General features: G+C 36.8%; 2 protein-coding genes across 2 annotated transcripts; one reads left to right on the top strand and one right to left on the bottom strand.

The window, feature by feature from the left end:
- Positions 1–42,242: 42,242 nt before the first annotated feature.
- LOC117399868 (zinc finger protein SNAI2-like) lies at positions 42,243–45,309 on the bottom strand. Its single transcript, XM_033999284.3, has 3 exons — positions 45,061–45,309; positions 44,100–44,642; positions 42,243–43,195 (listed from the first exon to the last, which is right to left on the bottom strand). Exons 1-3 carry the CDS (start codon positions 45,137–45,139, stop codon positions 43,014–43,016), a joined length of 804 nt encoding a protein of 267 aa, XP_033855175.1. The 5' UTR covers positions 45,140–45,309; the 3' UTR covers positions 42,243–43,013.
- A 13,008-nt stretch (positions 45,310–58,317) lies between these two features.
- Positions 58,318–63,431, top strand: LOC117399733 (pancreatic progenitor cell differentiation and proliferation factor-like protein). The gene is made up of 5 exons (XM_033999089.3): positions 58,318–58,458; positions 58,698–58,789; positions 61,836–61,922; positions 62,307–62,397; positions 62,701–63,431. Exons 2-5 carry the CDS (start codon positions 58,735–58,737, stop codon positions 62,711–62,713), a joined length of 246 nt encoding a protein of 81 aa, XP_033854980.1. The 5' UTR covers positions 58,318–58,458; positions 58,698–58,734; the 3' UTR covers positions 62,714–63,431.
- The last annotated feature ends 8,658 nt before the right edge of the window (positions 63,432–72,089 follow it).

Raw genomic sequence — 72,089 nt, 5'->3', positions numbered from 1 at the left:
TATCACTACTGTATGTAGCTTACCTGCATGTTAAAAATAAAACACCCCCTTTAATTTCTTGCAAGCTCACTCCCTTACCAATATACTGTAATTTCTGCTGAACATTGGATTTCATTACATTGACAAGTATTAAACCAGGCAAAAGTTAAATTAAATCCCCAGATGCACATTTATTAAATCTTTAAGGCACAAGTATGAGGTGCCACTTTAGTTCTAACGAAGACTATTTGACATTTAATTGATATTTCATAATGTTTTCAAATGTGCGTCAGCTTGTATAGGAGTACACAGGTTGAGAAACTGGTAATGAACAGAGGACTAATAAGAAAACCAAGGAGAAATCCATGGTTATGTCCTTGAAAGATCATAAGGCATGTATGTATAAGAAATCTAACCAAAACATTTCACATTTACAAAGAACTTCAGAAGAAAATGACAACAGTTTTAAAAATGATATAATTATTTGTATTAAAAGGTAATGTCTGCAAACAAAATACCTTTTTAAAGATATGACGTAAAATATGCAATTAGACATAGTATTTTGACTGGCAATTTACTTTGTCTAGTTTTTCCACGTGGTGTGCCTTCGCACTATTTGTGCAAAGGCAAAGATACATTGTCAGAGAGTAATTACTTTTTAGATAAAATAAAAAAAACTAGCAATAAAACTACTCAGAACAATAATTTAACTGCTCCTTCATGCAGCATTTTTTTTTCTTGGTAGTGTTACATTACATTTACTCAATTCAGAAAATTAGCAGTTGCTTTGGCACTTGCTTCAAAACAGGACCCTATGTGGTAACCTGAGGGTGAAGAGATGTTCTCTACATTTGTTACAAACTAACCAAAATGGATACAAACTAAATGTGGTGGAATTTAAGGAATTTCAAGAAATCAACCTGTATTTTGAAGACAGTGCTACCTCAGAAATGAACAAATAAATACATTATTCTCTTCTTTCTTTCTTTTATTATTTAACTCAGTTTGGTTTAAATATTTGTTTTACCTTGTAAAACCACAACTAGTCTTAGTTTAAGAATGCAGACTACACCCAAAAGCTTACAAAACAGAAGGTTGCTACACCTGCGGCCACAGAACAAGTGTATCAGTGTCTGGTGCTCTGCCTGAGCTCGTCGGCCTTTGTTGCCTGGAATGTGGTGATGAGACAATCAGGTGCATGAGGCGCGTGGCAGCTTGCTGGAGGGAGATAACCTGCCTCGCTGGAGACAGGGAGTGGGGGATGACTAATTCATTTATCTTGATAATCAGCGCTTAACCAGTTTTGTTGTTAATAAAGCGATTAAGCAGTGTATAATGTGAGGTATGGTACTTTTTACTTTCTTGATGTATCTGCTGTAAAAGCATATCCCATGACAAAACAGACATGTTTCTTAAGGTGCAGCGTGCATTTTTATGTAGCCTCAGGGGTAGAAAATGTCTGCTCTATTTTAGTTTAAGGGCAACATCCTAAGATGACAGGCAATGTCACTGTTGTAACAAAGAAGGATCGTTCACAAGGATTTGGTGTTAAAAGAATTAAGTATATTTTTTGTACCATTTGCACGCAGATTGTTCATTTATGGATCCCTATGTAATTTAGGAACTAAATTTAGGAAACTTAACCAGGAGTCAAAGTTTAGTAATCTGACCAAGTTTTGTTTTTATTACATTTTATGTCTTCTTTTATATACATACTTCAAAATCTGTATAAAGTTTTAAAAAAAAGTCATTCTTACTGAAGATTAGCCATTTATAGCTATTTGTGATTATTTTCCTTTTTTTCTGAGGACAAAATTCAGTGACACAGCAGTCATTCTGAATTCTACAAACCTTTATATTTTATCTTTTAAAGCTTTATTCCTGGCCGTACATGATTGTTCTGATAAAGAAAAGTAGTGCTGGAGAGTTGAGAATAGAGTGCATGTGGTCTGGTACTGACTGGTAGACCCAATTTAATAAACTACTAAACTAAATTATAATAGGTAACTTCTATGCCTTTATCTTATCACCTTCAAACACTCAGGATTTTTGACCCCTCTTCATTATTGCAACTATTATCATCAATGCCCAAAGTCATTACATTACCTATAAAAGGGGTTACAAATGTTTTTTTTATTTTGTCAGAAGTTAATTTGGAAATAGGTGCCCATCTTCTCTTTAGTGGAGCAAATAACAGCCAGACAGGTACACTTTAGTAAGACTCAAATTTAGCCCAAGGGATCACATTCATAACCTTGCAATGCAAAGGTGTCTACGTGTATATACTTACTTGATGATTCTTGTACAAATGTTATTATATATATATATATATATATATATATATATATATATATATATATATATATATATATATATATATATAAATATAAATAACATGTTATTGGAGAAAAAACTGAAAAGTAAATCTGTGCTGACCTAATATTGTTTTTCCTTTTCAGAAGTAAACCTTTACACTGTTATCCATCTCAAGAACAGGGGACTTGCTGTACTTCTATATACAGGAAAGTTTAAATACCTTTTGGAATAGTATTGCAATGCTAGTGTATTACCATAAAGCTACCTTAGCAGAGCCAGTATCAGCCCATTGTAGTAACAGACTTGGCAACTCAATGGATTTGATACTGGTTCTCATATAGTACCATGGTACGATTACCATGGCGATGTCAAAATGTGAAAAAGGTTTTGCCATGTTAACAATGGCACATATCACTGTAGCTTCCCTTGTGCTACGAGTGGCCATTAGTATATTTTCTGATTGCTACAGAAAAGTGTAGTAGTTCAGTGTACTTGAACAGCTGCAGAGTAAGACAAAGAAATGGAGCAACACACATCTAACAGACGTCTTTGATACCTGATTGCTGTTGACAGTACTTCAAAAATTCCTGTTGAAGGGATGTCACATCTGACTAATTCAAGTGTGTGGGGTAAGGAGGCACTTGGTTAATTATTTGCGCCTTGCTGGAGAATTTCTCTGATGGAATTGGAGGCTATAACCATTGTAGAATGATCATTTATATCTTAGCAGATGCCCAGGTCTTAAAATTGTTACAAGATATCACATTATTTTTAAATACAATTACCCATTTATACAGTTGGGTTTTTACTGGAGCAATCTAGGTAAAGTACCTTGCTCAAGGGTACAGCAGCAGTGTCCCCCACCTGGGATTGAACCCACAATCCTCTGGTCAGGATTCCAGAGCCCTAACCACTACTCCACACTGCTGCATCCCTCCAGAACAATTTAAACAACTTGCACATCATGTCAAATCAGTGCCATCTTTGTTCCACATGGTTCCCTACACCCTATTCACAGTTTTACTGTGACAGCTCGTTCACATTTTTTTGTCCAACCCCTTATATGACTTCCATTATATATATATAAAAAATATATATTACTGATTACCGGTACTAAATCAGTTATTACTGGTATGAGCAATGTTGACCAACAAAAGCTATTCTGATTACCGTCCAATCCAAAGTATACAGTATCAAGTGACTGACTTGACAGGTCTTAGATGGGATCTGGCAGCTGATGAAAACTGGAATAAACTTGCGCTCTTGTCTACACCTAGCGGACAGCCACGCTTTCCTACACTTGTTTGCCATGAATATGTTGGCTTTGCCACACAGTACTACAGAATTAGAACGTGTTTTTCCTCAGATGAGCCTTGTTACCATCTCAGTACTTTAAATAGTGGCATGGCACTGGGAATTTACACACATATCAGCTATAAATGGCATCACCGATCTGCATACGGAAAGCCTTTCGATTGATGACACATTGAGAATCTAAGATGCACTTAGTTTATTTTAGTAATACTGTATACATTATACAATGTATACAAAACAGCATTAAGCTGCTGTTTTGTTTTGGGGAACACAAAATAATTACATGCCCTTTCAAAAGAACCGCAGTCACCTCAATGCCCAACTGGTGGTCGGTTGACTTACTACACACATTTAATATTCAGAGTTGGCTAATCAAATTGATGTTGCTCCGGTGCCTGGCATTCTACAGAAACAATCAGCTACAACACTGTAAATTGAGCACATGTTTAAGCACATCACAATGCCACATGTTTTTGTGTGGGTGTAAAATATATTCTCAAACAAGAAAACACTGAGGTATGTTTTACATCTGGATTCTGCTTGATTACAGTGACATGCCAAACGTTTTCTTTCTTCAAAGCGCATGCAGTTTAAACACTTGTTACATTAAGAAGGGCAAGAGGTACACTAAACTAATGGCTGCATTACTAAATGATTGAACATCAAAACCTTTGATGAAACCCAATTGTTTCATGTAATGAGATGCAAACGACCAATCATTCCTTAACTTTGAAAAATGCATTGTTATTAAAGACTGTGTAAACGTTCCTTAAGGTTACCGGCTGATTTGAAATAGGAGGAAAAACTTGAAAATCTCATTAAAAACCTTCAAAAGGAGTTATGTGGCAACTAAACCTTCCTTATTTCATCAACATGGTTGTTAGTAAAGGATTCCCTTATTAAATGAAATGCTTTGTGAATAGAGCCGACTATGAAGCACTGGGTTCATCTCCAGCAAGTCAAGTTATGTTTCACGACCATGAGCCAAGTCCTGCCTTCCTAACTAGCAGCATCTTGCTAAAATGTGTGTATATGTTTGTGCCATTTTCTGAGATAACACCCACTCTGACATGCATATTAAAAGAATTAGCATTACCCAGTGCTCTACAGTCTGTTGGTGAATCAAGATGATCTCTCATTTTGAAAATACTGGACCAAAATGATGTCACTGATCACAGATCTCACAAAGGTGCTTCAAATGATCAGTGCGATACACGTGGAGGGGGAAATTAATTAGATATACATACTTTCTTATTCATTTACTTTCAGTGTAAGCTTGAGAAAATAAATTGTTTCTGGATTCAGATTTCTATAATTACTTGCATTCCTGGGATTTCACCAATTAAGTAAATTAAAACAAAGCATTGTGCAATATGGAAAATTGTCTCGAACATTAAGAAACTAGATAATTGCTGGCTTAATTTCAAGACCTGGGAATATTTAATAGTAAATATAATTTAATCACCATGGAAACCCCATCTTTCCTCGGCATGTGAATTGCTACAATGTTACAAAAGTAAAGAGATATGAAGAAAAAAATAACACAGATACAAAAAATATGGGCTATAGAATTATTATAATGATCTAATTTCATTAGAACAAACTCATTAAAGGGAGTTGTATCATATCTCGATATAATCAACATTAACTGTTTATATACTTTGTATGACTCTCTTTTGTTGTTTCTTCTTTGATCATTATTTTCCATGTTTTCTAAGTAAGGGGAACTGTGAGGAAAAATATTTTAGAAAAATGCAGATGATATAAAGCAGGGATGTGCCGAGTAACTTGTATTTGTAAGTATCTGTAACCAGTATAGAATGTGATTTCTTGTGGGTGTTACTAAGTATCATAATGCACCTTCAAGTTACACAGTAGGCTGCCAGAGTCTATTGTCTTTATAAAGATCCTTCTTTGGGAGTGTAACATTTTAGAAAAACTACAGCAGGGAAAATATAGCACACATTTAGCAGAGGTTGTTTTCTTATTGTGCGGGATAAGAAAAACTCAACCAGAACTACTAAAAACACCTCTAACTTTATTTCCCTAAAAGTATGTTTAAATCTGTAGTATCCCGCAATCACACTCCATTTACACTAAAATAAAATTACATAGTGTTTGGGTTCCCCACGGTAGTTAAACTATTTCGACACATGCTTCCATCCCCCACCAACTGGCTTTAAACCATACTTACGATTACCTGAATCTGGGAGCCAAAACAGACCTAAAACACACACATGTAATACCAAAATCCATTTCACATTGCAATCAATTTCAATCTCTGTAAAGTGGCACATATGTGTTAATAGAAAACAGAAATCTTAGATTGAATTCAGTGACGGATAAGAAGGTGTCAATCGAAGATTGAAATATTACAGAGTCAGTTTATCCTTGTTGCAAATATGTATTCTTCTTTTAAGGATTTGCAAAATAAGCCTAGCTGTGAATAAATTAAAGATTTTATTGTTCTGTTTTGCATAATGTGTATGCCACAAATGGATGCCCATTTATGCTACAATGATCATACTGTATCTGGTATGTGGAAAATTGTTTTTCTATTTGTATGCGTGAAGGGAAAAAAGATTCATGGTTGAAAAAATTTTAAGTGGTTCAAACATAAGAATACTCAACAAAACCTGGCCCACACAGAGTCACCATGGGATTCCTTTAGAAACAATATGCACACATTCACATGGTACATTATCACAAGTGATATTTAGAAAAAAAACAACTCCCAACCCCTTCCTATTTTCACATCCGCTCGATTAGTATTTCAAGAATTTTTTACCAGAAGTCATAATTTTGACCTAAATATTCCCTACTGCAACCAAATACTATTCAAGCTAGAGTCAACTCCAACAAAGATGGAAATTTATGCTGGCATGTGTGTTGCCTCAGAAAAATAAATGTATCTGTGACCTATAACATACAGCTAGTGTACGTCTTCCTTGTGAATTTTGCATTCTATTTCAGAAGGTTCCTCAAAAGGAATCTGCTATTGACAGACATTTTACTGAGGAAGAGTTATGACCACTACCTGTACAGAGACCGCTCTAGTAGCAAACCAGTGAAAGGGTTATCTGTAGATACATATGTTTAAAAGTGCTCTTTTAAAGTTGTTTTTTATGGGAAGTTTTAAAAAAAAAGTTATGTAATGACTGAAACAGAAAATTATGCAAAGTCAATGTAAAAACACAAGCAGAATACATTAGTTCTGATATCACTATATTTCATATTCAAACCATTCATTTTGAGTGCAAAATGCTGGTGTTTGATAGATATACAGAATATGACCAAACTGGAGACTTGAATGTGTGTGTGTGTGTGTGTGTGTGTGTGTGTGTGTGTGTGTGTGTGTGTGTGCATGTGTTTACCTTTGACTTTTCTACAGCCAACTTGTTCATATTTAACATCCATATTATGCTTGTTTTATGTATTTTTCTGTGTCAATAACAAATGTTCCTATATAAGTCATATTCAGGCCATTTTGTGTGTGCTGCTATTTTTTTTATACCTTGTAATATGTGGCAGATATCTGGTGCTTGAAATACACTAATACAGAGTAGGCCTTTTCAAAGGTAAATCTAGAAATTGTGGGTGGGGAGGACTGCATAGCTTGGCTACATAAAGCTGCAATAGGTTCTTTCTGAAATAACGTATTTTTATCTTTTGGAGGCTTAAATATTGTCTTGTTTATTATTATTATTATTCATGTGCAATATGTATTATTATTCATACATATTGCACATGATCCCTTACAAAAGTTTACCATAGTACAATTATAGCAAAGTGTAGTAAAACATAGTGAAAGCATGGTAAAGCATAGATAAGCATTGTAAAGAATAGTACGGTATGGTAAAGCTACGGTATGTATTTGCTTACGATTGTAAGTCGCATTGGATAAGGGCGTCTGCTAAGAAATAAATAATAATAAAGCATATTAACAAACATGGCAAAGCAGGGTAAACTATGATTAAAATGTTTAGCAAGTAAGATTCAACTTCTGACATCATGGTGGCCAATCAACTCCATGGAAAAAAGCGATGGGGATTTAAAGAAAAAAGACTTTCAGAACATTTTGGGAAAGGTGGGGTTTCTTTTTAAAACATTCATTAAAAATACATTAAAAGATTTTTTGCAAAAGAATAACAAATGGTAATTAGGTGTTTTTATTTTAGGCTTGTGAAGATAACAGCAAAATGCAAATTATGGGGTTGCGCTGTACCTTCTTTGAAGCCAACCTGTCCTGCTCAGTATGGAGCAACATGGATGGTCTCCCCAAGACCATGTTATTTTGGTGAGGTTCTGTACTATGGTTTTGTCTATATTCCTCTATTCTCTGCTGAATAGAAAGTCCTGGTGAACAACTTCAGTGGACTTGTTGTGAACCCTATAATAGGTTAGGTGGGATTCAGGTTATGTGACTGTAGGCCCACATACAGGAGACTGCAATCCTTCACTACTCACATGCAGAGTAAATACTCCAACACACAGTCTGCAGAAATGTATTTATTAACAAATAAACAGAACTCTTGTTGTATTTAATCTTCCATGAGGCCTGGTATTATTTATCTACCTATTCTTTATGAATGATTAAATAGAGGCATTTATCATAATGCAGTGATTAGTGTCACCCTAATATTGCTCAGCTACACACTAGGGCCCTGGCTCTACAATTAAAAATCTTTTTTGGATAATCTTTCTTTTTGGAAAAATATTGGGCTCGCAGTGACCATTTAATCACCACAATTGTTTGACAGCAGATTTCCTAAAAGTCCAAATACATTTTTCTTAATCTTCATTCATCCATGGTCAAATGAGTTCTGCATGAGATCAGATTTTGCTTTGGCATATCACTCCATGTGGGCCTTTACTGCAGACATGGCTATTTAAGTTACACTAGGTAAAGGGTCGAGGTACACAGTGGGATGCTATTCTTTGAGTGTGCCCCCAGATGAACACATCTAGACGGGAAACATTAATCAACTTCTCCTAAGTGCCTTTGAGTTGGCTGATTTGGTACTTTTTAAACATTCAAAAGCATTTAAATGCTCTTTAATCTGAATATACTTTTTATGGGAAAGAATTGCTTCTGTCATGAGCTGATGTTTTATGAGGGGCATGCCAACTCCCAGATGAGAATTGGAAATGAATCTTGGCTCTTTCTGGTTGGAAGAAAAGGCTTTATGTCATCATATTCTGGGGGTGGAAGACGAACGGACGCTGACTATCTGTCATTCAACTTTTCTAATGTAATAAACACAGATCATTTAAAAAAAATATTAGATTGTTTGACTGCCTGGAAACTACTTGTTGGTGAATTGTTTGATATTATGTATTTCATGTTAATGGAAAAACCCTGTTAAACCTGCATTGCTTGGCTGGTAAGAAATGCTCTGGGAACTTCAGTGACTCCAAGAGTATCTACACACTAATTGAACACGTCAGTATTTAAACTAACTGCTATGGGAGCATCCGTGCCTTCAGAACCATATTTTAACGCTTCAACATAACAGATGACATCATGTCAGCTACAATAATGCAGCAACTGTCTTCAGGAATAATCATTTACCAAACTGACTGTAACAAATGTACAGGATGGTCCTGGAATATATTTTGTTTAAATGTTTTCTTAACCTAATCTTATTAATTAGTAATATATCTACCCATGGCTAACTACACTCATAATTGGTACAGATAAATAAAGGGCCCTATTTGCAACACATAAGTTATTTAAATAATTTTTTGTCAAACTCTCGCTTTATATGCTTAGGAGTCTGGTGCTTTACAATTCATCTATTGTCTCAACTGTGTTGTCCAGGTTCTCTGTGTCAGTAACCCAACATCCTCATTAGGTTCTCCTCGTTCCATTGGTTTTCACCATTCCTTGCATTCAATGCTTCATCTTGACCTTGTCAGACCGGGGGTCAAGCTGTGACTTCAGTGTGTTTTTGTTTTAAACATTAAAATAGCTACAAAGAGAGTAATTTTAGTTACGGGTGATAGAAATGACATGAACTGTGTAGAGCTCAAAACAGCCTGTGCCAGGCCTAAGGTGCATGTGAGTATTGAAGAGATAGAAGACATTTAGATCAGAGAGCATCCCCATCTGGTGCCCATAAGACCACGAATCCTTGATTGACTAATCCTTGTTCATTGTTTATCAAGCTCAACTTGAGTTCCACTGAAATGACCTGGGTTTCATGCATCCTGGGGATTTCCTGTTGCAAAATGTTGACCATCTGGTGACTTGGTGGCACTGAGGGATTTACTTCCCAATGGGGCACTAACCTTTCACCTCTGGAACATGGTTCTGGATATAGGTTGGGATTAGCCAAAATGCATTGTCTATCTGATATTTGTTCTTAGCATGTTTGCAATTAGTGCTAATAGTCTCAGACCAGTCTGTGGCAGTCGACCCTCTGAAGTGGAATTAACTCACACATTGAGAATCTTAACAGGTAAGAGGTATAGACTTGAAGGGTCAATTGCAACGAACTGAAAGCAGCATACCAACTGGGGATGATCCCGTGGTTAGTACGCAGCTCCGTACTAAACTAGTACGCAAGTTAAATACCAATTGCAACGGACTTGGCGGCTGAAGTTAGTCCCCAGCTGCGTACTAAAAAAGGTCTCAATTGCAAAGAACCCAAAAATAACTGCTGCTGCCCTAAGTACGGGACTAACGGGACTAACTTAGTCTAACTCTTGCTATGGACTAAGAATTTTAGTATCGTACTAAGTGGAATAGTGGAAGACATGTGAAAGTCCCAGAATGTACTGGCAGTTTATTTTTGCTGAAATAATAATGTGTGCATATAATATACACATATATATGTTGTCACTATATTTGAAGCATCTGCTGGCTGTACGGATATTGTAATAGTAAAATAAAATTACATAACGACTACAATACTGTTAACTACTAATAATGAAGGAAGGTGTCGGCAGCATTACAGTCATGCATGTAGAGTCTGTAGTATGCGATAGTAGGTTTCACATTTGTGAGACGTATTTATTTATTTATCTTTTTGGGGGGGGCAGCAAGTTTTTTCATTCTCTTTAATTTGAGGGGACTCGACACTGGTGGTTCTTAGGGGCGAGCAGGGATATTGAGGAGTAGGGACACAGTGGGTAGAATGTGAGTTAAGTGTTATTTTACGTAGTAGGACCTGGGGGCACATTGAAAAATAAAATAAACAGTACTCTTCTCAGGGTGTTTTTAGAAGTGATTATCTATGATACTTCTTCGGAATACCACCCCTTCCCTGTTTTGTACTTGTTGTGGTCCAATGAGAATGGTGTCGAAATAGCCCGTGTGTGTTGACCACGGTTATCCTTTACTCCCTTTAAAAGCCTGGGCCCCACCGCACAAGCTGCAACTGTCTGTATCATGTATAAAGCTAATGTTGTAATCAAAAACAGAATTCTAAATTAAACCAGCTTTGCTAGTTTATTTCATGGCATTGCATTTGGTTGAGTATTTTATAGGCAGTCTGTGTGCCCTGATATGGAGTGTTTTACCATGCATATATATCTTAAATAAAAAAATAATAATTATTACGTGCACATATATATATATATATATATATATATATATATATATATATATATATATATATATATATATATGTTAGAGATGAATTAATATTTATGCATAAATGTCGGCCTATTTTTAACATTGTAAAAATGATTATTAGCTCATAATATCGTAAAATACATACATTACTGGTACAAATATTTCAAATGTTCTGATTCACAGCCATCCCCCCTTGCGTCATGTCTGGCTCCCTGTAAAAGACAAAGCAGTTCTGATAATGAATGAAAGAATGATTTAGAGCCCCCTTCAGTTCCTGTTTGGTAACAACAACAATGCTTGATCCTTAGTACCGTACTAAATCTGGGGATCACCTAGTCTCCAACTTTGTTCTGCTTGTTTTTTCGATGCAATTGGTACTAACTTAGTACGCAGCTGGGGATGATCCCAAGATAGTACCGCAACTTAGTACGCAGCTCCATACTAACTCTGCAAGTTCGTTGCAATTGACCCGAAGTCTTTAATCCTGAAGACCTATTGGGGGTTTACTGCTTAATAAAGAAGACATGGGATTGAATAGATTTGATTTGTTTAACACAGCAAACTTTATTAAATTGTAGTGAGTTATGTTAAATATTTAACATTTCTGCACATTACATGATTTGGGTTGTAGACTAATTGTGTGACATTTTTGTGAAGACAGATTTAGTTGAATTTCTGTGGAAGACTTTCAGACTTAAAGAATGTGAAAACTTTCTTTTATCGTAAACACTTTACAACTGTATTACCAAGTTAATAATTAAATGTTCTCGGAAATTAAGTGTAGTTTATTTGTTTTGTTTTTCTTTAGGACAAGTTACATAAAGGTATGCATATGTTATATTCATTATATATTTTGTATTTTTTCTCAAATTTGTAAACATTTTGCAGATTGTACATCAGTTATTTGTTTGTGTGGGTGGTGCAGTCAAATAAATTGTGTTTGGGCTAAAGTGCTGGCAGCCCGTAGGTGGTTAGACTGTGCCTCAGGGAAAAGTGTGAGCCCAGTTTAAAGTTCTGTAATTCTGATAGAAAAAAAGTAGTATATGAGAGGAACTGTGAGTATCTGGTTCTTTCTGTGATGAGTGGATACCGTAAAACTTCAATTAAACGCCTCCGGCGTTTATTTACAATATTTGCCAGCATACCCGGCGCGTATTGGAGACCGGCGATTATTTGAGACTGGCGTTTATATTAGATCTCTAGCTTCACATGCTTCATACGGTCATTGAGAAGCTGCTAACACACAACCTTGTAGCAACATCGTAACTCAATTTAAACATTCCAGCAACTTTGTTAAAAGGCTGTGTTTCATTGGGAACTAAGTAACAGTTTTGTTTTATAACAAAATTACATTGTATTGTACACCCTCAAGTATAAAGCAAAAGCATTATTACGGTGTTTTATATGCACTGGTTAACAAGGATACAGTATGTAAAACGCTGGAAAATGAACAAGCAGAAGTACGAATTTGTATTTAAAAACTGAATTAGATCTACCATTGTTAATAATAATAATAATAATAATAATAATAATAATAATAATAATAATAATAATAATAATAATAATTATTATTATTATTTGCAATATTTGCCAGCAGACCCGGCGAGTGTTAGAGACAGGTGATTATTTGAGACCCAGCAATGATTTTAAGTTTTACGGTATGCAATGCTGTAACTTCAAAAACACAACCACAATAAAAGAAAACAAAACAGTGAGGTCAAAGAGCATCAAATAAATAAAGCTCCTTTATGCATTTAGTTGTTTTTTGCCAGATCAGTACAATTGTGCAATTTAGTATGAGGGTAAGTACTGTGAGGCAACTAATTATTACAGTACTGAAGTACATGGAAGTAAAAATGAAATTGACCTTATAGCTGTTATGAAGTGTATCAAAACCTTAGAAATTAACAAAATAGAAGATTACAGCTAAAAATAGCTGTTGATGTCAAAGAGCAGTACTGACTTAAATTAAATGTACAATACTACAGTTCATTCTGCGGCTTTGTTGACTTTTTCATCCTTCCATGCAATTTCTTATTTTTTAAGCTTGACATAATAAGTGATAAGTAACTCAGTAAGGTGATGATTTATGGGTTATTAATGACAGGCACTATGTTATCTTCAGGCTTATTTCTTGAATTCTAGTTAGCATAAGTCATTTCGAATGGGAATATTATTTAACACTGAAATTCAAGCACTTTTTAGGGGGAACAAGTGGACCTCTCAAATGTTCATTTTTCCAGCGTGTGTGTTTTTGTTGTCTAAGTTTTCCTTGGTGGCAATGAACAAAGTGTTCTACTGTGGAGTAGGTTCTCTGCTTGCAGACACTGTGTCTGTACAGGGAGTTCCTGTCCCTGGCCCAAAACCCACAGACCCTCAGCAATGAAGGACAAGGTCAGCCATTTCTCCCTCTCACTTTCTCTTGTAAAGATGAGAGCTGCGCTTTGCTCCACAAAAATAAAAAAATAACACTTTTATTTAACTTAAATTTGATTGATTTAATTAAATATAAAAACTTTATATTTTATATTCTACTTTTTAGGCAATAAATAATAAAACACTCTGTTACCACCATTAGGTTTACTTGTTGATAGCATATTTTCATCCTTGCTGTGGTTCAGGAGGTGAAGCCAGGGCTCCCAGCTACTAAGTTAATTAGATCTCTGATTTATACCCAGTCTGAGCATTCACAGATTGTTTGTGTTTGTTGCTACCTACATCCTTCCCTCCATCACCTCGACAATAGTGCCTCCGTCAGGGTACCCGCAAGCTTGCCACCCCATATTAGGGGCTGTGCTGCACTTAGCCTCACCTCCTTAAAGTCGCTCTCACAGAGCAGAGGGGGACCCCTGAACCCTACTACACTACAGACCACCCATGCAGCCATCTCTCCAGCCAAGTGAATCGCATAAAAAAGTGCAACAAGCAAAAATCTGTCAAAATTAATTGCACAGTTCTTAGTTGCTACAAAAGCCCCAAATTACAGCTTCAGACACTGCAAACCAGTGATATTCAGAGATACACAAACAGTACATGTATATACATGTATTAACTATATATTGGATGCACAGTACATGCAGTGCATGCATGTTCTATACTCTTTAGTGCGTTGTCCAAAAGCATTATATAAACTACTGTTAAATTATTATAAATTGATTAAATATTTTAAACAACAGAATTTTCTGTGGATTTAAAGATAACTGTGAACATTGTTTTGGCCTAAAACCCAGACACTGCTGCTGTCAGTGATAAGACGACTATTGCAGGCATACCAGGAAGGCCATGAGTACTTGATAATGACATATACACCCACAAATGAAAACAGCAGTGGAGAAATCAGATTGAAACCACTCTTTGAAGATCCTCCTCTTGAAAAATCTCTTTGAAGTTGAAATCTTTTTTCATTGGCCAGTATTTTGAGGACTCCAAAAGTGCGACAACTGTGGAAGAGTGAAATACACTTTTTGTGTTTGTGTGGACTACACCTTATAATATTGTATTTTACATTCACTCTGGGTCACACTGCTTCTTGTCAGACCCCTGCATTAATACATTTCTATTTAACAAAGTTTGGTGCCTATGTGTGAAGACATTTAAAGCATAAACATTTTGGTTGTGCAGAAACCTGATTATTCTTGATTATTTGAATTATTCCTTATGAAAACAACACTAGAATCAGGTGTAACAGCGTTACACTGTATTATGGGCCAGTTCATTACCGCTATTACACCAGTAAATTATTTTTTTTCTAGTAGTAGCTTACTTTCTGCCACTGCTTACTTACAGTTACCTTCCATATACTGTGTATATTTGTTAATGTAACTATGTGCTTAGTAACTATGGTTACTAGATATATGTTTTGGAACCAGGATGGTCCTTGCCTTGACCAAACTATTTCGGTGTTTTCTGTTAACTCGGTTTACATTTTGCTTTGCTTTATTGTGGTTTCAGACAAATATAGATTACCAAAACAACTGCTGCGATCATTTTAATTGCCAAGACATGAATGTACTAATGACCCACTGTGGTTATTAAAAATATATATATATAAAAAAGTAGTTGTCTTTACTGTACATGTATGTTCTTTTTTTTCTTAAAACTTAATGTCATCTTCAGGTTTCCTGTGCACATATTATAAGAGGGTAAACTGTCTTTTTTTTTTTTCTAAATCAAAAGCAGCGTGATTAAAAAAAAATGTCTTTGATGAGCTGTAAAAGAGTTTGCTGCATTTCTTTAGACAAAGAGGATGCTGATCTCAGTCACTGTTTGCACAAGTTAAGGGGTGGGGATTGAATCTGTTAAAAGCATTTTATGAAATACAACACACGGGAAACGTTAATGCCACTGTCCTGGATTTCTTCTTTCTTTAAAAATATTTCAGCAGTAGAGAATTACATATGACTTGAAAGGTTCTCGTACCTTGTTAAACGACTTGAAAACAGAACCCCAACAGCAACTGACGTTATAAAATGGCTTGGATAAATTAAGTACTGTGATTGGCTGAACAAGATCACATGACCGTGTGGTAATAATTGTCTTATCGCACGGCTATGACATCATAGACCAACTTACTTACCTGATCTATTAATATTACTATGCCTTAGTAGTAACAATTATCTAAACAGTGTTTCTGCAGGTAAAAATGTCAACATACAACTGACACAGCATTTAAATCACTCAACAATCTGTTTTTCATCTCTGTTAATAAGATTTACAGAAAAACTGGCAAATATACTGTGGTATTTATTTAGTCAGAGAACAGAATAAAGAAAACTCAGAGGCAAGCAGTAGCAGTAACACTATTCAAAAGCCATCTGAGAAATCACCACGCAAGTCTCACTCAGCATGTAATATATACGGTAGATGCAGCAGCGGCATCTACTTATTAAACTAAATATCACCTTATAAAACTGACTAGCGAGTATGCAATTTTAAATTAGACACAACAGATACATCTCACCACTACCCTCCGATTTCATTAACATATTTAAAACAAAATTAAGATCTCTCCTGCTCTCTGCTGACACAAGCGTTGGGCTTTTGAAGAAGGTCGGGTTTGGCATAGAATTCTATTACAAATGTTAAACTGCTCAATTTTTTTCTATTACATTAACAAACGAAACTTCCTGGGTGGTTGAACGCACCCAGGACAGAATTGTCGTGGGTTATTTCTTACATTGAGCACTTGGTATATATCTGAGAGATAAACTTTTTTGAGATGTACCTTGCTTTATACATGTAAAAAAAAAACCTGAGCAGTTTAACATTTGTAATAACTTTAAAATTCCCTGACTAGCATACTATAAGTGGACATACCACCACCTACTATAAAGTTTTAAAGTAAAGTTGATAAGGCTACTTTGCAGAAATGGACTAAGAACTGGTGGGAGTTAAAATGGGGAGGCTTGCTTCAAATATTTACCTCATCAAACTGAATAACTATGAAGCTGTAGACGAAAATGTTAATTGCATTACAAATCCAATCCTTTAAATAACAACATATTTTCCCATGATTACAGTTAGAAATGAAAAGTGTACTCAAACGTTGTGGTTATATTTGATGCATAAATAAATCATTCAGATTTTACAACTATGACTTTTATCTGTGACACACAGTTTAGCGTATTTAGGCTTACACATCTGTGCTTAGCACCAGCCTTAACAGCACAGGAGTTAATTCCTATTAAAAGTCCCTTTGGCCTGGTTTAAAAAGACCAAGGTCCTTGGCACAATTTCACGTGCTCATTTAAAATCTTGTAGGTTACATTCCTCAGTCATGTCCTGGGTACTGGGTCCTCTCATTTGCCATTAGAGTTTCTCTTGGAAACACCTTCAATAACACATTATTGCTGCAGTATGACATGTAAGGACATATCAATTCTGTTCAGCTCTGATTACGGTATTTGGATGAACATTATGTGGGTGTCATTAATATAAAGGCAGGCTACTGCACTCAGGACAACCACACAATGTTGAAGATGTAAAGCCACATCCGAGGCTGATGGTAATGCCCCTGTCCGTGGACCCAGCTTTGTACAAACATGGGATGTGCTGGATAGAAGGACATACTATTTCATAAATGAGACATCCACCTATTAAGTTATAGAAATATGTTTTATATGAGCAGCATAATGCTTTATCATTAAGTTAGAAAAGACAAGAAAAAGGACTAGATTAAGTTCATTGTATAGAATTTCCCCCATTTCTAATGAATAACTTTTTGGTTACTGTCAATAATAATAATAATAATAATAATAATAATAATAATAATAATAATAATAATAATAATTTCCATGTATCTTCATGAGCATAATGGGGCCCACACTGTAACAAGATATAGCCCTCTCTCAGCAGAACAATCTTTACATCGTAAACTGCAACACCAGATTGATTTACATGAAAAACAGCTCTATATCATGATCACAGTGCAACAGTTGATCCTCGTAAGTTGATACAGGATAAATATTTACATAAAACAGCTCTCTCTCATTCTCTTTCTCCCTCTCTTAGCCAGGTATACTATTTAGAGTTGTGTCAAGACTTCCAGGTAGGTGAGAGATTTTATTCTTTCTGGCACAGGGATTCCCATCCCATGAGCTTAGTCTGCACCACATCCTTAGTGAGTAAGTGCTGATCCAGACAGCAAGCATGCCTCTCCCCAACCCATTGCTTTACCTCAGCTGTTTCTCACACAACTGCCACAGTAGACTGCTAATTACCTCATACTCTAAGCTGTTGTGACGCACACCAAGGGATGCCCACAAATAAACAAAATCCAGATTGTCCCAGGCAAACATCAAAGTCAAAATACACTGATAACTCAATAGGACTGAGGTGTTGCTTGTGTGGGTGGTGTGGTGTAGGGTTTAGAGAGAAAGAGAAAAAGAGAACATTACTCTGTATCAGTGCAGCACCTGCTGCTTTTACGGTGAGCCCCAGACCATTTGGACTGAGAGGCAGCAGATCCTGCAGAGATTGGGGATTAGCCTGGACTTCCAGCAGCAGCAGGGGGCCTGCAACAACAAAGGCAGCCTGTGCCCTCTCGTGTCCTGCTTCTTGTCAGTGGGGTGTCACATTCCTTGTCACGTCGTCAGGTATGAATATACAGACCAGATGATGTGGAATGGCTCCTCCTGCTCCAACCTGGCCTATACCTGTATTATAATTCACCAGCAGATGTTGATTCAATATGGGAACAGGTGTCTTAATGTTGAATTAGCACGGCTAAGTTTGCTTGACATTGCTTGACAAAGTTGTTCTGCTAGATATCATATTATGAACGTTTTGTTTGGTAGACTGAAGACCTTAAAAAAGCCAAAACCCCCACAGAAGTAACTTAATGACATAACCTTCCTTATATGCCACAGATTTAAAAATGCTGTATTTAAAAAAAATATCCTTCTTTACATAGAACCTTGGTAGGAACCCCATATATTTTATGGGTTCTGTTTCAAAAATATAAATAATTTGAATGGCGAAAGTATAATTGTATCAACATTTTTATATTAAATTACATTTATATGTGGAGCTGTATATTGTGGCGTCAAAGGTAATAGAATTGATTATAAACGAATACACACATCTACGACATATACGGTATATATATACAGTGCCTTGCGAAAGTATTCGGCCCCCTTGAACTTTGCGACCTTTTGCCACATTTCAGGCTTCAAACATAAAGATATGAAACTGTAATTTTTTGTGAAGAATCAACAACAAGTGGGACACAATCATGAAGTGGAATGAAATTTATTGGATATTTCAAACTTTTTTAACAAATAAAAAACTGAAAAATTGGGCATGCAAAATTATTCAGCCCCTTTACTTTCAGTGCAGCAAACTCTCTCCAGAAGTTCAGTGAGGATCTCTGAATGATCCAATGTTGACCTAAATGACTAATGATGATAAATAGAATCCACCTGTGTGTAATCAAGTCTCCGTATAAATGCACCTGCACTGTGATAGTCTCAGAGGTCTGTTTAAAGCGCAGAGAGCATCATGAAGAACAAGGAACACACCAGGCAGGTCCGAGATACTGTTGTGGAGAAGTTTAAAGCCGGATTTGGATACAAAAAGATTTCCCAAGCTTTAAACATCCCAAGGAGCACTGTGCAAGCGATAATATTGAAATGGAAGGAGTATCAGACCACTGCAAATCTACCAAGACCTGGCCGTCCCTCTAAACTTTCAGCTCATACAAGGAGAAGACTGATCAGAGATGCAGCCAAGAGGCCCATGATCACTCTGGATGAACTGCAGAGATCTACAGCTGAGGTGGGAGACTCTGTCCATAGGACAACAATCAGTCGTATACTGCACAAATCTGGCCTTTATGGAAGAGTGGCAAGAAGAAAGCCATTTCTTAAAGATATCCATAAAAAGTGTCGTTTACAGTTTGCCACAAGCCACCTGGGAGACACACCAAACATGTGGAAGAAGGTGCTCTGGTCAGATGAAACCAAAATCGAACTTTTTGGCAACAATGCAAAACGTTATGTTTGGCGTAAAAGCAACACAGCTCATCACCCTGAACACACCATCCCCACTGTCAAACATGGTGGTGGCAGCATCATGGTTTGGGCCTGCTTTTCTTCAGCAGGGACAGGGAAGATGGTTAAAATTGATGGGAAGATGGATGGAGCCAAATACAGGACCATTCTGGAAGAAAACCTGATGGAGTCTGCAAAAGACCTGAGACTGGGACGGAGATTTGTCTTCCAACAAGACAATGATCCAAAACATAAAGCAAAATCTACAATGGAATGGTTCACAAATAAACATATCCAGGTGTTAGAATGGCCAAGTCAAAGTCCAGACCTGAATCCAATCAAGAATCTGTGGAAAGAACTGAAAACTGCTGTTCACAAATGCTCTCCATCCAACCTCACTGAGCTCGAGCTGTTTTGCAAGGAGGAATGGGCAAAAATTTCAGTCTCTCAATGTGCAAAACTGATAGAGACATACCCCAAGCGACTTACAGCTGTAATCGCAGCAAAAGGTGGCGCTACAAAGTATTAACTTAAGGGGGCTGAATAATTTTGCACGCCCAATTTTTCAGTTTTTTATTTGTTAAAAAAGTTTGAAATATCCAATAAGTTTCGTTCAACTTCATGATTGTGTCCCACTTGTTGTTGATTCTTCACAAAAAATTACAGTTTCATATCTTTATGTTTGAAGCCTGAAATGTGGCAAAAGGTCACAAAGTTCAAGGGGGCCGAATACTTTCGCAAGGCACTGTATATATATATATATATATAAAAATTACAAACTGTATGTCTTTGTTATTGAGTACAGCCGTGACTACCTGTTTTTAAAGAAACCTTGTCTACATGGGGTAATACTTTCAGCCACACTTTAATAATATGAGCAGGTGCATTAAATGTGTTTGTTGTTTGGCTTGCATATGAGTGAGAGGGCGGTGAGGCACTGGCAAGTGCTAACATGGAGTGCAGCAATTATACTTTGTATTCAACCCCATAGTATTGCAAGAAGGTGTACAGTAGTGTGGGGTAAAGTGAAGGCAACTAGCTCTGGTATATAAGAGACTTTACCAACACTGATAAGGGTCTGTGAGCTTCCGATAAAGGAAGAACCAACCTATCGTTGTTATTTAACATAACCAAATACATGTTGTTGCATTTCTGTGCTTATTTTCTATGACAGGTATATTTGTAGCTCAGTAGTCATCTATTTTACAGTAGAAGCATGGGTTTTTGCCTATTTCCATACAGGGCCTGGACTGAGTCCACTTCTGAACTCCATGCTTCCTGGTCCAAAGGTATCGTATTGGCCAGGAAGCTTTTTGTTGTTTGCAAATAAAATGTAAAATAAATCAATAAATAATAATAAAAAAAGTATGTATATGCATATGTAATATTTGTATTTGTGTTTATGTGTGGAGGTAAAGATGGTTAATTAAACAGTTGTTTTCCCTTCATTGATCTTGGTGAAGACAGTTTGGTAATGATGTAAACCTATGCCATGTTGTCTGCTGCAGTGCCTGGCAGTCTGTTATCTATTACCTATATGATAGAGAAGGATAAAAAAGCAGGCCTGTAATCCACAGCCCACCTCAAGACAGGATTCTGCAGATAGTCACGTCTGTAATCAGGACACAGATAAGCACATATAAGCACTGATACTGTTGTACAATCATCAAAGGTGGTTGACATGACAACAACATCTGTATAACTCCCTTCCCCGGCATGTCGCTATCTCTTAATTATTCCACAATTTTCTCTGCTGAAAGTCATCAACCCTCTCAGATCCCACATCAATCAATGTCTTACCTCAATGACTTTAGATCTTTCAAAGTACTCTTTTCTAAAGTGTTCCTTCAGCACATGATATAGCCCATCTGATATTTTCTCTGTTCATCACCATTAAACTCTAGAAGTCTTTGTGTAATAAACAAAAAAAAAAATCTCAATATAGGCTAAATATTTACAAAAGCAACAAACCTGTTCGATAATGTTAATTAATTAATTCTTATCCTGACAATATATGTTACCAAAGAGAAAAAAAGGCCTTTTCAGAACATTAAGAAAAAACTGGTTACCATCTGTAAACGCTGTGGGTTTTATCCCTGGCTAGTGTTGACTCAGCTTGGTCTTATTAAATGAATACACTTGAGGGGGCTGCATGTTCAATGAGAATTAGTTACTTGATCCTATAGCTCTACTGCTAGAGTGAAGATGAGCACAGCCAGCCACAGAAATTTACTGCAACATAGCAGACAGCTCAACCCCGGACTAAAAAGTCAGCAATTTATAGTCTGATAAAAGCTGCACAGGAAATTGGGACTGGTAACAAAAGAAACATAGTAACCCCAAGGTAATTTATGCCTGAGAACTGAAATCCAGTTTTCGTTTTTATTGCCTTTTTAATTTGAGCAACTTTTGGGTGTCACAAAGTGTAAACAAGCATTTGGGACTACTGTATATCCCAAGAGAAAGTGGACACTGAGAAGAAAGAAAGAAATTTGCATAAGTTTACATTAGAAGTTGATAATATCAATTATCTAACAAGAAATTCAACATTAATATAATTTTGCATGATGTGACAGAGACCTTCAATTCCTGCACTGCATTCTGTCGTTAATCTCATATACTTTATCAATGCTATGTTAGGCACAGTCTTTGAACAGGAAATTCCTGTGGCCAAATTTTTGGCAAGGTTGTCTGCATCCCAAAATCAGTTATCTAAAATTGCACATATATTTGATCTTTTTTGCGAAAGGACATTATTCAGATCAAGTGCACAGGACTATTTATTTTTTAAATCATGCAGTAGCCAAATGCCTTTCTATGAATAGCTATTAAATATAAACAGTGTCAGAAGTACAAATAAAGTAATGTTACTTAATAAAATAAGCCTTATATTTCTATTTTTGTAAAGGATCATTTTATAAGGGCAATGTACTAAAACAGGAATGTGTTAATCAAGAGTTTGACAGTTCACCTGCTATTAAAAAGATTGCTTCTTAGTTGAACAGCCAGTGCTATGAAGCAATAAAACAGCGAACGCTTTTGGTTAGGGACTTAAAAATAGTATTGGGAGAAGATGGTGGCATAATAATATTTTGAAAGTTTTAACTATAGGCTTTTTCTTTGGTAAATAGTTCAAAGACCAAAAACAATTGTGTGACATCCTGTTTATACCTTTCAAAGATCTCACTCTTCTTCAGTGTGTTCTAAAATGTAAGGGGCTGCAGTTAAGAACCACAGGGATTGGCATTAGGACATGAATATACATTTCAAATAAAATAGTCTCCCTCTGAGACATAAAAGTATTATTTCAGTACTGGTAACAGCAAAGAGACTTTAGAATGCATCTTAATGGACTCTAAGAGCCATCAGAAGTCATAGTTGTGTATTAGGTCCCAGGACATAGCATAGCACAACATACTCTTGTTTTGTTATTTAAAAGTATGGAATAATAATAAAACAGATCAGATATTTTTAGAAAAGGAGTATACCTAATGGCCCTGAAAATTACAATGAAGTAGATGTAAATACAAATTAATAACAATAGCACTGAAACAGTGTAAAACACTTTTAAAAATATCTGGGAGTTATTGTGAACTCTGCCAGTACAGTACATCACTAAACAGATTTTATGAAGACTATATCATGCTTTTTTAAACCCCACTTAGATTACTGTGTTTGTAGTTCTGGTCATCTCCCTACAGAAATTGTACTTATGAAGGAATAGTCAGGGGTAACTAAGCTAATCCAAGGACTCTCTTCAGCCCAAAAAATAGGATGAAATCACTTCAGCCTAGTTAAAGAAGGATAAAAGAGTTTTACAAAACCTAAACAGTATAGACACAGTCAACCAGACACAATTCTTCAAACTTAGTACAGAGAATAAGAACAGAAGATAAGAACAGTAGAACTCCCTATGTTCATTCAGACCTGATATTTGTAATCGCTCCCTAACATGCTAAAAGTTTAGCAAATGTATAACTTACTGTTACAAAATAGCTACATGTATTAAGTACTTTATTCAAACTGCTCATTCTATTATATTCTCACATCTGCACATTATTACGCATTTTAATAAAGAACAGTCTCGCAATTACATTTTTCTTAGCCAGTGGTTTTCTTACCCAGAAAATACTGTTAATTTAACACATATTTATTAAAACTTCAGTGAAATGAGGAAGACCAGTTTGCAATAACCCATAGACAAGTGTATTAAAACTGACAGAAGGAATACCACCTACGAGCGGGAGACTAATGAAAAAAAAAGTTTAAAATACAAAATAAAAGACAACACATATAATGAAAAACATCACAACATGTGTGGGTACTACATGGCACAAATCACTGAGCAGACTTCCGCAGCAGAATACCATAATTGAAGGGATGGGTGGGAAAAAAGAAACCTGGGGAAAAAACAAGATGTTACAAATGAACAGAATATGTCAAGTGTACTGCAGTATACTGTATTAATCATAGTTGTGAGAAACACAGCTGCTTTGTCATTCTATTTTACACTCATGAGTCAGACATTGACATTCAAAACATATTTTGAAATTGTTTTCATTTATTAGTCTTAATTACATGCTTTTCTCAGGGTTTAAAATCTGGAGATCCTCTAAATGTTTATTATTGTTCAGTATAAATGTATGTTTGTGTCACTGACACTCAGAGTGACAAACTGCCCTGGATTGTAGAATTGTCCAGCTGGGGGACTGTACTAGAATCAAGAAACTTTTGACTCACTTCAAAGGACTGTTGTTTGTCCAAATGTTAATATGAAAAAGCTGAACAAGCTCGGAATTTCCTGGACAGCATGTGGTTCTTGATGTTTAATCTTTCCTTCAGTGGTTATCCAATCAACTCCAGTTCTACCTGTTCTGAATACACACTTCCTAATTTCCTGTTGCTTAACACCTGTGCCTTGGTCATGGAATATTGTGTTCACCAATAGCCATTATGTTGAACATTGGCGACAATTTGGGCCACCACTGTAACAAATGCTTATGGAGGCATACTATGGAGAAAATCTGAAATGTACTTTAACTTGTACAGAATCAATAGTTATTATTCAAAAAATTATTGTAATATAAATCTCCAAAACAATTACAGGTATACAATTACACCTATTTTTTTTAAACAATTACTACCTTTTAGTTTTTATCCCTGTTAGATCATTTTCATGTCATGTCTACGTTTTCCACTTTCCTTTGACATTTTCCTTAAGCAATAACTTATCCAAAAGAGCTTTGTTTTAATCTACAATCATATTCTTATAAAACACAGTCTCTCCAAAGGAGTTGCTAGAAACACAATACACAGTTTTAATCTCTGCCTGTTTATAAAAGTCTATCCATTCTGGCCAGTGGAATCTAGAATAAAGCAAATACCATGTTTGCTGGTCAAGAAATTCAAAAGCAGAATGTGGCAATTTTGAAAACAGAGAATGTGTATTCTGCTTTATTAAACAAATGCTAGTTGTTAGTAGAAAGTAGAACCATAAGTGGCTCAAAACTAAGTGATTGTATTACTAGGCACAATGCTTTTCACTGTTTTTCTGCATATGGCCAGAAGTAAACAATGCTCTCAGGAGAGGTTATCTCATTAATCAAAGTCAGTAATTCCAATTTGTATTCTCAGCCTGGAAAACAGGATAATGGCAATTATAATGAAACTTCCTTCATACAGAAACACTAACATGCGTGTTCATTCCTTTAATCTTTTCCTCTTCGTGTGTTCTAATGTTTTGACAAAATTCACATCTTAAATCACCACTGACAAAGAGCTTCACAGTCTTAACATTTGTTTAAGCAATGTCTTTCAACCCTCAGTTTAACCATGGCTCAAGAATTTCTTGTTCCTTTTAGGTAGGAATGATGAAGTCTTCAATAAACCTTCAGTAAAAAAAAAAAAATACATATTTGTAAATAAAGGACAATTTATGAGAATCTCTCTTAAGTCACACAGAAAGTGTAGCAACTGGAGTAACACACACACACATATATATATATATACACACTTTCCTTTCATTAGCAAAACATTGTCACAAAATACATATTTAGAAATCAGTTTTCATTATCTCTGTGCATGCATCAGATCTGATTAAAAAACAAACAAAAAAAAAAACAGGTCGACATAAAAACAAACTAAATAATAATCAGTTCAGTATTTTCATTAAAAAAAAGTGAAAGGCGGCCCACTGACATTAAGTTTAATGATTTGGGGCAGTGGATCCACCACTGTTTATGTAGCAAAGCGCCCGTTATGTAATTGTTGTTTTATTCGACTATGCCACATTGGGAATTTCGCCCAAAGAAATACTTTGTTAAAACACTTTTATAATGTGTAGTAAGGCCAGGTTCCCCAAATTGCAGACCCCTTTCAATTAAATGAAGGTAAGCAAAGACATGAGTAAAATTTTAAAAGATTCCAGTAATTTATTGTAAAAACAATACTCTTTAGAATTTAAAAGACAGATTAAAAGGCAAAATATGCAACAATTTTACACAAGTGCAGTACAAGAATTCACCACTAGCCTGGGTTCAAGGAGATTTTAATAATATTTTAGTTTCAAGTGCCGGACTATAAAATGCAAATTATAACAGTTTAGTCTCAAGTGCCACAAGACGGACAGGAGTTTGCAGTGCTATTCAAAATTAGAACAAAGTGAAACCAACTACAAACCAAAATAAAAATGTGCAAAGAAAATTGTGATAAAATAAACAAGGTGAAATAATAAATCAATCCAAATCAAACAAAACAGCAAATAAATAAAAAGAAAACCCAACCACCAGTTCAACAAGAGACAAATTAAATATATTAATTACCCCTTCCTCATATTTACCAATACCAAAAGAAAACCAAAAAATAAACCTAAACGGCCACAGCAGCTGACAATTGCTCCATCTGCACAAACAAATGCATGCTTTTCACTGAGCAAGCCGAGACGCTAGCTTATATGCACACAGAGTGGTAACGAGCTCTTGTTAAGCAATCACGAACCGAATCCCACCTGTTGTTACATTTTGTTCATTAAAACACAGTGGAAGTCATGAAGCTAAATTAAGACATAGGTGTGTTAAACAGTAAGAATTAAACCATTTGTGAAGAGCTTAGGGTGGAACTCAACATATTATAAGTTCAAATCACACTTCTTCTCTTAAAGATTCAATGTACTATTTAGCAGCCCATAGTTGGATTAGATTAACAAGTACAATTGTGTGGTCTTCAGAGTCATCGGTCTCATCTTAAATGACGATGAAGAAACTAGAATGTTTGTATTGTGCATGGATGGAATTGGATGGACTGGATGCAGAAGGATTGAAAGAATTACACTTGGAGTCAGGTGGACGTTCCCCATAGGAAGGTAAGCCACAAGTAGAAATTAAGGTGGGAGAGCACAACAAGATGACTATGACCATGATTACCTAATTGAATGATTGAATGTTGAATGAACTAGTTGTGTGTGTGTGTGTGGGTGTACACTGTTGTGTGTATGTGTGTATGGTATTGTACCTGTCACAAGCTTGGATTTGTGTATGGTCTAGATCAAATGAGTTCCTTGTGATTTGAAAACCATTTTAATAGAAATAGTATGATCTGTTTTTCTACATATTTTAACAAAGCAATTACAGTTTTCTTTGAAAAAGAGGACACTTTTTTAGCTATTTGCTTAATTTCCAGAAAGAATCATCTGCTGCCTTGAAACCATGTGATCTTGTGCATACTAGTTCATCTAAAGGTCTCTACCCTGTTGAGGCTTGTCAGCTGAGTAACTATGTACAGTATATAACCTTGTAATTGAAATAGGACCTGAGGCTACTTTCTCTGAATAGTTTTGGTTTGCAGTCTACCATACCCAATCAGGTTGCTAAATGCAGATAATTTCTATCAAAATGTAACAGTGAAAAATGAAAAACAGGTAGCAATTAATGTCTGAACAATGATCCTTCTAATTGCTTAAAGCCATTACACAGCATCTAGCTCTGACACAGATAAAGACACCAGATAAATGCATTTGTGACCTTTTAGAATCCCTGTATTTTATGAAAGGCATCCACAAAATAATGGGGCTATTTCTGACATGTTTGAACTTGATCTTGAACTTAAATTCCAGAATCCTTTAGCTATAACCTGCACATATAGCAGTCAAAACCACTCTCACACAACATTAAATGAAACATCACATGACCATATATTACATACATTTCAGACTCAAGATTTTTTTTCAGCCAGACAGGGCAGGGTAAAATGATATTGAGAGATAGCTGGGACTGACGAATGAAAAGTTATCAGGTAACCTGTATGTTTTCACAAGTAGAATGAGTCTGGTAGTCTCAGCAGTATTTCAGGCTACTGTTGGCATCATATAAACACTACACAGTTGTGCAGCCTTTACTTCTGTTCAGATTAGGGCTTAGCTAAATGTTTTATGCAGGAGATGATTCCCTGAATCACAATTGAAGCTCACCAGCATTGTTATCACCTGTAATCAACCTGTCTTGACAATAAACAGATGGATACTTTCCTCAAAATATTTAAAAAGGAGTAAATACATCCCTTTAAAACAGTTACAAAAATAAAGAACACAAAGTGAAGTGTAATTAATATGCAACCTAGTGGCATTCTTGAAGTTAGAGGCCTATAATGATAACAACCTGCAATTAGATCTTATGATGTCTCTTTACTGGACTGTGCCAGTAACCAGCTGTTTTCTCTAAAGAAGAGAATCATTGGTACAGTAAAAGGAAAAGGGTTCTGGTTAATATTGCATGGCTGCTAGAATTGCAAGTCACACAAATATGTATAAACAATACATTAATGGCTAGCTGCTTGGCTTGTTGTATGTTCATCTGTCATATAACGTTTACAGGAATTACTGAGCCAAGACGCTGTAGACCAACTAAGCCATCTCTTATTCATACCCAGTTTTACATGAAGGAATTACCCAAGGTTAGCGTTCATTGCAAAATGAGGTTCTGAAACCATGAATTCCTGACTCGCAGTCCTCCTATCTGATGTAGTACATATTATTATTAATAACTTCCAATTATTTTTACCACATTCATATTTCACACCTATTTGTATTCACACATCCAGAGTAATAAATCTACAAGCTGTCTGAGGACGTGAAAGAAAATTGCATGTCAAGATCATGAGAGAATTTGTCTTGTGACCTTGACATAATGTTTGTAATGTCTAGATGCTGGGATAATTTATTTTATCGCTGCCCCCCCCCCCCCCCCCTTAATAACCCAATGTATAAATCAGCTTGTGAATAAAAGTGAAAACATTTCTCAGTTTTCACTCAGGACTATTCAACTTAATAAAAGAGGATTTTAGAACACATCCTCAGCATGTAAGTTGAGTCTGCTATGGCACAATGCTGTATATGTTTAAAGGAAATGGATCATACACTACAGGGCCAGTGCCACGGGGGGGCACCGGGGGGCAATGTCCGCCCAAAGTCAAGCTAGTGCCCACCCAGTTTGAGTCTTCTCAGCCTTAATAAACAATTAATATACTATATAATTTGCAATCTGAGTGAAGTATCCATTACGAAAATAAATACTTATACCTGTCAACACTAGCAAGTTTCTGTTTCCCGCGTTCTAAATACCTCCGTGTTCTTGAGAGAATAATATGATTGTGGGTGGGGGCATATATATATTTTTTTAATATATACCATAAAATTGAAAAAAATATCAAATCAAGGATTACTGTATATACCGGTAGTTTCTCCATTCTGAGTGCAGACTATCGTTCCATTAAAAAAAAGAAAAAAACAAACTCACCACATTTTAGGTCTACTTCTCAATCACATATGTGAATGCGCAAAGGTGCCTTAAACTGCAAATGTGAACGGGGTTGCAGACCTAAATATGTGGCGGCCCTGTGCCAGCACAGTAGTGTGAATGGGGTCTGTGTAACATAAACTTCCCCAGCCCATCAACTGTGTTACATATGCATTAACAACTGCTGCAGAGTCACTTAGAATTATTATTTATTTATTTAGCAGACACCTTTATCCAAGGCGACTTACAGAGACTAGGGTGTGTGAACTATGCAACAGCTGCAGAGTCACTTAGAACAACGTCTCACCTGAAAGACGGAGCACAAGGAGGTTAAGTGACTTGCTCAAGGTCACTCAGTGAGTGAGCCAGGATATGAAGCGGGGACCTCCTGGTTACAAGCCCTTTTCTTTAACCACTGCACCATGGTTTTACGTCTCATCTGAAGGACAGAATAGAGGTAAAAGGAAAGCAGGGAGATTCCCAAATAAAGCCAGATACATTCTTTAGTAACAGGCAATCAATCAAATAACTATAACAATAAGGCCAGCTCACCACATTGGCATTTGTTGAAATAAGGAACTACAGTATACAAATTAAAGTTAAGACCCTACAGACCGTCTCAAGGAAATACTTTACTGGCACATTGGCATTTTATTATAGAATACACAAAACCTTATTACAGGGTACCAGGGTTAGAAACTAATGCTCGCCCATTTGCCCGAATTAAAACTGATGAGGACTAATAGTCCTGTGGGCGAGTGCTTAAAAAAAGTGTACAGATACTCTCGCATTCACAGGCTTGGGTTTAAAAAATGCAGGAAAAGTCATTTTTATAACAGGTTGTAGCAGTGGTGAACAAACATTCATAATGCTTACAAAACAGTCACTCAGAACTGAAACCTCCCTTCATCTCCACTTGTCATGCTGAATTTTATACTATTTTGAGATATGCGAATGTATCAGCATTTAATTGAATTTTGTCTGTGTGATTACTTACAGTATTTATTTATTCATCGCCGTGGTTTAACTCGGAACTTTTGGTATAAGCAAAATGTACTTATTAGACATCAAAACAGTATAAAAACGGCCATTTCCTCAAATTACGTTTAATTTTTCAATTATGTATTTCTTTTTTGAAAAAGCCCAATTGTTTGAACACAACACACTTATTTGGTAGGTTAATCTTTAATCAGTGTAAAATATTAAAGCATTTAAAATGTTAGGTTATTTACCGTAACCCTGGTTCCCTGAAAGAGAAGACGACCAGCAACATACTTATGGGATATGCCTGCCTATTGGTAGCTCTTTATATCAGAGCTGCTGATAGGCCCCTTCCTGGAGTGACATCCTCAGATCTATCACATTAAGAACTTAGAGAACCTACAGAAAGTATGTGGCGTAGCCCAGCTAGCCGTGGTACAGATATTGGACGGCGAGGCCCCTCTGAAGAGGGCCCAAGATGTGGCCAACCCTCTGGTAGAATGCGTGGCTACCCTCCCAGGTGGGGGCAAGCCGGCACTATCATACGCAGTCGCTGCTTTGAGAGGGGCTGTCCTAGGGTCCATATACCGGCACTATCATACGCAGTCGCTGCTTTGAGAGGGGCTGTCCTAGGGTCCATATACCGTGACAGATAAAGAGCTGGTCAGAATGACACAGAGCTCTTATCCTGTCCACGTAACATCTCAATGCCTGCACCAGGCACAGGAAGTTCAATATCCTATCCACCTCCAAAGAAAACGGAGTTGGATGGAAATCAGGGTTTGTACGTGGTGACACCCTGCTGCCATCTTCCCAAATACGCATGCAGGAGCTGTGTATCACCAGCGCCTGTAGCTCACTGACCGGCTTAGCGGAGGTGATAGCCAAGAGGAAGGCTGTCTTCATAGACAGATACTTCAACTCTATGGAGTGTATGGGCTCAAACTGGGCCTTCGTGAGAGTCCCCAGTACAATATCAAGGCTCTATTCGGGGAGAATGACCCTCCTTGGAGGGTGTCACCACCATGCACAGGAGTGTATACACACTATTGCGAGGACCCAGAGTCCAATAAAAAAATACAATAATACAATAAAAAAATCTGAATTTATAAGTTATTTTTATTTTTTATTTTTTTATTTTTTAGTAAAATACAATTTAAGCCTAATAAACATTTTAGGGACCCCAACAGCTGTTGTTGATTCCGGAACTTCACATAAGGACTAACTTTCAAAAGGTAGTAGTCCTTAGGACTCTTACCGCAATGTTGTTAGTTTCTAACCCTGGGGTACCAAAAGCTCTTATTTTGGCACAGAAACTGTATGTATTTTTCAGAAATCATATGTAGGATTCCTAGTGTTTTTGTGTACAACCAAAATCCTCACACCTCCACAGACTTCCCCATTTATTACCACAATATATAGATCCAATTCCAATAGAAACAAACAACAAACAAAATATGTACAAAATGCTATACAAAGTTATATTTGCTAAATAAAGGCCAGTGTGTAACTAATTGAGATATTAGTAACTTAGTTAAAAAAAAAAAAAAAAAAACACTGTACAAATTCCAAATGCACACCAAGCATCTCCTTATGCAGAAAGTACCATATACAGATATATCTTCAAATACTGTTGTGAAAATAACAGGCTGTTTATTTATGTATGTATCTAATGAATTGAGCAGGTGTTGACTTCAGACTTGTATTTTGATTTCAACCATTGTCAAGTGCTGCTTTGTGTGTTGCTTTTTTGTTGGAATGCATTCCACAATTATCCCTAGCCCATAATTTAAAGTGTTTATCAGCATTAGTTTAAACGAGTCCAACTAAATTAAACATTGTGCTTTTTTAGTATAAATGTTATGAGGTTATGAACCCATATTGGCCTCCAGTTGCATAAGAGTTTTCTGGGGGGTAAAAATGAATGGTGTGAAAGTTATTATTTTTTAAAAGCATATGCTGCCCTAAAGGGAATTTCAGTTTATTGCGAAAAACTATAAACACAGTTTAGTTTTCAGCCCTAGACTGAAGTGATCTTTCTCAACGACTGTCATCAAAAGTAAACTTGCGCATCTAAATTAAACAAAGAACTGAACTATTCTCCAGCTGTCTAACATTCACTTTGAAGAGGATGCACTTGGTTTGTGATTGAAGACCGAATAGTATCCTAAAAAAACACTGCTGCACAACAACGTATGATACGGATGTCATTAAATCTAATCTGTTAAATGCCATGTGATTTTATTCTATCAAGGTCACATGGTAGGTCAGACCATTTGAGTTAGTTAGGAAAGGATCCATCTCAGCATCGTGCATTGAATGCACCCAATAAGGTAAACACCATCCCACTGCTTATGCCAACAAACATTAATGAGGATGTAATTTAGTAATCCCAGCTTAATATGACAGTTACTACAGACAGAGGATATACTGAGTTCTGCAATCTTACTGTCTGGGTCAAACAGTGTTTGTGTAAACATTTGAAAGATCATTTACAATACAGTCCCTGTACGGAGGGCAGCTAATGATATTCTGTGTATTGCTCATCAATTAGCAGCTGGAATAGTGTAGAATGTTATGGCATGGATGATGGTGTAGGAAAACGTTCTCTGCAGTAATAATTCCATTGCAGTCACAGAATTTCAAGTTTGAACACTGATTTGCAATTAAGCATTTCAGAATATTAAAAATTACTGCGATATGGTTATAGCTATTGTAAGAAATGATAAGCCCATATCTTTCGTAAGATAAATTCATAGAGCGAGGTGGCAAGATCAAACACAATACCTTCACAGCTGTCTTCTCAGAAATACTACAAGTACCACATGCAGGACCACTCAGAAAGAGGCACATTACCAAAAAGACACTGTGGCCCTGAAAAGAGTCCAACAAAGAGTATATATGTTTTAAGCTTCTGTAATACTTAAGGCAAAATGTAACAAGATATAATACAATTTGTAAAAAGACAAACCTATGTTGTTTGTTTTTGAAGGGTTCACCCCTGTTTGCGCTGTATATAAAACAGTGTTGTGTTGTTATTATAGCTGAATATAGATAATTTTTTTTGCATCTCTGTTGTAAGCATGTTGTTTCGCTTGTAAACCCTCCAGAGACAAAATGAACAGCTCTCCTGTTCTTGAAGGATCTCTTTGAATACAGTAACTACTATACAATTCCCATTGCTCTTTGTTTTTTTATTAATCACAGATTAGCAAAACTGGTATACTCAGTCATTTGACCACAGTTGACTGATATTGCAGTGATTTTATATATATATATATATATATATATATATATATATATATATATATATACAGTCTATAGAAAATCTACACCCCCTTTCAAAATGTTCACCTTTTGTTGCCTTATAGCCTGGAATTAAAATGCATTAAAATAGTTTTTTTTCATTGATCTACACATCCTACCCCACAACTTCCAAGTAAAAAAATATTCTAGAAATTTGTAGAAAATTAATAAAAAATAAAAACTGAAATAGCTTGGTTGGATAAGTGTCCACCCCCCCTTGTAATAGCAATCCTAAATTAGCTCAGGTGTAACCAATCGCCTTCAAAATCACACACCAAGTTAAGTGGCCTCCACCGGTGTTAAATTGTAGTGATTCACATGATTTCAGGATAAATTCAGCAGTTCCTGTAGGTTCCCTCTGCTGGGTAGTGCATTTCAGAGCAAAGACTCAACCATGAGCACCAAGGAGCTTTCAAAAGAACTCCGGGACAAAGTTGTTGAAAGGCACAGATCAGGGGATGGGTATAAACAAATATCAAAGGCCTTGAATATCCCTTGGAGCACGGTCAAGACGATTATTAAGAAGTGGAAGGTGTATGGCACCACCAAGACCCTGCCTAGATCAGGCCGTTCCTCCAAACTGGATGACCGAGCAAGAAGGAGACTGATCAGAGAGGCTACCAAGAGGCCAATGGCAACTTTGCAAGAACTACAGGCTTTTATGGCCAAGACTGGTCAAAGTGTGCATGTGACAACAATATCCCAAGCACTCCACAAATCTGGCCTGTATGGTAGGGTGGCAAGAAGGAAGCCATTACTCAAGAAAGCCCACCTTGAATCCTGTTTGAAGTATGCAGAAAAACACTCAGGAGATTCTGTAGCCATGTGGCAAAAAGTTTTGTGGTCTGACGAAACTAAAATGGAACTTTTTGGCCTAAATGCAAAGCGTTATGTTTTGCGCAAACCCAACACAGCGCATCACCCAAAAAACACCATCCCTACTGTGAAGCATGGTGGTGGCAGCATCATGTTATGGGGATGTTTCTCATCAGCAGGGACTGGGGCACTTGTCAGGATAGAAGGGAAAATGAATGGAGCAAAGTACAGAGAAGTCCTTGAGGAAAACCTGCTGCCCTGTGCAAGAAAGCTGAAACTGGGACAGAAGTTCACCTTTCAGCATGACAACGACCCAAAGCACACAGCCAAAGCTACACTGGAGTGGCTAAGGAACAAAAAGGTAAATGTCCTTGAGTGGCCCAGTCAGAGCCCCGACCTAAATCCAATCAAAAATTTGTGGCATGACTTGAAGATTGCTGTCCATCAACGCTCCCCAAGGAACTTGACAGAGCTTCAACAGTTTTGTAAGAAGAATGGTCAAATGTTGCCAAATCTAGGTGTGCAAAGTTGGTAGAGACCTATCCCAACAGACTCACAGCTGTAATTGCTGCCAAAGGTGCTTCCACCAAGTATTAACTCAGGGGGGTGGAGACTTATCCAATTATGAACTTTCAGTTTTGTATTTTTAATATATATTTTTTTCTCAATAAAACCTTTTTTCCCCTTAACAGTGTGGAGTATGGTGTGTAGATAAGTAGAAAAAATCCTCATTTAAATGCATGAAAAGGCACTGACACAACAAAATGTGAAAAAAGTTCAAGGGGGTGTAGACTTTCTATAGGCACTGTAAGTAGCGTGCAGAGAATTTTGGGAAGTGACCGAAAAGCAATCTCATTACAGTATATTAAAAGCGAAAACCCTGAAAAAACCTGACTTTAAGGTATCTAGATAAAACTCTAAAATAGCTAAAAAATAAACACCGATTTTTTTTTTTTTTAAGAAACACCGAAAAACAGAATCCCTACCTATAATATAACTATACCAGTTTTGAATGATTGAACCACATAATTTCCCAGTAGGGGTTATGAAAATCCCTGGCATGTGCCAGACCTCACACTGGTATGTCAGTCCTGGAACTGGCAGGTTTCACTGACACGTGGCACAACTGGGAGCTAGCACACCAATACAGCAATCAAAGAAGGGATTGTTGTAAGGGGAATGTAACTACTGTATGGATTAAAGCAGTATGCTCAAAGTTAGAATAATGCATTATTATTGCCGAAACAATAGTCCTAGTTCACTACCACGAATAAAAGCCTTTTAATCCCAGTTTGCTATTTGGTAAATTACATAATAATAATAATAATAATAATAATAATAATAATAATAATAATAATAATAATAGGCTTCCTCACTCAATTCCTCACTCAATTATACTTTTTAAGGATATTACAGACTGTACTGGTTATTATTGCCAACACTACTTGAACACAGTTTTTAAAACACTGCATTTTAAGAAGCATTTTCATTTTCACACATTTACCATGTTACATTTTAGAATATACTATACATAACTGAGCCATATTTGGAAGTGTGAAGATACATTTTCAGAGAACATTTGTAAAAAAGGTAATGATATAAAACTCACTAGTAAAAAAAATACCTAGAACTATAACTGAACTACTCCTTCCTGCAACCTTATTGTGTTATAATGACAATAATATTATAAAGCCTTTGCACTGCCTTCAAATCAGACCCTGAATTACTTACTGACTTGTATTTTTTTGGATTTTAGGAAGTCAAAAAACACTGCAAGCAAAGTTTTTTGACGATTTTAGTGTTTGCAGCGTCTTTGTTTTGTAGTATATTTTGTAATTAATTTTCTGTTATGTCACAAAATCAATGTTCACATGCATGTTTTCCCTGCATTTTGCTTGTTGTGTGTGAAGAGGACGCTCAGCGTCATGACTTAATTTGACGGAGGGAGAAAAAAACTATTAACCGAAAACAGCATCTAGTTTTGGTCATGTGATGAAGTTTTAAACAATCACATGCCAGAATTTTTAAGGACTGATTCATATATATATATATACAGTATATATGCAATAAGGCCTGGCTGGGTGTCTGTATACGCTGAATATACGAACGCATCGGGGCGTTGTGAGGCATACCCGAACTGACACAGGAAGGGAAGGGATATACTCGCCACTTCCAACATTCAAATTATGAAAGGTATCCGCGGCTTACCGGTAGCTGTCAATTAAAAAAATATATACTGCTGGGTCTTTTGTTCAGTACAGAAAAGGCAATATGGAACAGCACTGTCTACAGCAATCTAGGCTGTCTATCAAAGTCAGCACAAAAACATGTCACTTGCGAGCCACTGTTACACTCAAAACTTTGACAAACCTGGATTGATGTTCAACTGGATGAGCACCAATTCCTCAAATAAAGGTATTTATGTGGAATTACTTTCTGTGATATCTGACTACAACATTAACCGATCAAAACTAGCAGGTTTTCATATGTTCATTAAGCTGGCTTTTCAGCCCAGAAAAAAATAAATGTTCCCAATAATTTGTACAACTTTGTAACAAACTGCATAAAAGATATTATCTTGTCATCTGAATGCATTGAAACAATGAAAGAAAACATGTTCTAGTCGTTTTAGTGAACAGCTCAGTACTATAAACAGAGGGTTACCCTTCAGGCAGTTGAAGTAACTTGCTGCAGACAATGAGCTCATTATATACAGGTCAGTTCTGTGAAAGGCTCGTGGGATCACGCACTGGGGAGTACAATCAAGGCACTAAAGAGATGGTTAATTTTATTTGTTCCACTTGATAGTCATAGTGGAATCATGCTGTCCATTCACTGTGCAGTCAGCAGGTTTCAAAGGAAAGGATGATGCTTCTAGTCAAGGGTATTCCAATTCTCCCAGTAAATTAAGAGCTGGAGCTGAGCTGAATATGTTAAGTATATCCTTTCAACCTCAGTCTGTCTTACTGGTAAGTTGCCCCAGGTCGTACTTACAGAGTACTGACACAAACACCTTTATATATACCGTGAAGGTTCAAAAGCAATAGATTTCACTCCTATATGAGTGTAGAGGAATGTAAGCATTTGTTCCAAAATGAATTCAGCCCAGTTAATTAAAACAATGCCTGGCAAAAAAAAAGAAATCCAAGTAAATTAAATAGGAATTTCCCAATTGGTGAATTCCTGAAGACTGAAGTGCTTGTGGTATTTGCCAACACTGTGTGGGTGTTTTATTTTAACCTGATAAGAGTTTTGGGATGACAATTAACAAAACACCAGCAGAAAATGCAAGAATGAGTAACTGTCTATAAAAACTTGTTCCAGTTTAACCTTTAATCTTATCTGCTCTTGTTACTGGTAACCGCGTATAGGTAGAAAATAATTCTCCTTTATACACAAAAGATTTTGAAGTCAAGTCAGAAGGTTCACAAATAACATTTTTGGTGCTGAACTGAATAACATTACCTGGAAAAATGTGTTAAAAGTAAAATCGTATTTCAAGTAATTGACGTTGACAGCAGCTGCTGTGTCACTGTTAATAAGTAAACATCATTTAAAAGTATGCAAACTTGAATACACTTTACAAACTGCTGCTGGGTTTCCAGAACTTTCCCCAGGTTCTTCTGAAAGCCTGCTGGAAGGCCCTCAAGTGATTGTTTCTGAAAAGGTGCTTAACAGGGGAAAGAAGAGGGTGCTGACTATCACTTGTACTAAGAGCCCATCAATTGTGCTAAGTGGCCTCTTCATAAAGGACATTTCTGCAGAAGCACATGTTGGTTTTAAAACAATTGAAGGGGCGGAGACTGTGAATCAGCAATAATGATCAGGACAAGAGACCAAATAACTGACAGACGTCCTGCAAGGTTAATCATTGATAGTAACACACAAACAAACAATTTTATATATAGGCATTGCAGCATTAATGGAAATGTACATTCTAAACTCTGAAGTAATAATGGAAAAGGGATCCTTAATCAACAAGCATATTATTTGGAAGATATATTTAGAATGCAGCTTTCACAGGCCAACAGGAAGTGCCAGTTTTGTTATTTAGTTGTAAAAAAAAAGAATGTCTGGATTTGTAATTGATCCAGATAGCATAGTGTGTGTGTGTGTGTATGTGTGTGTCTATATATATATATATATATATATATATATATATATATATATATATATATATATATATATATATATATATATATATATAAAATGAGTATCTAAATAGTCAAAAAAAAAAAAAAAAGTTTTAACTGTATATTGACTGAATTTTGTACTCAATGTGTAATTCAAATAGTTGTTTTCTTAATGTATTAAATATGAAGGGTTTCAACATTTATCCAAGATACTAGTTCATAAATATAGCTTCTGGGCAAAGTAATGTTGAACAACAGTGGGATCATAACCCATTCATGTGATCAAAGTCTCTAAATGGTCCCAAATTGCAACAAAGAACAGCTTTAGTATCTTACCACATCTAATCAAATTGACACACTAATATGCCATATCCTCACTCTACAGAAAATAGGGTAGACGAGGGATGCAAAAACCCAATATGATTCCCAAACAACTTGCAGTCATGTACCTGTCAGTGTAACAATGTCGACCCAATGTCGACCCAGGGGACTTTTTCGACCTGAAAAAAGAAATAAGGACCAGGTGTCATAAGTGGAGATTAGATAAAGGGGCATTCAGAACAGAAAATAGGAGGCACTTTTTTACACAGAGAATTGTGGGAATCTGGAACAAACTCCCCAGTAATGTTGTTGAAGCTGACACCCTGGGATCCTTCAAGAAGCTGCTTGATGAGATTCTGGGATCAATTAGCTACTAACAACCAAACAAGCAAGATGGGCCGAATGGCCTCCTCTCGTTTGTAAACTTTCTTATGCTCTTCTTATTTTCTTAACTACTGTCCTACATTTTTACAAAGCCATTACTATCAAGGGAATTATATCACTGAGAAAGGATTACATTAAAAAAAGAATGTAAAGACATGTACTATGTGTTGGCAAGCTTCCCAAATATGTTTGCTGCAATGAAGTGTGACATTATGCTTACAGCTGCTTATTTCTTCACCAGTGTGCAATACCCAACATTGGAAAACATAGTGTCTAGTATATCATGTTGTTAATAAGGGCTTGATAAATAATCTCTTGGGGAAAACACCAGCAGGATTATTATGGGGTTAAAGGGCAGAGTTTAAGTATTAGGATCTGCCACTGTTTAGGTTGTACAAACAGACTGCTGACAACATGATGCCCCTTGAAAAGAGGATATTGCTGACAAGACATCAACATGTTCCTGATCTGAGGGCTAGATGAACTTTGAGTGTGAAGAAGCCCAGGAATTAAATGTGGATTCCCCTTTTTTGTGAGTGCCTTTATTGATTTTAGGAAATACAGCTAGTAGTGATGTTGTTAAAATGTAATACGCATATTCTATTTGTTTTAACATTCCAGTGCAGCAGTATGGAGTAGTAGTTAGGGCTCTGGACTCTTGACCGGAGGGTTGTGGGTTCAAGCCCAGGTGGGGGGACACTGCTGCTGTACCCTTGAGCAAGGTACCTTACCTAGATTGCTCCAGTAAAAACCCAACTGTATAAATGGGTAATTGTATGTAAAAAAAATCTTGTAACAATTGTAAGTCGCCCTGGATAAGGGCGTCTGCTAATAAAAAAATAATAACAATAATGTGCAATCCAAATGGGGCATTTTCAAAAGTGGAACTATGCTTATGTGTTGATATTTGATACTGTTTTTAACTATTAGCTTATAGTATGCCAGTATTAGCTGCATTCTGATTACTATCAGCAAACTAAATTGGGTGGTATTGATTTTACTGACAAAAGACAAGTATAAATGAGTTGTGTAGTAACAGTACATTGTGTATTTTGCAGCCTTTTATGTTTTATTAAGTAGGAATAGTGAATTTAGCACTGCACTGCACCCTTCGGCATGTGTAAAACAAACATTGCTCAAAGGACAGTCTTGCCCCAAAAACTGGCCGGATATTTCATCATTGCATTTTTTCAGCCATTCTAGAGTACTTGTAATAGTCATGATTTACATGTATCCCCCAGTCCCAGTGCTGCTACTGAGACAACATGCTGACACAACCCTGCTAAGAAAATATATAAGATATTGTGTTGATTTTTTTATACTTTAAATGTGCTAGTTGGGCCATGTAGGAATGTGTTGTCTCAACACACAAAATGCTCTAAAGAATTTAATATCAAACACAATTTGTTTATTTCACACTTTACCGAAGGGTTAAGGATTAACAGCCTTGCACAGGTGTCTATCCCCGTCTGGGTTCATCTTTTAATCTTTAAAGTAACACCTACAACAACAAATCAAAGGTCTGAGGATTGGAGACCTTCAAAGTGAATAACGTGTCACTGCAGATCAACACAGTAACCATGTGTTACATTTCATGCTTGTTTGATGTCTATACAGGTCCACATGCAGCAGGTTATTTTCTTCATTGATGTCCTGAGATAGTTAACTGTTTAATTTATGCAAAATGGAGACAACCCTCATATTCTATAACTATCGTTATGGTAAAAGGTTTGGTTTCATTTGGATAACCTACAGGTAACACTTAGAGAGGGCTGCATTACTGCATTACGTAAAATAATGTTATAGTCCAGCTTTAGTGCTAATTGGGGTCTATGAAACTAGTTGTAAAAGATTAGCATGGCCTACATTGAATAGTACTTAATCATATATATTTCTAAATAAATACATAAAAAAATGTATTTAATAACCTAAAACTTGACCACCTACACCGCACCCCATTTATCAGCTAACAAATCAGGGTTCAGTATCCAGGTTATGAATAAAAGTTGTTCAGCAAGTGTACAGCTAGGGAGGAAAAATCAGACATTGCATCTTAATATATGTGTTATTTACCTAGAATATCTTAAGATACAACCCTGATGACAGCAAAAGGCACTATTCTGAAAACATTTCTGTTGTGAAAATATTAGAATTTTCCAAGTTACCTAAATATGTAGTTAACAATAAACTCTTGAAGAGGAACGCAGCCCCATTACACCTGTAATATTTAGGAAAATCGGAAATGGCATTTTGGGGATTGTCCAGATTTTAAGGAAGGTGTTTCATATGCAGCAGTGTGGAGTAGTGGTTAGGGCTCTGGACTCTTGACCGGAGGGTCATGGGTTCAAACCCAGGTGGGGAACACTGCTGCTGTACCCTTGAGTAAGGTACTTTACCTAGATTGCTCCAGTAAAAACCCAACTGTATAAATGGGTAATTATATGTAAAAAATAATGTGATATCTTGTAACAATTGTAAGTTGCCCTTATCCAGCAGTTGCCCTGGATAAGGGCAACTGCTAAGAAATAAATAATAATATTTAACCTTTAAATATATGTTTGCTGCTTGGTAAGCTAAATTACTGATGCAATAATTGTGTTGTTTCTTTTGGTTGCTCAGCTATGTTTGTGGTGCTTTGATGGTATGTGTGTATGGGTGAAAAAACGATCTACTGGATCAAACCCATTCTATTGCTCATTTGTAAATGAATGTGCATGTACTTACTGTTACAATGTCTATAAACTACTAATTAACTGGGGACATTTTCACACCAATTAGCGAATGATGTCTGACACATTATCTTGCACATTAGTGGCAAAGCACAAGAAAATCACACTTTTTTAAATTAGTTCCTGCAAAATGTTTATTTAAAATGTGTGTAGAAAAAAACACTATTTACAGCATTCATTCACTCTATTCAACCGTCTAGACACTAAGCAGTCAGCATACCAACCATACATTATACATTCAAATATATAAAAATATAAAACAAAATGGACATTATCCTATAAAAAGCCGAACAAACAAAACACTTTACAAAGGCACTTGACAGGGTATTACTTTTTTGAGTGCTGTAACACAGTTATTGCATTTTGCTTGTGCAGTTATAATATGCATTAAAATACTTTAATTCTCCCAACCCTTCCAATTTGCACTTGTCCCCAATACAGCAAACGGTTTGAAGAAATTCCATCTGCTAAAAACTATACAAATATATGGTTTGTGCACCAGGAATGTTTAACCATACAATCTTTATAAGGCACAAATGGAATAAAAAGTTTCCAAAACAAGATCTTCGTCGCCATCGCAACTTTAATCCTAGTATGGATGAAGTTCAAAACGTCAGGATAATGATACAGGGCATACCACAAAATGAACCCCAAAAGTACATTTACAGTACAGATCATAAGGCACTTTGCAAAAAAGTTAGTTTGCGCTGAGTTGAATGTACGATAATACAAAGCAATACTGTTCACCTGAAATGTTCAGGCAGAAACTGATGGACTCAGTCTGTATGTTGAAATGAATGGAATTTTAAGGCCAAAAAGTTTATTTAAAAATATTTCCTCCATTGGAGTAGTATAAGTCTCTGTTGTTGTGCTACAGCTCAGTGCACTACACAGCAACCAGATTCCTCGTGTTTGTGAAGAAGCGACATTCTGGAGAAGGTTTTGGAGCAGTTCTTGCATTGATATTTTTTCACATCGGAATGGGTCTGTAGATGAGCTCTGAGGTTGGATCTGTCTGCAAACGCTCTGCTGCAATGTGGGCAAGAGAAAGGCTTCTCTCCTGCAATACAGAAAGGTACTTTGTTAAACCTTGTTTTAAGAGATCATTTTTGGATACAAACATCAAACATTATTTTAGACACTAGCTTATTAATGAAGAAAATTTTATTTTTCTGGTATGGGTGACATAAACTACATGATAGAGTGTGAAATGTCTGTTAATTTAACAGGTGCATTCCAGTTGCCTGCACTCCACACCATTGGTGCCCTTTGATATACTTGTATGGTCCCTAACAAGTAATAGGAATATGATTTGTGTGTTCTAATACTTGAAATGTTTAATAAATGTTCTTTTCAAGCATTAAAAATAAAAATACACAACATATGCACAGTCCAATGTTCTAGAGCACGGATTTAGTTATGGGTGGGAGCATATGCACAGAACCATCTATGATATTCCATTAACTGTTTGATCTGTGCAAGTACTCACAGGAAGTCACATTCCTTTCCTGTCTCAAGTGATATTTTTCTTAAAGACGCCTTAACCACTACAGCTTCAGTTTCATATAGTTTTTTTTTGTATTTATTTGCATTTATAGTGCTTTTTATACAGTAGTATATCAAAACACTGTACAGTACATAGTAGAAAATCAAACCACAATACATGCATACATAGATAAATATAGTTACATACACACACAATAATAATAATAATAATAATAATAATAATAATAATAATAATAATAATAATAATGCAATATAAAAGTTACATTAAAACCCACTAAGACAAGAAAGCTATTTTATAAAAGTAAGCTTTCAGTCTTGACTTAAAAACTGTAATGGTCCCAGCTTCCCTGACATATATAACAGTAGCACGTCATTAAAACAACTTTTGTTGTTGTTGTTGTAAAGAGTAAATATAATTATTGTCTAATACTATTGTTTTTAAATATAGATTGTCTTACCAGTATGTGTTCGGATGTGTCCCTGCAGCAGCCAGGGTCTGGAGAAAGCTTTGCCACATATTTTGCAGACACAAGGCAAAGTGTGGGTCCTGATGTGCATCTTTAGGGCTCCCAGGCTCACATACTCCTTCTCGCAGTATTTACAGCTGAAAGATTTCCTTGTCTGGGCGTCACAGTGCAACTGCTTGTGTTTGAGCAGTCCGGAGTATGTAGAGTAGGACTTGCTGCACAAGCTACATTGAAACTTCTCCGCTTCCACGGAATGTGAGTCTGACATTTTGGTGTGCATTCTCTCATCCTCGTCGCTTATGGGGCTTTCAGAGCCGCTGTGATCTTTTGAAGAAGTGTCAGATGCGGGAGGCGGGCTGACCCGTCCAAGAGACGAGGGGTATCCAGAGATTGGCGACAGGTCGTCTGGTAATGGGGATAACGGGAGGCTGCTAGTAGTCCATACTGTGATAGGGTTGTATACTGAACTCAGGATATCTGGTTGTGGGATAACAGGCACAGGGTAACCCTTGTACAAATACGGTGAAATGAAGACTGAAAGACAAGAAGAAATGCATGAATGTTAGGACCCCTAGGACTGTTCAAATGGTTTATAAGTTAACAAGTTTGAATTGATCCAATTGTTTAACCAAACAGTGCATTTGAACATTTCACAATGTATAATCGTATATAACCTTGCAAATCTAAAATGAAAACCCTGTTCACGTTTTTTTTTTAAAAAAAGTAGAATCAGAATATGCTGATGTTGTCGTAAGAAAACAATGCATTTCAAACAAGTCATGAAGTCAAATGAATTACTTAAAAGATGCTAATGTTGTTTCCAAACATGGAACTTTAAAACTGCACAATCTCTTTATCGTGCCAATACTTGTAAACCGTATAACATTCATGATGCCACTCACACTTATTGTAATCGACAATATACATTTTTTTTTTTTTTTTTTTTTTTTACCTGTGTGGTTGTCCAGTTCACTGTAATTTGGCTTCTTAGCTGAGTTAAAATGTTTCTTAACAAGGAACGAGCGTGGCATTTTGCCAGATAAATTATATAATAAAAGTCTTGAGAAAATTGTATAAATATAACGGTCCCCAGTTCTTCGCAGAGCGCAAGAAACCACTGCAGCCTCACTAGATCCTATTGCACAGTCCGCGAGAGTAACATATCATGCAGTACAAGCTGTAGTGGCAGTATAGCAAATCTCAGTTTAGAGCAGTAAATACCCTCTGTCAGGTGCAGGGGGTTGGCAACACCCCCTATAATTTACATATTGCCCTCCCCCTCATCCAATGAAAATTACTTTTCTAATAGTTACTGGGAGGAGTTAAGAGCACCTTCAAGCGAGACAGGTGTTTGGGAAGAAGTGTTCAGTGAAAGAAAAAGCAACGGGTGTTGTTCCTGTTGAGACTTGTTGCAAGAAAGTGGGCTATTCTGAAAAGGCATTCCAATGTAATCTTTGGAATGTTCAAATTGTACCAAATTTGCTTTTTGTTGCAGTGTTAGAGTACAGTACAATAGGCCTTCAGGAACCCGTCAATGGTGTCAGAATAATCAGGCCAATTTAACTAAATAAAAAACGTTATTAACGTTTTTTTTTTTTTTTTTATGGTCCCATGTAAAAAAACAAAAACAAAAAAAAAAGATTTAAAAAATAAATAGGCCTGTTGTTGACACCAATTAAAGTTACTATTTAAGAGTATAATTTATTATTTAAAACATTCAAGATATCACTGAAATATTTTTGTGATACTACCGTTACCATTGTATTATCTCTTTCAGCACTGCAGACCTAAAGTATAGTTTTCAGTGTAAGTTGGGTACATTGTAACCAAACTCAATAATTAAATAAATAAACATAAGGTTATGCAACAGATCGTAAACACATTTTAGTATTTATATAGACCTACAAAGGGTTTATTCTCTAACATTATTTTGTCTAATGCATTTGTATGTTTAATTCCTAAACCTTTTGTTTTATAGTGTACACTTTCGGTAAAGTTACTTCGTGCCGCAAGTTTTTATGTGTGTGTGTGTGTGTGTGTGTGTGTGTGTGTGTGTGTTTGTGTGTGTGTGTGTGTGTTCTTTTTTCTTCTTCTTTGTTTTACTATAAAAAACAATGCTTTTAACAGGTGGAAAGTGAGTTCCCGACATTAGAGAAAGACGCTCCCGCTCTTTTCTGGCATCTCCTGAGCGATTGCGCTCCAGTGCTCTTTGGTTTTCAGCATCCACTATCAGACAAGTGGCTCTTAGAACATGTTTAGATGTTTTTTTTTGTTTTTTTTTTCAGTCGTGATTGTGGCTGCTGTGCTAGTTCAAACTACATAACAAAGTTCTACCAGAAGAAAACGAGAAAAAAAAAACAGCAACAAAAAAACCCCAGTTATTTTTAGGACCAACAATTGAATTGGAGGATTTCAGTCTGAACTCTTATACTTCTGTATTGCTATAGAAACGTAAATAAAATAAATAAACAAGTTTTATTTGCAGTTCACTGAAATCGTGTCACATTATTTTATAGCATATGAATGTAGAAACTACCAAAATATGTTGCAATTTGATAAAGCATTTTTCAGTACGCCTGATTGTCTGCTATTCGTTTACTTAGTATGTGATTGCTATAGTATGAATCACATGTGTAGCAGCATATTCACCGCAATATAACTTTTACCATTTATAACTATAATCCAGTATAACTGAAGTGATATTTTGTTATGTCAACTCCATCTGGAGTCCTTTTATTTTGCGTTCCGTAGATATGTCTCTTGTTGCTAAGGGCCTTGAAAAGATATGTGGCTGTTTTCTACTGGATAACAATCTGTGTCTAGTTTCGTTGTCTATTTGTGTTTTGTTAATTTTCCTGTATGTACGTATGTATTCAGACGAATTTAATTAAATATGTGGATATTTTTGTGGTCCTTGCACTTCTTTTAAAGGGCTGTTCTGTTGTGTATGCTTACAATGCCACCTAGTGGATAAAAACAAAATGTCAGGCTCTCAGAATCAACATTACCTATTACGATAATCCATCTGATATTTTGAACAACTTGAAAGCGGACACCGGGTAAAGTATTTAGCACCTCATAATCACATGCAATCAGAATTTAGAGATGTAATTGCTGACAATTCTTAGTCCATTCTGTACAACTAAAGTAATTTGTAAATATTTAAACTCCCCTCAGTAAGGTCATTTAAAATCTAGCAGTAAATCTCAGTAAAAATACAGTAAAGAACAGGGAAGCATGGTTAAGCATAACTAAAAAAAAAAAAAAAGGTGAATTGATAGTATAAGCAAGGGGATTCATGATAAACTACAATTTACAACAATATACTTTTGTATGGGTAAGAGGTTAACCTACAACTTCAAGCTCTGTTAATAGAACTAATTAAGCAAATCAGGAGATTATCTATTTTCCCCAAAATGATGTTTTGTTATTTATTCATCATTTATTTCTTAGCAGACTCCCTTACCCAGGGTGACTTACAGTTGTATACAAACAATACATATCAAGAATTACAGTACAGTTAAGAGCAAGATACAAAATACAATGACTTCGGTCCTAATAAGAGCAAATACATAACACAGTACAATTTGATATCAGGGCAGTTCAAGAGCAGATAACAGAGTTGATAGTTACATCAGGGTTAGATACGAGTGCAGGTGAAATACAAAATACTACAGATTTGGTTAAGTGCAGGATTAAATACAGTATATTAAACAGGGAGCAGATAAGTGCAAGTTAAAGTGCATTAAATGAGGAGGTGAGGGAGGAGAAGACGGTGAAGGTAGCAGAGTCTATAGAGAGTTGGGAGAAGGAGTTGATAGGAGGGAGGTGAGAGAAAGCGGTGGAGGCAAGGACAGAGGGGGAGAGAGAGTGGAGGTTACAGCAGAAGGTGACAGTGGGGGTAGGTGGATTAGGGAGAGAGGAGAGAGACAGAGAAAAATAGATTAAATAGTGATCAGAAAGGTCCAGAGGGGTGACAGAGAGGGTGGAGGGGCAGCAGGCCCTGGAGAAGGTGAGGTCCAGTTGACGGCCAGCTTTGTGGGTAGGAGGGGCTAGAGAGAGAGAAGTTGAAGGAGTGAAGGAGAGGAAGGAATCCGGCAGAGTGTGTGGGGTTGGAGAGATGGATATTGAAATCACCCAACGGGACAGTTGGGATAGACAGAGAGGGGAGGGAGGAGAGGAGATAATCGAGTTCATCGAGAAGATTAGCAAGAGGTCCAGGTTATACCTTAACATTGTAATTTTTATTTTAAAACTTTTTATTATGGCACCTATTTTTGGTGGTCCAGTTGCTACTGTGGCTCTGTTTGAGTAGGTAGTATAATAAATAAGCTTATGTGGGCTGCAGTAATGAATAAAGAGATAGCTTTGCATTGCAATTATCTCACTAAGCAATACACACCTTCCATTGTAAACCATTTGCACAGCACTGTAAATGCACCTTACTTCAGTAAATCAATCATTTAAGTCCTTTGTATAGGGGGCTGATCTCATGGTTGCACAGTAAAGCTTTAGATATGTCTGTTTATTGTTAACACGTGCCTATCAGGTTTATTTAAAAGATGTTGGTTGGGTTGAGATTGGAAAGGCAAATTATGTAATTTTCTAAACATGTTCACTCTTTTGCCAAATACCCCAAGAACATACAGTAAGTGTTTATCTCATGCCTGGCTTCTTAGTCTCACATCTTTTACACCACTAGTTAGCAGGGGTCCTATTTTATCCTAATCCAATTTTACAAGGCTTTCTACCTATTGTGAGCCACCCCTGGATAATGAATCTCATAGACCTGGCTGGAGAGCTCACCACAGGCCTACTCTGGCCACCATTCATTAGGACATAGTTGTGTCAGGATTCCTTCAGGGGCACAGCCTCTGGGAATAGGAATGCCCTCAAAGACGCCACGTGATGTGAACAGAAGTAATATTTTATGGTGGTGTTTTTATGGGAATAAGTGATTTTTGAGACTAGAGAGCAATTTTATTTCAGATATAGAAGTGGGGTGTGCTAATAACAGAAGTGGTCACATTTGAATATTTGAATTCTTGTGAACCCCTATCAAAACTGGTTATTGTTTACTGTTTGTTCCAGCTACAAAAAAACAAAAACACTGCATTACTGTGGCAGCACTTTAAAAATGTTGCATATAAGATAAATAAAAATGAATTATACCAACCCCAGTTGACTAACTCAAAAAGAAAAGGTACTGTAATTCAAAATCCTATTTAAATACAGTACCTACCACCATCTCCTGCACTCTCTTCTTGCTTGCTTAAGAAACACTAGATGGCACTGTGCAGCTGTGAATAGCTCAGAAACAGCACTTTCCCATACACATTTATCAATGTTACAGGTTCAATGGAAAGTAGATGATGCCGCATGTTACACTTTGACTGGTGCTCTGGGTTCACAACTCAAACCATTATGTAGTTGTAGTTTAAGGGTGGCCAATCAATCCAGAGTAGAACAGTTTTTGGCTGTTGGATTCATTATGTCGTAGTGTAATGTCTGACTGTGGAGCAAAAGGCAACAAAGGAAGCTTTCATATAGATTCTTAACTATGGCTATTTGTCCCGTTTACATTTTTACAACAGTAAATGTGCATTTTTTTGTTTTTTTGTTTTGTTTTGGTTTACCATGCTTTCTGTTGTCTTTATTGTTCATTTATTATGTTTTACTACCATTAATATATTCTATAAAGAAAAGAAAAAAAAAAAACGTACAAAATGTTGTGTGACCCTTGGACAAGGGGTTAGGATAGGATTATCAGACACCATCCAGTATTTATTGGAAACTCCAGATCAAGCTCATCTCTGTTCAGGCTAGTCTAATAATACGGTCAAATGGTTGACTTTGAGTGACAGGTTGTTTCTGCCGCACTTCCTGGCATGCTGCAGTATTAGGGTAGACAATTTCCTTTACTGTGCTAGAACTGATCAAGAAAGAAATTAATGAAGCTCCTTTTTTTGCATGGCAGATTGATTAAACAATGGGTTTGTAGTTGTGCCTCATGATTTAGCAGATGATGATTTTACTGGATTTATAAATGAACATAAAATAAAAAAAAAAAAAACATTCTTTACCAATTTGTTTTCTGCTTTCTTCCCTTTATATCAAAATTCATCACATATCTAACTTAGCACCTATATATTGGGGTGCCAAAAAGGAATATATATATATATATATATATATATATATATATATATATATATATATATATATATATATATATCTTTTGTACAGCGGTATCGGCGCTATGCTTTAGTGCGAGAGGTACCGGGTTCATGCCCGCCCACCACCTGTGTGTGGATTGCCTCGCCCTGTGTGATGCGCCTGCCTGCGTTAACCTATTTCGCTACACTGGTGTCAGAAGTGGACGCAGGTTCTACCTCGGAGCCTCTTTATAATAAAGAACTGTTGGTTGCAAATACCATTCTTTTCACCAATCAAAGTTTGGCTTACTGCAATGCAGCAAGCAAAGACAAACTTGTGGAATACAAATAATTCTGATTCAATAGAGAGGATTTTGTTCTTGGTCTACATTCGAACAGTTCTGCTTTCTACAGGATATCATCACACAACAAAGAAGGGCCATGGGTTTGAGCTGGGGTTTACTAAGAGACTTTCTGGACTTTAGTTTGTTTGGTTTAGTAATTGCAATGGCATTGTAAATAATTCATTGATTGTTTTGAATAAAGCAGGATTGCTTTGTTCAGTACATGGCATCTGTGTTGTGTATTTATTCTGACCTTGTTTTTTGGTGCAGATTATTTGATTTTGAACAATTATCATTCCTATAATCCTGGCTTAATTAATTTAAAATGTAATGTTTTTTTTGGCACCATAGTATAGGTTACTATATATATATATAGGAAGAAAAAGGTTTTTTTTTGCATGTGCACAAGGTTTGAGTGGTTACAAAATTATGTAGTTTACCTTTGCTTTGTAATAATTGCTTTCACTTAATTGTGAAATTCAGATCTTGAGGTTTGTGGCTAGAATATGAAACAAAGATTTCTTTGAAGAGATTATTGCAAGTCCAGCTCCGGGCTGAACTGAGGTTCAATGAGCTTCTGAAGGTACTGTTGTGCTTGATGTCTTCTTCAGCAGGAGATTTAGATACAAGATCAATGGGGCCCTGTGCACAGGTGGGAGGCAAGCTAAAAAGTGGCCTGTCGTTTGAAGAATAAATGGTCTTCCAATGACTGACTATAGGCCAATGCCCCAAGGGAAAACCCAAGGGAAAACCTTCTAATCCAAACCATTGCATCCTATGTCCTTGCCAACTGAATTATGTTGCCTTTTATGGGCAAATAATAAATTGAACTGCAACATCAAAAGAGCTTCTGTTTTATTTAACCTTTATTTATCCAAGTATAAATCCCATTGATGTTACCGTCGGTCTTGGATTCATGCAGGCAGCCATTGCACCAATGCTACAAATAACTTGTGCACAACACAAGGTAAGTTAAATGTTTGTTCCCTTAAAAGCACAATCTTTTCAGACCTTCTGACAGTCATGAGAATATTGTCAAATACTGTAATTCCACAGAACAATACTTTGTTAGAAAGACTAGGGCCAGAATACTAAACAATCGGACGCATTGAATTAATAAGGACAGAAAACCTGCATGCTTTGTTTGGGCAACACAAATCTTCATGGCATTAACTGAAGTTCACAATGACATGCTGTGGAGGCAGCAAGTTTCCAGGGAGGTTCTGTCACATCTGAAATTGTGTGCGACTAAATTCAGTCTCCCAAAGCTAAGTAAATTAGGGATGGTGATGTCAGTTGAGGATTAATTTGAGCTTGTGTCTAGGGCATGCATTAAAAAGGCACATTAAAAACCAAGAAGATTTTGTAGGCGACTACACATATTCCAAAGGGTTATGCTTCACCAGCTGACCATTATGGTATTCTAAAATGTGTCTTTCTGATTATAGTTTTAGCGAAAGTGATAAATGAAGCAGGTATAAATTAGATGTCAGGGGAGTATAAAAAACATGCTGTGCAAAGGAGGTACCCGAGGGAAACAAACAGTGTTTTCTGTAAAAAAATATACCAGCCAAAGAATGCATTTGAACTGAAGTACATTTTTCTATAATTCTGGTTGTAAAATGTGACCTATGCTTATTTCTTTCTTTATTTTTTGGTTTACTCGTGAGCACTCATCAGTCTTCTGATAGTGGGCTGAATATTAAAATGTTTCTGTTTATTTCTCCTTCATTACTAACCTTGAAGGATAAAAGTCTGCTCCGGGGTATTTAGCAGAACTCTCCGATTGCCTCTGAAATGTTTTCTGCTGGGGAGCCCCATCTGTGAAACAATCCAGGACTATGGTACCCAAAGGGAATTCCTCACCATAATGATTTGCTCTAACAATGTATGTAGCACATCCAGTAATCTCAGCTAATGCAAAGAAATTGACAGCAGTAAAAACAATATATAAGCTACGCTTTCCGTAGAGTCCTGAATTTAAGTGCTGGAAAAGAACAAGCCACAGGAAACACAATGAAGCAATAGCAAAATGTCCATAGAGGGCACTGTTGAAGCCCATATGTGCATATCACATATTAACTCAAAATAAATCAAAATATAGGCAACAGTTTTATTTTGTTTATATATGAATATATTTTTGTAGTAGGATCAGTTATGCTAAGTCAGTAACATACATCCACAGCCACAGCATGTTAAAGTATACAGCATGTACAGAACAAGAAATGGCAATGGAATGTTTAATCACAGTTTGATAAGCTGTTCTCCAAAAATATGCAGAAATGTAGAACTTATTCTAAATAACGTTAATATGTGTTTTTTCAGATATATGCAAAAATGTAAGTGTGATATACAGATAGACAGATGTGCAGACAGGCAGACATCCCCATATATACCCAGAATCTAATACTCTTAAAGGGTACATAAGGACCTTTTTATTTTATTGTGTTACACTTTTAAATTGCATTCCCTGCCTCAAGATGGCTTCTCATGTACCTGCATGGACCTCTCAGAACTACATTTCCCATCATCCTCCTGCTCACATATGTAACTGAGATGGATTTACCAAAAAAAAAAAAAAATTAAAACAATACACACACCTTACATAAACAATTGTAGCAACACATGGGAACATGTAACACAATCAAATAAAAAGGTCCTTAAGTACCCTTTAATATCGTATACTAAATAATGTTAACATCAAATGGGTTCTTAATTGGATAAGGGGCTTTCCAGATATATGGTAAAATGTAAACTGTACAACCGCCTCCACTATATCCCTGTCAATGTATCTTTGCTAATTTGTATACACAGGGGGTACACCCAACTTGGTTCTTTACTTAAATCAGATTGGGATAATTCACCTCATCACAATCCAGTGATCACTACTGATCAGGTGTTTAATGAGTCCAGGGCCCTTGCTTCTAGGGTTTAAGCACTTTGTAACATCTGTTGCTTAGGTTTATTGGGGTGAAAAGGTGATTAGTGTAACAGTTGCTCTGTTGCTCTTCTTGATCAGTAAGTCGATTGCAGCAGTGAGGCCACATTCTACTAGAGAGAGAGAGAGAGAGAGAGAGAGAGAGAGAGAGAGAGAGAGAGAGAGAGAGAGAGAGAGAGAGAGAGAGAGAGAGAATGTTAGGGGAAAATCAGCTCCACTATTAATGTGACAATGTTGCAGGGCAACGAGAGATCCTCATTTATGTAATTTATTGCATGTTTATTTTCCACTATTAAATGTATACTTATTTATTATTATTTTCTTAAATGAGGATCTTTCATTGCCCTGTAGCACTTTCCCCCACCTTTTAGGGGCCTACCTCGGTCACTGCTTCTCTTACTCTCGGTACCTAGCAGGAGCCCTTCCAAAATTGTGCCGACTGGTCGCGGCTGCAGATATCCCCAAACTGGTTGATGCTCCCTTACATTTGTGGGAACGGTACTTAGATTATCTGGTTGGGTCACCGGTTGGACCACCTCATGATACAGGATACATGGACGGCGGTGATTCTTATGTAAGGTGCGTTACGTACCATCTGCTCCCTCAACTTGTACACTGGTCATCCTGGCTGCATAGGAGCTATAACAATGTAAGGGACTCTCTCCCATCTATCTTATAACTTGACTTTTGATCAATGGCTGAAGTCTGCAACAATACCCGGCCACCAGCCAATAGGGGTGCATCCTTAGCAGTCTTATCATACCAGTCTTATCATATTTATAAATATTGTCCTGTTGCTATTCGCGCAAGACTGGCGTAGTCGGACTATATTTTCTATCGCCTGAAGGTGTTGGACTGTGGTCCTCCTTAGGAGCTTAAATACTGATCCTGGGAGTTGAATGCGTCCACTTTAAAAGATAAGAGTTATATTGCGGAAGGTTAGAACAATAATTGATGACGTAAGAGAAACGTGTGGTTAAGAGAAACTGAAGACAATTTTTGTTTGTTATTAAGACTGCTCTCTCCCTGTGCCCTCCACGCACCTGATGTAGGGTTTTTAGTGTTTTGTAGTGAGGGAGGATTTCATTGGGGTTTTAACTATTAGCACCTTTTTAATAGTTTTTTTTCCCCCCTTTTTACTGTTCACGGAGTATCAGAGTGTCCAGCTGCGAGTGTACTTTCATCACCATATCAGTACGACCTCTCTGGGCCTGGACTGAACATAAGAAGGAGCCAGACTTTACCATTCCTGAGCCCTGTGTTATATTGTGGACTTTTTGTCTGCCTTTTGATATTGGCAGAAGGTGCCGGTGCAGGGCAGGTGCAGGACAGGCGTGGCCCGCAATACAGGGCATCAGGCACAGATGTTTTTAGGGAATTGTTTTAAATTTGGATTGATTGTTTCTTCCATTTTTTAAAAACTTTTTAGTGCACTGATGATGCACACATTGTTTAAATAAAATGATTTAATGTTAAACCTGTTGTTTGTCCCCTTGTATGTTGCAGGTCCCATTGGAGTCACTCCTCAGCCAAGAGGTTATAGAAAGCACTGACCCCCTAAGCTTGTTAAACCTACAGTGGGAGCTTGATTGGTTCTGGCATTTACCATCCCGGTTACAACAAGACCTACAGATATATTCTCCCTGGGAACCCCGAGGTGGTGGTGTTGGGGGTATAAGTGACGGATTGCACAATGACAATACTAGGAAATGAACAACAGTCTATGAGTATGGTGACGGGGGTTAAAGATCCACCAATCCAAGATGAAATGCATGCCGAAGATGAATGTGGCCAAACACACAGGTAACCCACCTGGTGAGATGCAGGAGGAGCCAGGCCCAGAGGCCCCCTCACTGTGCCCGGAGCCTTCAGGTGCTGCAAGCATCCTTGACTGATCCCACAGCCTTGATTTATCAATCTTGGAGTCTTAACACAGATATCAGTCACACAGTTTGATACACTGCACACTATTCTTAGTGGAGATAAATAATTTTGTTTTATAAAATAAAATCTACTTATCCCTGCAATGATTGTTTTTATAAACTTCTTATCATGATCCAAATTGAAGCATTTGTGTCCATCCATGCAAGGCTGTTCATCCATGTTGCTGGCTGTAAAAATAAGCAATTACTATATTAGTGTTGTTGATATTGCCTTGTAATGCATGTTTTACTTATCAATACTAACTATTATGCAGTAACACAGAGCAGAGGGGTTCCTAGGTCATTTTTATTGGTAGAAGGGGGTTGCAGTACGCAAAGTTTGAGAACAGCTGTTATTGAGTGTTTGATGCCTGGTTTAAAAAGTTCTCCTATGACAGGACATGTTTTTTTCAGATGAGACTCAAGTTCATTAGGCAATTTATATAGTTTATATTTAGGCTTGCTACTTTTCGATATTAATCGGTAAAGCTCGTTAAGCATCGAATTCCCCAAAAATATGAGTTTGACTGAAATAAATTTATATACGACAAACATTGGTAAAACCATTCGCTATTTTTTATTTTCTTACCAAAAATAATCATTTAGAAATCCTCTCTAGTTTGTGTAGTTTTTATACTGCTGTCTGTCCCGTCTCAGTTCCGCTCTGAATGGCTGAAGGTAGTTTCAACCTGCTCTGACAGATCTCGTTGACTGAAGCAGTGCTAGAATGCTCTCATTTGTTTAAATGACAGTCAGTCATCAAGACCTGCACCGACTGTGCACTTTCATTTGCCAGCTACAGCGCCTGTCATTCAAAGCGCCTACTTTGAAATTAGCGGGTTAAGGTGTACGTAAGCTTTTGCTTTAGGTATACGGTGACAGTTACTAGTTTGATTTGAAAATGGGGCGCAAGAGGAAAACACTTAATGAATATTGTGCACAATACCCTGACCGATGGCTGAAGTCTCCACGGCAGGACGAAGCGGGCCAGTCTGCCTTGGATTCCAGTGACTTCTGTGCAAGTTAGTTTTGTTCAGCTGTCTAATGTTTTATTCTGTGCATATTATTTTTACTCAAAATTTATGCTATAAAAGTCTGTGTACACTTTTATATGCTGCGTTTTCTACGGTTTATTTGAGACAATTTTTTCATTTGTGTAGGATTTTTATTTTTACAAGGTATACAGTAGCTCTGCTGTGATCAATGTTATTTCAATTAGAATGTTGGTAACCATGTTTTTGTTGCATGTTGAATATGATAAGGGGTTTCGTTAAATGAAATGTTTTTCATTTGCATAAAAAGTCTGTTTTTTAAGATCGATTTCACCCATATAAAGATCGATAAAACGGTCAATTCTTTCAAAAATAAATGTCGATATTAATCGTCGATTTGGCAAAAAGAAAAATTGAATAGTAGCAGGCCTATTTATATTAGATTTACAAATAATTGTCTCAAGTGGAAGTTTTGGGAATTATTTTTCTAAAACAAAGAAACCAAGATTGAAAAAATGTTAATTATCAGCTTGTTTTAAGACCTATTTATTATTATTATTATTATTATTATTATTATGGGGATTGAACCCATGACCCTCTGGTCAAGAGTCCAGAGCCCTAACCACTACTCCACACTGCTGCCCTTATTTTCTTTTTAGTGTTGTACTTTTTTTCTTTCATAACATGGGGAAGCTTGACAATGGATTGTCTAGAATAGAGAAAATACTGTGATGGGAATAAACAGCAACTGTCAGTAACATTTCATTGTCAACTACCTTCTATTTTAAATGAACACACAATTGCTGTATATGAACACATATTATCAATCAATCTGAATTTCTAAAGCAATGTTGATGCTGAAATGGTAATAGAAACACTCTTTCATTATTTGTGTGACTAGACTTTTCTGCAGAATACTTTGCCATTTGTGAGTCTGGGAACATATCTCCTACAGACTTGTTTAACTAGTCACAACATTTAAAGGTCTCTCTGCATATCTAGCGTCCTTGATCTCTGTTCCTCCTTGGCACCGAAAGATGTTGTTGAAGTGCTGGCTTTCTGAGCGTCACTGGCTTTTGGGTGTTTTTGTGATCGCTCGTGCTTACCACAAACATCATCATTGTTCCCACGTCCCACCGTTAAAATGTCCTGCATATTTTACAGAATGTATGTTTTTCCAACGTTGCTTAGGATTATGTGAGAATATGTTGTGGTCCAAGAAGCTTGACATTTGCATATATATATATATATATATATATATATATATATATATATATATATATATATATATATATATGCAAATGCATATATATATAATATATATATATATATATATACACACACACGGGACATATATACACGGGACAAAGAGCTTATTGCTTGCCTCACGCAGTGTTGCCAAGTCTCACGAGAAAAAAAAGCGGCAATGCCTTTCAAAACAAGCCCAATCCCGCTTATTATAAGCGGACTTGGCAACTGTGGTCACGCACTCAATGCATGCTTGCCACATGGCTGCCCTGGGTCCTATACACTGCTAGTTACGGAGATTGCAGTGACCACAGACAGTACACAGTACGTGCCTTTTGCAGAAATTAAAGGTTTGTTGACATAATGGTGTTTAACAGTAGTTTTGCGCAAAATACGGGAGTCCTAGCAAATAAGGGAGAGTTAACAGGTCTGCATTAATGTGTACAGTTACTAAAATTAACAAGTGTTATGAAACACGGGGGCACCTGTCTGCCTGCCTCCTTCCTTCCTACCCTCCCCTCTCGGGTTGCAGTGCTGGTTTGTTTTACAGCTATCTTTTCCTTGAACTATGAGTTGGTCTTGCACGTTGCATTCGATCTTCACGTGCTTGGCTGCCTTCCACAGTAATACCCCAGCTCTATAAAGCAGGAAAATCAGAACTCCTCCCACACACACAAAAAGTAGTTTCTGAAAGGTTCGCAGTGATTACTCAGAAGTCGATAGTTGTCTACAAGCTGCAGTTTGAAAGCGAAATGTAAGTTTAGTTTTATCTTGGTGAAAATGCCTTTGACTTTTCCACTGTATACCTATTTATGTCTCTGTGGATTCTACAATTTAAATAAGTAATTGTTTACTCGCAGAGACTCGGGCTACTATATTTGTTATATGCAGATTTTCATTATGATATACATATTGAGATGTATTTGCAAGCTTAATAACGTATATATTTAAGTACTGCATTTTTTTTTTTTTTTTTTTTTTGCTGTTCTGCAGTTACAGTTTTCGAGTGGTTGCCTTTATCTCAATTATAATGGCGTCTGTTCCTTCAGCTGGCTGCCTGCTTGCAAGAAACCAGTTTTACAGAAGTATGTTCCTTTTAATTTTATGTATGTTTCTTGAATTCTACTAAATATATGAAAATACTTTATGAAAAGTAGTTACATATTCTAAGTTTACTAATTAAAGCCAAGAATGGTGGTTATGCTTCCCTTTAAGTGTTTTTGACAAGTAGATATGCTGAATTGAGAGAAAAAAAAAAAAAAAAAACCTAAACAGGTTAAACATACGATTTGTATACAATCCTAAACTTTGCACTTTGACGACTGTATTTTTAAAGGTTTAACTTGTATGGGCATTCTCCAAGTGGTAGTTTATACTAATGTATGCAAGTTGTAATCCTTGCTTGAGGTCATTAGCACACCAAAGCCAACTTTATCATTTTAAATAGTTAAGTGTTTCAACTAAACCAATACCTTGAACTGATAAATTACAACAGCCTATTCTGGTCTGTTCTGTTACAACTGAAGGGTGGTGTTGTAAAATTTAACTCACAATTTAATCTTCTTTGGGGGAATTTAAAATGGGATATCAACCTTTTCCAGGACACTCCACAATTACACATAGGCCCTACTGTAGTTCCCGCTGGCAGGGGTTTCACACAGGACGCGGGGACCTCCCGCTCTGAAGCATAGCGCCGATACCAAACAACCACGCTACATTGCAGGAGTATATATTGGGGCTTATCTTAATGGGAGGCTGTGTGGTCCAGTGGTTATAGAAAAGGGCTTGTAACTAGAAGGTCCCTGGTTCAAATCCCACATCAGCCACTGGCTCATTGTGTGACCCTGAGCAAGTCACTTAACCTCCTTCTGCTCCGTCTTTTGGGTGAGACATAGTTGTAAGTGACTCTGCAGCTGATGCATAATTCACACACCCTAGTCTCTGTAAGTCGCCTTGGATAAAGGAGTCTGCTAAATAATCAATAATTAATGTTTTAAATTGCTTCACCTAAAAGCCCTGGGGCTATATTTAACACTATTTAAATTGTTCGTACGCACAGAGTTTAAAATGTTCACGTGACCAATTAAATTCTGATTTATCAATCTTGCGTAAGGCACTCGTACGCACATTTCTAAGTAATAAGTGTTTGTAAATCTCAATGTCACTAAAATTGTTCGCAAGTGGAAATTTGCATTTAAAAAGCACCTGTATAGCCTTATATGGTAAATGTAGCTGTCTGTCACAGTTTAGTGAATAGGGCCCTGTGATAATCGCGTTTTCACGGGCTGCGCGGAAATCGTGAAATAACTAATTTGTATTTCATACAAAATATGTGCCTGCCTGTAATATTCGCCATGCACACAGCGCTGTGCAGTGATTATGTCATGTGACTATCTGCAATCTAAGCGGGAAATTAAAATACTACACATTGTAAACAAGAAAAAAATGGATGTCTCTATAGGCTAAAAATGTGTCTGCAGCAGATCACGTAAAGCACTATCCAGCAGGAGTTTACAAAGCAATGAAAGTAAGCTTTTCTGTACGTCCTGCAACGTTACTGTAGATCACTACCGAAACTCGTCAGTTGACAGCAAGTATTCACCGAAAGAGAAAGGCGGAAATCCAGAGCAGTACTGTGACTGCTTTACTTGCAAAGAAACAAAACGGTTACTCCATATTCCAAAAGTCCACTTATCAAATTTTGACCTGACAGAGGCGTTTGTTTGCGCAAATATCCCTTTTGAAAAAACTGGACAACCAAAAGTTATGGAAATTGTTCAGACAGAGTGTAGCAAATGGTAGAGCGATTCCTTCGTCAGCCCAGCTGAGACATGAATACTTACCTACAATTGCCGAGTATCACAAGCAGGAGATTATGGAATTGGTAAAACAGTCTGGTTGCATGTCAGTGATCACTCTGACGAGTCGACTGATGCACAAGATCAGTATGGGTTACACATTGTATTTGTTTTGCAAGACCTAGTAAATGATGAACATGCACCTGACATACTAGGACTGAAAGCTGTCCTTGCAGATACACTTTACCTACAGGCTGTTAAATACAACACCGTTTCACAAGCTATTATAAAGTGCTTGAATAACTTTAATGTTCATTTTGATGTCAGTGCATTTATCTGTGTATTTGCAGTTTAAAATAATAATAATCTGTACACGTAATTTATAACATATTTCCTTGCACATTCCGCGAAATACGATACTTTACCCATGACACTGCTGTGAACATTTCCGCGATTTTCACAGGGCCTTAGTTATGAAGAATAAATGAATGGTGGGTTCCGCCTGGCCATTTACCACAGCAGTTAGTAGACGGAGTCGGGCATACATATAACCTGCACAAAGTGAGTGGTACTCTGACATGTTCACGAAATGAAATTCATTCAATGTCAGTGCTTTTAATTGCTATTTGGGTGCAGTCCATAGCACCAACTGTATTGGGGGAACCCAGCAATTAAATGAAAATCCCTTTTTATTTCAATCTGCTGTCCGTCAGTATAAGGAAACTGAATGTACGGAGGACAAAGGGCAATGATGAGTCCAAAACCACTGGCATCAGTGCACCAAAAGAGGCTTGTGAAATGCCACAGTGGTAATCAATATTGATACCACTGCGTGGATAATAATGATAATATTAGGCTAATTATATAGACACGTCAAATTTCAGCTATGCACTTAATTGTTTTTCATTATGTAGTGATGGTGTATTATCCTGAATAATAGGGGTTAGATTTATTCCTTGCAGTACCATCATTCTAACACAAGGAAACGCATAGTCCAGAGTGCGTGAGTCTACGAACATTTCCACGCAAAGTTGTATGTTGGTAAATCTCATACTTTCTGTTAGACTGTGCATCCGTACAGTTTGGAATGACATTAGTGCGTATGCATGATTGATAAATATAGCCCCTGGCCACTACCCCTGTGCACGCTACAATCCCGCACTAGTAAGTTATAACAATGGAAGTGCAAAAAAAATAAAAAGAGAGAATGAGTTCAGGTACTAAACTTGATTAAACTAGTAATTCACGTATTGTTTGGAAAGCATGCTTCATTTATTTTCTATGTGAACAAAGTTTGTTTAACTGTTTGTTTTTTTTGTGTTTATTTTTTTAGCTCGATACAATTCAACATCCAGCACTTCATCTGCTGGCTCATCTCATGATCACATTACTGACCATGAGAAGACACCTGTTGTACATGGTGAGACATTATTATTATTTGTTTATTTATTATTTGTTTATTTAGCAGACGCCTTTATCCAAGGCAACTTACAGAGACTAGGGTGTGTGAACTATGCATCACCTGCAGAGTCACTTTCAATTACGTCTCACCCGAAAGACTGAGCACAAGGAGGTTAAGTGACTTACTCAGGGTCACACAATGAGTCAGTGGCTGAAGTGGGATTTGAACCGAGAACCTCCTGGTTACAAGCCCATTTCTTTAACCACTGGACCACACAGCCTCCTTATTATTTAAACCTAACATTATTTATCACCTAAGAACTATTTTAAGACAAACAAAAAAAAAAAAAATGTTGACGGTGACTTTTTTCTTTATACTTTTACTACTGTATAATTTATTCAGGCATACATATCCCTTTTGAGAAGTGTTGGTTGCTGAAAAGGTTCTTCCACAGTGAAAACCAACCAATTGTTACAGAGATTTCTTCTGGCAGGTTGGTAAACTTATACTTGACGCCCAGAAAACATAAACAAACATATTTTAAAGTGTATTTTTGACACTTGGATCTTTATTTTGACCACCAATTAAGCCCATTTACATCCAGTGCAAAGATTTAACTGTTTGTTTCTGCAAGACATAAAAGTTTATTACCTTTTGCACTGCAATAAAGGCTTAGTAAATCTAGCCCAATGTTGTAGCCCTGATGTATAAGTGCTAAACTAAAAATGCAAACAGCTGCAGATTTTGTAAACCTTTCTGTTCATTATATAATCATGCCCTCTCTTTCTCTCTACAGTACTCCCAGTTAATGCAAACTGAAGATTACATTTCTGCAAGTTCTGTAAACATAAAATAATTCTGACTGCTGGATCAAGGTATTTCGGTTGTCCTACCTTGACCTGCTCCCTGGTAGTTGGCTGGTTACTGAAGTATTCATCTGAAAGTGAGGCGATGGAGTGCCATTGGTTATGAAAGACCACATACGCAGGGTGTAAATCAAGTATAACTAATACTGTTTTAGATAAGGGAAAACTGAATCGGTCTTGGCAGTTTAACTTGCCTTCTAGTTCAGGGGTTAAGACTGTACCAGCAAATTAAACCTGGGGGTTTAACACAGTGCATTTAAGTGCTGTGCCATTTTAACATTTTTGCATGTTCAATAATCCATCTGGGGCTGTCAATCTGTACTATTGTAGCATTGGTATCAAACTTAAATGTATTATTTTGTCCCTTTCATGCTATGTAAAAATACAGTACCCTGTTCCCTATGTCTTTGTCATTAGTGGAATTGAAATGAGAAAAGGAGAGCTAACAAAGGATGTTGGTTGGTTTGGCCAATTAAACTGAGGCCAAACCAACCATTTTGCCATTTTTGTATGTAAATCACTGTTCCAGTGTTTTTATTTTGGTGTTGTATATGTTTTTACTGGTATTAGCAGTATCAGCTTAGCCGTCTGTATATATTTATGTTTTGTATTCAGTTTAATTCATTTATACCATCTGAATAAATATTTTATATGACACAGATGTCTGTTTTGTTTGTGAGTGTGTTTTTTAATATACACTTTGTGGTGCCATAATACCGTAAGGTTCCAACATACTTGATTTTGACAGAAGGTACCCTAGTTGTTGGCACTTGGCAAAACTGTTTAACTCCCTGCTTGGCACTAATCTCTAAGGGATTGCAAGAACAATGCTAATCAAGGTCTTCAAAGCCAGATAAATATTTTAGGAACTATCATTACAAATAAAATGGAAAATGTATAATAAACGTACCTCTAACTACAGATTGATTTTTATTTATTATCCCATGCCAGTACATACGTCTGTCACCAAGTTTTACACATACAGCAGTCTCCGCGTATATGAACACCTAGAGAACACTTCGGCTAAGAGAACACCCTTGTGGTGAAACAGATTTTTCCCATTGTAAGTGCTCCGCCTGAAGGAACAGGGACTTCACTTATAAGAACACCTTTTTGGCACCGATGGCGATTTGTTCACAACTGATCCAGTACTGTTTTGTAACCTGATAACTCATCCGACTTAAAATAGTTTATTCAATTTTTTCAAAACTGACTTGTCATTGTGAGTCTTGAGGAACACTGATTGGTTTATTCAATATTTCAATTCATCATTCTTTCATTGTGTATTCTGATTTCCACGAGTGCACCTCTTTGCTACAAAACGGCATGTAAACAAGTTGGAAATTGTTCGAGCGCTTGAAAAAAATCTGAATCAAGCAATTTGGTGTTTCCTGTGCTGGTGAGTTGCTTCACCATTCTGTTAAATAATGTTGTGCGTGTCTTGAATATTGCTCCTGTACATGTATTCATAGTTAATCTAGAGCTGCTGCTGCATTTTTGTAACGTGTGTAGGGTGCTGTGTTAATTTAGTTTGACAGTTTATTAACGTTAGTTTATTACTTTATTCTAGTTTATTAACATACACTTGCCTATTGCTCTTCTCTTACGTATTCTGTTCATTTCATGTGTTGATGCACATGCGTCATGACAAGTAATACATATTTATTGATTGATTCATATTGTGTCTGTTGTCAGCTCCGTCTTAGAGAACGCTTGCTTCCAGAGGGATGTTCTCTTAGCCAGCGACTACTGTACTTGTTATAAAACATTGTTAGGACATTCTTTCACATATATTATTGAAAGTGTCAGGGTACCTAGTCATGCCTGTTAACCTGTCTTTACTACAGTATATGTACCTATTAATGTTCAGTTTTTTACTTGTATGTAGGTAACCGCTTGTTCAATTGTAATAAAGCTTAGTTACGTTTTATTAATATGGGGACTATATGGAGGACACAACTTAGATCACATTTACACATACATGTCTAAGAGGGAATGATGATAATGGAACTGATCAATCTAATTTGGTATCGACAGGAGATTGTGTTACACACAGCTCAGCCCCTGATCTTTATACCTGTTTACCCAGATCTGTGGAACATTTTCATGGATATTGATATGTTAAAAGTATTTAATGTATTCCACATAAACTGAATGCAAGTTCAGGTACCAACAAGTCATGCTGATTTATTTTTATAAATATCCTTCTGGTATTCTCCCCAGCAAATAAAACTGCAGTTGAAAGAAGTCTGCAAACATCTAGTTTACACATTTTAGGCTGGTGGTTTCAGTATCTGCAACTGTTTAGATCATTCAAATAGACCTTGTAATGTGTTCTTGATTACTTTGGTCAGAGAGAGGGTCGTTAATGGGGAATTTTACATACTGCTACAATACGTACCAGATTTAAAAGTATGTACTGTATGTAATCATGTCGTTCTGAATTAATACTTGTTCTGTTGAAAATAAAGTACTGTACCAACAAAGCAAACTACAGTACATCTCAATGGAAGCCTACTTATTTTAAAACAGTCCTTTCAGACAAGGGTTGGAACGGGCTAAAATGAAATAATCAGATATATCACACTCATTTAACTGTCACTGAAGTCAAAATTGTATAGGTTTGGATATTTGAGTGCTGACTGTACTACTAAAGTAGCTTTTTTTATTATATTAAAGAATATCATGGGTTTTAAGTATTATATTGCAATTTAAATAAAGGTTAACAAGGCCACCTACACTCACAGCTCCCCTGTAACAAAACACCCTGTACGCAGATCCCCTTAACCTGCAAACTCAGTCAGAAATATTTGTACACGAAGAGGTGCTGACATCATCATAGACTCCTTCTGGCAGTTTCCAATAGCAACAAACCTGTTGCACTCAGACTAGTGAAGGACAAATGCATGGGTTGAAAAATGGTACAAAACACTTTTTATCAGTGGTGGAATTTAGATCTGCTGCACAATTTGTGTTTTTTTTTTTTTTTTTCCCAAACGGGCTTCCATTGAAGCTTGGGCTATCTTTGCTTGACTTTCTTTCAATTTCAAATGAGACTTACTGCTCAAATATTCAAGAGTACGATTTGCATTCCCAGTGATTTTTGTTTTACAAACTTGGCAGCACAAAATGTCCTCAACTCCCTTTCCAGACTTTTTCAGCGATTTAAATTTGAGGTCAGGGTATTCACTGCAATATTCCTCTATATATTTTCTTTTGTGAGCCATTATTGAAATGAAGCAACAAACTTGGCCCCCGTTACTGTGCAGTGCTGTGTTGAGCCGCCTGCCACAAACATAACTACATTAATGCTCTTCCTTAACTTTGACCCCAACGTAATGAATGCTGCATAAATGATCTGCAGCTCAGCATTTTTCTTACTTTGCTCATCTGTAAATTTCAGTTATTATCTATGGAACTATCTTTTCATCGGTTTGTGGCTGTGCAGTGAAATCACTCACTATTTGGAAAGACAAGATACAAAAATAAAACTATGTAAGTACCTGTACACTACTGTATACATAATAATGGTAGCCTATTAAACTTGTTATTTAGATGATGGTGTCTTGTTGAATTGTCTTGAGGTCTTGTCATCTTCCAACATGGTCAGATTGTCTCTCTGTGAAATAGAAGTGCACCTTAACACAAGTGTTACTCACATACTACTTCCCTGATGGCTTGCACTGACTGTGCTGGTAATCATGCTTGCGTTCTGTATCAACCAGTGGCAAAATAAAGTAAATTAGGAAGTGTGTTCTTACCAAAAGGCTGCCTAATTACGTGCAATTGTAATTTGTCTGTTAGAACTTTTCAGAATATTGATGTATTAGCCAAATATTACTGTTATTATTAAGTATTAGAAAGTTATAGTATTTGGTCCAATTATCCATATTGGAAGGTACACGAATCTAAAGGTATTATCTTTTTTTGTAATGTAATCATAAGCACATATCACATTGTTCATGGAGTTTCCACTGAAGGATTATAGCACAGCTAGTAGCTGTACAGATTTTGGTATAGTTGAGTAATACGTGTGTATTCAGACAAAGCTTGCACTGTCTATTTAATACAGAGCGAGCACAAGCCAGTGTAGGGCAGCAGGATCAGTGGAAGAGAATCAGGCTGTTGAAGAAAAACAATATACTTCAGTGAAGATTAGAAACCACAAGTACCGTCAGCTTTAAAGGGGCATAAGCCTATTTTGTATTTCGAAGCAAGTTAATAGAGAGCTATTCATTTTATTGCTGAAATGTCTCGGCTCATTGGAAGTCACATCCAATCCTGACAGATCCTAAGATGTCAATATGATGGTACAGTATGTTCATACATACTGCTGCCACAGTACTTCCTTCATCTGTATCAAATGCTGTTCATTTATAAGAACAGATACGGCCTCATAGGTCCAAAGACACCAAGCCTCTTTGGACCATAATCAGAACACCATCTTCAAGACAGTCCCCTAAAATCAGCCAGTCCATATGTCTGTCTCTCTCTAGAGAACCTCCTTGAGACATTGTCCTCCATTGCCAGGGTACTCCTATGAGGAGAAAAGCTGTATGATTTTGAATTTCCTTTCTCCTCTCGCTCTCTTGTACTCTCCTCTACTCCCACACCGAACTGAGAGCGCTGCAAGTTTATATACCGTGGCCGAGGGGTTTAACTAGCTAGTAATTATTCTATTACCCCTCGGCCACAAGCTGCACGAGTTTATTAATTACATGTGAGTGCCAGCTAGTTTAACAACGCACTAGCCGACAGCCACACATTACACAAGGTTTTACATATACACTGGCAGAAGACGAGCGGCCTAATCTCGCATCTGCCAGAAACAAAACAATCATTAAATGTCATTAAATACAAACACAAATACAAATCTTAATACAGAATAATACAGGGGTGGAGGGGTACCCCGTTCCACATAAATAATCATGTACAGGGCTCCTCGCACTGTTACAGGTACCTTACAGTGTTTAAGGATTTCTACTATGAAGAACCCCTAACTATACACTGAGTCAAAGACACTCAATAACTTTACTACGCGATGTTCAAACAAAATGTTATCACAGTTGAATGAGCGCTTCACTAGATACATGTAAAACTTTAGTGTGACATACAGACAAAAAGTCAGACATACAAATACTGTATGATGCCTCCATATACCCCTAGATTCTGGTTCTCTTAAGAACAGAAAATAAATGGTTACAATTTACTTGGAAATTCATAATTTCTGAAGATTTAGTTTTATTGTAATGTGTTATGATATTCAGCTACAGGTGAGACAATATTACTGTATTTACAACCATATTCAGAAACAGCACTTGCGTGTAAATTGTGATTTTTCACGTTGAATAAAAACTCATTATCACTCAAGTGTTATTTCAGAATATAGCTCTTAGTCTAGTGTTGTAAAATACATTGATGTTGACATTGCTGTGAGTTATTTTCCTTAGGGGCCTGACATTGTCTGATGTCTGCATGGACACTGCAAGCTATCATCACTATATCCCTCAGGCAACTGCCATACGCACTATTAAACATGTGGATGACTTTGACTGATGTTTGATGACACACTTCAGAAGTCCAGTTTAAAATTAAATATATACTTTTTTAAAAGAGCAAACTTTATTTGCTGCAAGTGGTTAGTTATTATTTTCTTGGTGCTCACACGTTTCACAAGTAAATCAAAAATAGACACCAAACTTTGGGACAGAAACAAGAGAAAACATCTTTGGACATGATTTTTTTCATGTGTGTCAGAGTTACAAAAGTATTTGAAAAACAAATTTTGCAAAGTTTCAAGGATTTTTAAGGGCAGTTGCCCAACAAAAGTGCACATTTTGTTTCTAGACAGAAAGCCAAAGACAGATAGTCTTTGAAACTGTCACACAAAATCACCTGTCAGCTTTCTAATCACCTTTTGTGTCCTTAATTTTTGTTCACAAATTACCCCAAGTTAAGACTGACAATAATAAGATACAGTATTTTTTTTGTGGAATTATATTACACTTGTAGGGATTCCCTACATTTAATGGATACATTATTTAGTCAATATAACAAATTTCACAATAATCATGTAAACAAATGCGTTTGTTTTAAAATTATATTTTACCTGTATGTTTTTTGATGTTCCAAAATGTAACATACCATATTATTGTGGACAAATGTTGCACCATTTCTCATGGGTATATACACATTTTTTGTGTTCTTTACTCATAGTAAAAATGTAAAAAAGTGCTATTATTTGGTTTATTCAATTTTTTTGAGATGCCATTACATGTCAGTTTATTTGAATTGCAAATGTTCAGCAATTAACCGTGTGTAGCAGGGCGATTGCCCTGCACGTGTGTATTTAGCGTGGATATAATTTGTATGGGGAAATGGGTTTATTGTGTGTCGTTTTGGAGTTGATTTGTTTAATTGAATTATTGTTTTACAGACGGGCGTTCGATTGAGACTTGCTGCCTGCTAGGCTTGGTTGAGGGAAAGGGCAGCAGGTGATTGGCTGTGCTGGACCTCAATCAGCAGGTGGGCGGGTCTTGACCGAGTGTCCGGCAGTTCAAAAGCATCCGCGGGAGATGGTTCGGGGTGACTGTAACGCCATGCCAGAGGGGAGCAGCGTATACTCGGGAGGAGAGGGTCCGTTCTGCAGGAACGACAGCTAAGCAACCCTGAGACTGCAAGCGGTGCTTGTGAAGGCAATGCTCAGCCAAGGCCGTATGAAGCAGCACGAGTCGTTGTATGAATACCGGCTCATGAGTAGGTTAGTTAAGGGATTGTGATCCCATGTGATGTATAGCGAGGGTTACGTAGTGTAGCTGGTTCCTGGAGCGGGACGCCTCGTTTTAAGGCTAGCGCTCGCCCTCTGGGGCACCATTTATTTGTAGTTTTTGTACTGTGTTTTATTTTGCCTTTTGTACAGCTTGCTGTATGTGTCCTCTGTGCGTTACCATCGCTGGTAACGTCACATGACCACCTTTTAATTTCGTTTCTGTTTGTATTAATAAATCCTGCACGCCTGTGCCGGCGTTTCAACTCCACCCCCGGTGTCTCTCTGTACTTTGTAAACAGCGGCTATCCATGCATGTGATGTGAGACCCTGTCACACCGTGCTTACCTGATTCTTAATTGACTGAATGGGTGGAGGTAAACAATGCTTAGTGCATGCAAGCTGGATGACACAATTCTCCAATAAGAATTACAGGACCCGATCCTTAAAGGTGAGTCGTAACATGATTGAAACTCAATGAGCATGCTCTCAGTATCTGCCCACTCAGTCTGAAGCAGTTCAATGCATCTGGTCAATAAATATATGGTATTAGAAAAACTTTAAAGCACAGTCAGTTATTTCATGCTGTCATGTGTGCCCACTAGAGCACTTGTGAAAATGGAGTCCATAATTGGAACCTGAAGTCTTATGTCATTTAAGTTTATACTCCAATCTTGGTCCTACTTATATAAGTTTTCAGTCATTAGAAGTGGGGTAAACTACAGCTACTGTATGTTCTTTAGTACAACCCGTGATATCCTTGTGATTACTTCATGTGCCAAAGTTTTTTTAAAAGTTTAGCGGATATATCCCTGCCCTGCTCCAGACAGTAAACTGTGATCTGTAGTTTGTGCATGTGAAACTCATGCCTTATTCGCACTTGCCTCATAACTAGGGCTTCTGATTTTCGATTTTAACAGATTAAACACCCCCGATACAAAAAAATTAAATCGGTGGATAGCCAGTAAACACCGGAAAAACTGTGGCAATGGTTAATCTATTCACATTGACTTTACCCTTTTCATATTTAAAAGAATAAAACCTACTACAAAAATAATAACAAATACATTTCCCTGTGCTGCTGGGCAATGTCCCGCCTGATTAGTTCTGAATACTTTAAACCCGCCCCAACTACTGAGTGACAGTACATTCCTACATTTCTATTGGAGACTCCAATTGCGAGATTTTTAACAAGATTACAATCAGGATGGGGGCTTGTTAGCAGGATTTTAAGCTGTATTACAGTTAAGACACAGGATTTAAAACAGAATTGTGGTGAAATTGACAAAAATGCATACACACAAAAACCCCAGAAGAATGTGCCCGTGACCATAGGGATTTCGTTGTGGAAGACCGCAAAGGAAAGAAGGTACAACTTAAATGTGCAAGTACTGTCGATTTACTATACATATTGTAGCGATTTTGGTTCCCGCAGGCAGGCGCATTACACAGGGCGAGGCAATCCACACACAGGTGGAGGGCGGGCGCGAACCCGGGACCTCTTGCACTAAAGCATAGCGCCGATACCACTGTACAAAAGAGCCGGCTCTTTTGCAAGGAGCGTATATCGGCTTATGTCTTCATGTGTGATTACGGCACCTACCAGCCCTACTGCTGCCTTCCCCCCCGTGTATGCTACAATATTTTGACACACACACACACACACAAAAAACGCTCAAGCATTTTGGAAAGTAACCGAAAACACTAATTTCATACAGTATATCAAAAACGAAAGCTCCGAAAAAAACGATTTACATAAAACTCGAAAACAGCTAAAAATAAGCATAGAAAAATATAATTAATACAACCTGAAAAACAGAAGACCTACTCAAAACAGTAATTTATTTATAGTAGCAAAGTTCAAATCTGTTATTTCCATTTAAAAAACTATTGATAGTTTGTTTTTAGATGCTATTGTGTTGTTATTGGTAATACATTTCTGACAGTTAACTCACAGCATGTTAATAGCACTTTTTAAAAACTTCTATAAACCACATCTTGAATTGCATTATTTGTATTTCAATACATTATTGCTAGAAAAGGTACCGGTATGTTTTTTTTTTTTTTTTTTTTTTTTTACTTTCCTCAGTATCACAGATTCTAGTGACACCACATATTTATTTGTGTTAACTGAATGTCATATAGGAAATAATTCATTCTTGTTTTTTTTTCCAAACATAGTGTTTGTGCAGGGACTTTCCAAGTAGCAGGTTTTGTGAAACCATGCTCTTTGAAGATGAACAACATTCTTAGAGGAAATTACCCACTGGTCATGTTCAAAGCTTTGATTCCTTTGCTTATTGCAGTCCAAAATAACATCAAACATTTAAATTCTGACAATTTTCTCCTCTAACAGAATAGCTGAACCAATTCAAAGTAAATAAAGCTTCGATGAAGATTATTTTAAACCAAGTCTAGGGTATAAGAATCACGTGTTCTGTGATGCTGAAAGCATTCAAAGCATGTCACAGATTAAAGGTTTTGATCTGTTTTTATAAAGTTGTTCATTTTAGTGCTGTAAAACTCTGCCAGTGTAAATGTCTACAAAATGTG

Source organism: Acipenser ruthenus, chromosome 4, assembly GCF_902713425.1.
Source record: "Acipenser ruthenus chromosome 4, fAciRut3.2 maternal haplotype, whole genome shotgun sequence".
In the NCBI taxonomy this organism is placed as follows: Eukaryota; Metazoa; Chordata; class Actinopteri; order Acipenseriformes; family Acipenseridae; genus Acipenser; species Acipenser ruthenus.
This window is presented reverse-complemented; position numbering and strand designations above follow the sequence as displayed.

Bases quoted from the DNA above. Each gene is read 5' to 3' on its own strand.
- LOC117399868 (XM_033999284.3), bottom strand. From the start codon at position 45,139: ATGCCACGCTCGTTCCTTGTTAAGAAACATTTTAACTCAGCTAAGAAG. The intron at 44,643-45,060 runs GTAAAAAAAAAA...CTTGTCTTTCAG, and splicing joins TGAACTGGACAACCACACAG to TCTTCATTTCACCGTATTTG. The intron at 43,196-44,099 runs GTAAGACAATCT...TCTGTATTGCAG, and splicing joins ACACATCCGAACACATACTG to GAGAGAAGCCTTTCTCTTGC.
- LOC117399733 (XM_033999089.3), top strand. From the start codon at position 58,735: ATGGCGTCTGTTCCTTCAGCTGGCTGCCTGCTTGCAAGAAACCAGTTT. The intron at 58,790-61,835 runs GTATGTTCCTTT...TTATTTTTTTAG, and splicing joins AAGAAACCAGTTTTACAGAA to CTCGATACAATTCAACATCC. The intron at 61,923-62,306 runs GTGAGACATTAT...TAATTTATTCAG, and splicing joins GAAGACACCTGTTGTACATG to GCATACATATCCCTTTTGAG.